Source organism: Saccopteryx bilineata, chromosome 7, assembly GCF_036850765.1.
Source record: "Saccopteryx bilineata isolate mSacBil1 chromosome 7, mSacBil1_pri_phased_curated, whole genome shotgun sequence".
NCBI lineage: Eukaryota > Metazoa > Chordata > Mammalia > Chiroptera > Emballonuridae > Saccopteryx > Saccopteryx bilineata.
This window is the reverse complement of record NC_089496.1, coordinates 59,126,063-59,187,451: the sequence shown is the minus strand read 5'-3', so window position 1 is coordinate 59,187,451 and position 61,389 is coordinate 59,126,063. Positions and strand designations below refer to the sequence as shown.

General features: G+C 57.7%; 1 protein-coding gene and 1 long non-coding RNA gene across 2 annotated transcripts; one reads left to right on the top strand and one right to left on the bottom strand.

The window, feature by feature from the left end:
- Nucleotides 1–20,416: 20,416 nt before the first annotated feature.
- Nucleotides 20,417–60,541, bottom strand: KLF13 (KLF transcription factor 13). Its single transcript, XM_066240217.1, has 2 exons — nt 59,338–60,541; nt 20,417–20,931 (listed from the first exon to the last, which is right to left on the bottom strand). The coding sequence occupies exons 1-2, from the start codon at nt 59,918–59,920 to the stop codon at nt 20,642–20,644; spliced, it is 873 nt and encodes a 290-aa protein (XP_066096314.1). The 5' UTR covers nt 59,921–60,541; the 3' UTR covers nt 20,417–20,641.
- On the top strand, nt 48,520–52,238 carry LOC136310272 (uncharacterized). The gene is made up of 3 exons (XR_010726537.1): nt 48,520–48,623; nt 51,811–51,922; nt 52,012–52,238. It is a non-coding gene; the product is annotated as an uncharacterized lncRNA (long non-coding RNA).
- Nucleotides 60,542–61,389: the final 848 nt, after the last annotated feature.

Sequence of the window (61,389 nt, the reverse complement as noted above, 5' to 3'; positions counted from 1 at the left end):
TGCCAGAACCAGTTATGGGACCCCACGAACTAGGAGAGTCTTTTCCCATTGGCCTGGAAGGCAGGAGAGACAGATGGGGTGGGTTCTAGAAGTCTCCATCACCAAAGGGCCTAGCCACCCACCCAGGACCGGCTGTGACCACAGGTGTCTGCGTTGGCAGGAGGCTGGCTTGCAGTCCATCCAACAAGACATCGGTCAACAACTGAGTCACACACACAGCCTGCTGATTGGTGTGTTAGAAGCCCCACGACAGAGGTTTGGGGTGAAGCGTCTGGGATTCGCTGACAAGGCACCCTCTCCCTCTGAGGTCCCGGTTAGAAACACGTGCCCCAGGGAGGCAAGCGTGGTGGTGGGGAGGAGACTGTTGGGTTCTGCAGCTGTCTGCCCAACTTCCCCTGTCTTCCTACCCTCGCAGGAGGGGGCATGTGACCCAGGCTGACCAGAGCCCTGCCTCCCAGCCGCAGGGATCACTGCGGGTCTGGGCACACAACCCAAGGTGGGGGGTGAGGACGGGGGGTGGGGGGGACAGTCAGAGCAGCCTCCAGGACCGAAGGATCTCTCTGCTCTTGGAATCTCTCTAACTTGTCTCAACTTGGAGCTGTTGATGGTCAGCTGGCCACCCTGCGGGGGGAGCTAGCCTAGGAAGAACTCAAGGAGGGCGAGGGCGCAGAAGGGAGAGAGAGATCAGGATGTAACCCAACTATGCCTGAAGCTAGCTAGCCACCCAGTTTCATACCCACTCATCTCTCTTTTTTTTCTTCTTTTAAGAGAGAGAGACGGGAAGGGAGAGAGAGATGAGAAGCATCAACTCATAGTTGTGGCACCTTAGTTGTTCACTAATTGCTTTCTCATATGTGCCTTGGCCTGGGGTCTCCAGCTGAGCCAGTGACCCCTTGCTCAAGCCGACGACCTTGGGCTCAAGCCGGCAACCATGTGGTCATTCTATGATCCCACGCTCAAGCCTGCGACCCTGTGCTCAAGCTGGCAACCTCGGGGGGTTTTGAACCTGGGTCCTGAGCATCCCAGGCCGATGCTCTATCCACTGTGCCAGCGTCTGGCCAGGTTCTTCTGCCTCTTTAAGGTTGTCTATGCAGCATTTTCAAGCAATTACAAATGAAATACTCCTGAGTGATACAATTACTCAATGGTTTTTGGCTGCAAACCCCCAAGACAGAATTCTTCTCTTCCTTTTCTTTTTTTAAATTGATTCTAAAGAGAGAGGAAAGGAGAGAGAGAGAGAGAAAGAGAGAGAGAGAGAGAGAGAGAAAGAGAGACATCAATTCATTGTTCCACTTATTCATGCGTTCATTGGTTGATTCTTGTATGTGCCCTGACTGGGGATCAAACCCACAACCTTGGATGACGCTCTAACCAACTGAGCTACCCGGCCAGGGTTGCAACACAGAAGTCTTCTAAGCTGGGCTGTACCACTTGGATTCCACCCTCTGCAGAGCCTAGGATTTGCGGGGGGGGGGGGCTCCCCAAAGGCCAACCTGTGAGTACAAAGAGCAGGTTACCCGGCCCGTTTGTGGGAGCAGGATGGCCCCTGGTCTTCTTATTGGGGGCGTGTCTCTCCCCCAGACTTCCCTCTCTTGACCCGTCTTCCTCTTCTTTCCCTTGAATCTGCTGTCTTGTGGTCCCAGAGGTCAGGATGGGACAAACACGAGGTGATCCCGGCAGTGCTGGAGGGCCCCATCTCCTCTGATGTGGGGTACACCAGGGGGTCAGCTGAGGGAGCCTCCTCTGTTCCCTAGAGAGAGAGCCCCTGGTGACCACCGCAGGGCCGGGAAGCTCGAGGGGGGGATGGGGGCAGCGTGTGGGGAACAAAGACCTTCTGGAATGAGCCTGGGTGGAAGGGGGTTTCCTAGAAAGTCACGTGCGCTCAGTGTCCACCCACGTGAGGGTTTGTGGGCCTGCGGGAGCACGCACAGCTGCTCCGGGGCGCCTTGCTTCCTGCCGGCTGTTCCGGCCCACCCCCTGCCCGCGGCTGTGCTGGCTGCCCGGCCGACCCCCTCCGGGCCTCCGCCGCAGCCCCTGCGCACGCCAGGGGGAAAGGCCCGAGGTCCAGGAGCGGAGCGGAGGGGCGGGGAGGGGCTGCCGGATAAAACCCGGGACCCGCAACAAGGTTGCACGCTGAGGCGAAAAGTCTCCTCGTGGCTTGTTTGAAATCCAGTGACAAACAGGGCGTCCTGTGTGCGTATTTCCTAGACCTGACCAGATGGGTGGGGAGGAAGCCCCGCCGCGGGGCAGGGCCGAGGGCGAGTGGAGGATCCCAGGGCACACCCCCAGGAGTTCTGTCTTCCCTGGGAGGCGCCCCTGCCAGCCCCCCACCTCCACAGAGACTCGGGCAGCGCCCCCTCCTTCTCTGGGAAACTGCCCACGGCTGCAGGGGGCCCAGAGCAAACCCCACAAGGAGCGGACGGAGGAGAAGCAGCCAGCTAGCTGCCCCTCCCACCCCAGCACCCCCAGGTCCTGTCTCAGGCCTGGCAACCACGCCCGGGCAGTGACTCCGGGAACCTCACAGCACCTCGGGTGTGAGGGTGGGTACTAAAGACGCTCAGATTTCAGCCCCTCTCACCCTTGCCCACTTCAGGTCAGGCTCCAAGGGAAGACCAGTATCCCCAGGAAGCAGGGCTGGTGGCCCCCAGTCTGGCAGAGCTGGGCTGGCAGTCTGCAGCCTGTTCTAACCCCCTCCAACCCCCACCCCCCACCCCAGGAGACTGGCCCACAGGGGGCTCGGAGCTCAGATCCCTGTAGCCCTGCTGGGCGGGTAGATCTGGGTATTTGTTCCGAGTGTCCCAAGGCATAGTGACAATTTGATAGGACTCCTCGGTTCTTTCTCTGGCCAGCGGAGGAGCCAGCTGCAGCCCTGGGTCAGCCTCTCTGAGCCTCCTGGGCCCCACACGCCATTCCCCAGGCTCCCTGGATGGACTAAGATTACCCCACCTTCAGTATCTTCCCGCAAGCTGCACGCCCAGGTGCACCTGGCCCAGTTGGGGCGGGGCCTCCAGGCCTGAAGTCCCTACGTGAATTGGATACAAGTACCCTCAACCCTGGGGGCCTCCTGCCACACAAGGCGTCCGAGATTTGTCACATGGATGCCTGTCTTTGGAGCTGTGGCCCTGAGGTTCCCCTCACTGGGCTCCCCAAATCGCTTGACCCCCCTGAGAAACCCCAGAGTCACAGACAGAGAGAAAATCCCTGTGGAGGGTGAATGTGTTACACGTCGGATAAGTGGTTTTTTATGAAAACTGTACCTGTTTTAGATACATGCCTGGATGCGTGTATACACACAAACACATATGTATGTTGCATGCGTGTGGGTGGAGTTGGCATGTAAATGGCATGTAAGTATCATCTCCTGTGAGTCACAGCCGAAGAGGTTTGAGAAACCCTCTTGTACTCTGTGAGCCTAAAGAGAAAGAAAAACTAACAAACCAAAGGTCCCCTGACTTCCTAGGAAACGGGCTCTGAAGGTCAAGGGGTGGAGACGCCTTTCTCTTCTGTCACCTGCCCTGGAGGGTGCGTGGACGTTGTTGTCTCTAGATGTCCAAGACAGAGCCTGGACTTGGGGTGGGGGGTGTGGGAAGAGAACCTTGGCACGAGCCCAGCTTCCCTGAGCCTTCACAGCCCCCTCCCTGTTCTCAGTGCCTCCCCAGGCTGTTTGAAGGTGAAGCCTGCTGTTGTCACACAGGAGGAAGCTCCTCACGACGGCCCCCGCAGGAGGCCTGCCTGCACCTCTTCACCACCGGAGGTTTCCAACCAAGCCGCCCCCCTATCTTGTACCATCTCAAAGGCCCCTCAGAACCAGCCCCACCCTCCCAAAAACAACACGCAGACAAAACCTTTCAAAGAAGCAACACACACACACACACACACACACACACACACGGAACCGCCCACTCCCCGAGTGTGCAGGAGACACACACAGGAAGGAAGTGGCCCTGGTGACTCAAAGAGGGGCCCAGCCTCCAGGTCTCCGGGAAAAGAAGTCTTCTCCAACAAGTCCGCCCCCGACTGTGGTTTTGAACACGATTTCAGACGGAGCTCTGGCTGGCCTCCCCCCCCCCCAACCCCCAGCCGGCACCCGTCCTGTCTGCTGTCTAGACGCCACAGAGAGGGTGGCCAGCGCGCAGGAAGGACCCCAGCAGGCCCCAGCTCAGTGGTGGTGGGTGGGTTGGAACCAGGCCTGAGGAGCGAATGCTACCCACCCATCAGTCCCCCGTGGCCAAGCTGTGGTCCCCGCAGGGGGCTGCATGGGCGGCTGCCCAGTCTGCAGGGAAGAAGCGGACCTCCAAGAGGCCTGCTTCTCCGCGGGTGCCAGTTGCTGACTCACCGGCAAACCTGTTTCTGATTTCTGCTCGGAGCCAGCCTCAGGCCCCAGCGGGTCCAGCCCTGAGGAGCCGGGTAGCTTTGAGCCTGTCATCCCCTAGCTCAGAAGGTCCCCTCCATGTGCCTGTCATCCCTGATGGCTTACCCTCAGGACATACCTCTGAACCCACCCCCCACCCCCTACCAGCAGCCTCTCCCACCCACTTCAACCCTCAGTCCAGACAAGTACCCTGTGTGTGCCTCCCTTGGTCTATGCTGTCTGTTCTCTGCCTTTCCTGTCTCTGGTCAAGTCCAGCTTGTGCCCAGAGCCCAGCTCAACACCACCTCCTCTGGGTGCCTTCCCCACCTCTCCCTCGCCCTCGGGGACCTGGTGTTTTACCATGTCTGTGGGGACACCTCCGTCCCATTCTGTGAGCCCGAGCGGGTCAGCTGACTCTCCCCCCATCTGTACAATGGGCACAATCGGAGCTGTGCCACTGAGGCAATACCGACACAGAACACGGTGCCTGGTGCCCCGCAGGGCTCCCACCAGCTGGATCGGAACCTCAGCGTTCACCGGGCATTTGGATAGCGAGCTCAGTGGTTTCCCAAGACTCCTAGATCTCAAGGAAGTCCAGCTCCAAACCTCCCTGACAGATCATAAAAGCAAGACCCCCCCCAAAGATCAAAGGACTTCCAAGTCCCTTAATTGCATCTGAGAAACCAGCTTTAGAATATTTATAAGAATAGCAACAACTACAACAAAACATCAAGCGTCCCCCCCACGTGGTCACACTCACAATACCTGGCAGCCAATAAAAACAACCTTGCAAACAAAGCAACAAGGAGACACATCCGTCTGTCGCCCAGGGTCGACTGGGTCTGGTCCAGCTGGCCGGCAAGAGGCCATGTGTCTGCAGCCATGGTCAGGAGGGGCCTCTTCTGCCCGCGCCCGAGGCCCCCAGAAGGACGTGAGGACCGGGGTGTGGGGAGGGGAAAGAGGTGATTAAATACACAGAATGACCAGGGCGGGGGAGGGGGGATCTCAACGCCACATCGTCCTCCAGGAACCATTGCTCTTCAGCAAACCAGCACAACAGGGTTTTCCTACCTGCTCTCCTCTCCTCCCTCCTCTTGACTGGGACTTCCAGAAAAAGGTTGAAGATATAAAATACACACCTAAGCACGTTCTTGCTTGTAAAGCAAAGAACCCTGTGTGGCCACCACTCTGGGGCATCCTAGCCACCGCCCCTCTCCTCCCTGTCCCCTCTCGAGGGTCTCTCTGCCCCCTGACATTTTCAACGAGTGCGTCTGTAAACTGCTTGGTCCCGTCCACAGGCATCCTTACATGCTGAGGGCAGGTGTGTGTCTGTGTGACGTACACGGGTGGAATCACACCATGTTTCCCTCCCTCCCGCGTGTTCACAGGGACCGTTTTAACAGGAGATTCCCAAATACCGAGTCATCTTTGTCTTCCCGGTCCAGAAGTTCTTCTCACAGCAATGCTGATTTAATGCGACTGTTTGGGGACATCTTTATTCTCCCTCTCCTTGATGTCCATTTTATCTTTTTTTTTTTCCTAATTTTTTTTTATAAATTTTTTTAAAATTTTTTATTTATTCATTTTAGATAGGAGAGGGAGAGACAGAGAGAGAGAGAGAGAGAGAGAGAGAAGAGGGGGAGGAGCTGGAAGCATCAACTCCCATATGTGCTTTGACCAGGCAAGCCCAGGGTTTCGAACCAGCGACCTCAGCATTTCCAGGTCGACGCTTTATCCACTGCGCCACCACAGGTCAGACCATTTTATCTTTTTTTTTTTTTTTTTTTTAAACCACAAACATTTTTATTTTTTAAAAAAGCTTTTTGAAATTTTTTTTATTGATTGATTTGAGAGAGGAAAGACGAGAGAGAGAGAAACATCAATTTGTGGTTCCACTTATCTGTGCACTCACTGGTTGTCTCTGGCATGTGCCCTGACCGGGGATCGAACCTGCAGCCTTGGTGCCATCAGGATGATGCTCTAACCAATGGAGCTACCTGGCCAGGGCGGTGTCCGTGTTCTCGTGACCATAGTACCTCCTCAGAACAAGCCCATGAGAGGTTAACCTGCAGAATCCTTTTTCGTATATAAAACTATATATATATATAATTTCTTCATTGTGGAGTCGAGAGACTTTCTTTTCCCTCCACGGGGAAGGTGGCCAGGCGCCTCCCTCTCCCGCAGCCTTCGGGACTTGCTCCTTCTTTTTCTCAAGACTCAGGACAGATTGCCCTTTCTCAATCCTCTTCCTAAATTAACTCAGGGATTTTTCATTTTAAAATGCTCCACCCTCCTCACCCCCACCCCTCCCACCCACCCCCAGCTCGTGCTCAGGTCTGGGACCTTTCTCTCCTCTGTCTGGGGTCTTTCTCTCCTCTGTCTGGGGTCTTTCTCTCCTCTGTCTGGGGTCTTTCTCTCCTCTGTCTGGGACCTTTCTCTCCTCTGTCTGGGGTCTTTCTCTCCTCTGTCTGGGACCTTTCTCTCCTCTGTCTGGGACCTTTCTCTCCTCTGTCTGGGGTCTTTCTCTCCTCTGTCTGGGACCTTTCTCTCCTCTGTCTGGGATCTTTCTCTCCTCTACTTTCCCCCTTCTCGTTTCGTGAACGCAGCGCCTCCTGTGTGATGATGTGGAGGTTCCCCTCGTCCCCCCCTTTCCCCATCTACGTCTCCCCGGGACAGCTGTTGCTTCAGTCTGTCCGGGTCCTCCTCCCTGTGGCAGTGGTGACTTTTCCTCCGTCGCCTGCGGACACGTCCACATGAGAGACAAGACCGGTTGACCGCAGAGAGCTGGCCAGGGCTCGTTCCTTCTGTGGTTCCCGGGTCTGTTTGCTCAGCAGGCCTTTTGTCCCCTTTCCCCGGGGCAGGCTGCCTGCAGTCCTGTCTACGTACGGGGTGACTCGGAGCCACCACCGGCAGGTGCCCAGCCTCTTCACCCCGCAGAAAGACTCAACTAGTGAGGGCTTTCCTGGGGTGGATACTCAGTTTCCTCCCAAGGCCATTTCCAAGTGCAAACATCGGCACTGCTGAATGCACACGCTCTCTCTGTTCTGTGGACGGTCCCTTTGCTGAATGCACACGCTCTCTCTGTTCTGTGGACGGTCCCTTTGCTGAATGCACACGCTCTCTCTGTTCTGTGGACGGTCCCTTTGCTGAATGCACACGCTCTCTCTGTTCTGTGGACGGTCCCTTCAGCCCCCCTCCCTGCACCCCCGCCCAGTCAAGGCCTTGACCTTCTCCTGTTCTCTCGCTGCTTCAGACTCTGAGCTCACAGACTCTCCAGAAAAAGCTGACACTTCTCCCCTTCACCTATGAGGGTGGGGGAGGAGGGCCTGCAGTCTCCTCTGCTTTGGTTTAGAAATCAATACGATCGTGCCTGTTTGTTTGTTTTTTTCTTTATTTTCCAGGAGCCCACGAAAGTCACCTGCCCCCACCTGCACAGGTCTCCTCAGGTCTGCTTGGGGGTCATTCTCGTTTGCCACCTGCAGGGGGTTTGGAGAGGGAGGAGGGAAGTACAGGGGGGGTGCCCACTGTGCTCTCCAGCCACCTGAGCGGGTATACTTCCCCAGTGGGGCTGTCAGTCTCAGACACATGGCATCGTCACCAGAGCGGTGTCACCTGTCTACAGGGAGAGGCCCCTTCCCTGCCAAGGCCAAGGTCATCTTAGCAGTGAACTGCCTTCGCTCCTCTACGGGGCTCCAAAGCCACGAGGCTTGCTTACAACCTCCTAAGTGAGAAATGTACCTGATTGTACACTGAACGGTTCTCAAAAGTGATAGTGACTTAAACAAGACGGCCTGACCTGTGGTGGCGCAGTGGATAAAGCGTCGACCTGGAATGCTGAGGATGCCAGTTCGAAAACCCAGGCTTGCCTGGTCAAGGCACGTATAAGAGGCAACAACTATGAGTGGATGCTTCCTGCTCCCAATCCCTCTTCCTCTCTCTAAAATCAATAAATAAAATCTTTTTTTTTTTCTTTTAAAGAAGATGGCAGTTTATTCAATGCGGGAGGAAACAGTCCAGGTCTGCTAGGGAGGTGGGGAGGGGGCGTGTCAAGGCTCAGGGTCCGTCCGCCCTGTGCTCAGCTGTATGTGGCTCCCATTGCCCAAGATTACCTCACAACCCAAAGTGGCAGCCCTGGCTCCGGACATCACACCCACACGCCAGCCCGCAGAAGGAAACACAGAGAGGAAGGGCTCGTCTGCTCCTTTTAAAGCCACGTTTCTTGAACTGATGACACTCAAGATGCTGCCACCCAAACCTCGTTGGCCAGAATCAATCCAGATAGCCACGTGCCACGCTCGAACCTGAGGGCACCGTTATTAAGTAAGGCGTGTCGACGGTGGGGCCCATGGAGGCCCCGGGATTTTACTCTGTACGGTGGCCTGCGTGTCACAGACCCTCAGGACGAGAGCCAGGGGACGGTCCACATCTCCGAACAGTCTGCTTGTTTGCTGTAATCTCATGACTGCGTCTCTCCATAGCCACCTATCGGAATCCTTGCTTATGTTCTGTGTGATGGTGTTAGGAGGTGGAGCCTTCGGGAGGTGATTGGATCGTGAGGGTGGAGCCTCAGGCACGGGGTTTGTGCCCATAGAAAAGAGACTCCAGGCAGCTCACGCTTTCCACCGTGAGGACACCCGAAAGGGTCTGTCACCCAGAAAGGAGCCCTCCACCAGACCACGTCGGCACCCTGACCTCAGACTGCCGGCCTCTAGAAATAGATGTGTGCTGTTCATAAGCCACCCAGCCTGTGCTGTTCTGTTATAGCAGCTGGAACGGACAAAGATATCCCTTCCCGGCCATCAGGGCCTGCGCACGTACGTGTTCTCTGTCTAGAGCAGGGGTCCCCAAACTCTTTACACAGGGGTCCAGTTCACTGTCCCTCAGACCATTGGAGGGCCGGACTATAAAAAAAAAACTATGAACAAATAAATCCCTATGCACCCTGCACATATCTTATTTTAAAGTAAAAAAACAAAACGGGAACAAATACAATATTTAAAATAAAGAACAAGTAAATTGAAATCAACCAACTGACCAGTGTTTCAATGGGAACTATGGGCCTGCTTTTGGCTAATGAGATGGTCAATGTGCTCCTCTCACTGACCGCCAGTGAAAGAGGTGCCCCTTCCGGAAGTGCGGCGGGGGCCGGATAAACGGCCTCAGGGGGCCGCAGTTTGGGGACCCCCGGTCTAGAGACAAGCCTGAGGGGACCAGCGCGAGTGTCCCGTGATTTGTTGGACGGTTGGTGTCATTGCAGCCTCTGGTTTCACATCCATGACCCAGACTGCAGCGGAAGCTGTTGTCACAAACTGGTCCGGAGTGGAAAAGACTCAGGGACAGGAGCAGGGAGGTCTGTGGCTGTGCGTGTGACCTCGCGGGTTTTGGGGGCTCCGGGCAGAACATGGGTTTGAATTAGCAACGGAGCTCAACTGAACAGAAAACAACCTTCTGGTTTCCCAGGACCTTTGTTTAGTAGTGTGTCCTTCCCGTCTTCCATGTCCCCGGGGACCTGCGCCCTGCCCATCGGTCCTGCTCACTGGGCCACCGTGCAAGAGTAAACAGCCATGTAGACCGTCATCTGTCCCTCCAGCACAAACGCGCCCCTCGTGTGAGCAGTGTCTCCCGTCTGGAGAAGTCCCAGGGAAGGCAGCTGGCTGAGCTGGCAGTCGCCACGTCCCCGGGGGAGGACTTGCCCGATAGAACCAGACGTTTGTGTTTGGTGACTTCCGAGACGCCGCCTTCCCCAGAGCCAGCCTGGCTTTCTGTGGCAGTCGGTGGCGGCTGCTAGGAGACGGCTGGGCTTCCCTGGTGGCCGTGGGGAGAGTGTGACCACACGGGCCTGGTGTCTGCTGACGGCCAGGGCTCTGTTGCCGACGGTGATGTTTCTTCTCAGTCCCCTTTTCTCCTGCCTGTCCGCGGCCACCTGGGTGGGGGTGGGGGGGGAAGGGAAGAGGCCTGAGGTCTCCTCATCTCCGTGGTGAAGGAGGAGACTCAGGCTGCCTGGTCCCTCCAGACCCCCTGTACGGAAAGCTTCCGTGGGCCAGTCCCGGCCAAGGTCCTCCCGCCCGACACATCCACATTTTGGAGGCTGGCAAAGGCCTGTCTCTTCAACAGGGAGGGAGGACAGACACCGGCTACCCAGGCTTGAGAGGCCAGAAAGCAGGGGGCCTGGAAGTGGAACTCACATCTCCGGCTCCAAGATTAGAGATTGTATATATACTGGACATACTGGGTGATAGACCTGTTCACCAGCATGGCCCCCTTTACTCCGGGCAGAGTACATTTTCCATAGTTGGCTCCGTCTTAGCACCAACTCCTGCAGAGAGGCAGGTCGGTGACCTTTCCTCCTGAGTCCAGGCAGGATGCCACGCTGGGGTAAGGGACGCTATTTGACTTCTGAGGCTTTTGCCCTGGCTCTCTGGGGACAGTCCCCTCAGAAACGGTGCCACCATACTGTCAGGAAGCCAAAACTGAACAGAGACCACCTGGAGGTTTCCAGAAGCGGTGTGCCGGCCCTCATGGGAGGTGGGGAGACTTCAGAGGACTCCAGCCCAGAGCCTGGGGTCCCCACAGCCTTGGAGTGCTCCCAGAACCTTGGGCAGATGAGAATGAATCACGTGTTCCTATCGCTGAGGAAGGGCCAAGAGTTTTTGGAGCTCTGCACCAGAGAGGAGGGGAAAAGACCAAATACACTACTTAGGACACCACATCAACTCCAGAAGCCCTGGGTGGGGTGCTGTGTACCCCTCACCCTTCCTCCGGCATCTCCCTGACCTCCCTGGCCGTCCTGGGCAGACGCCTCCATCTCAGGACCTTGTCCTTGCTCTTCTCTCTGCCTGGCAACTCAGCACCCAGCTAGCGGCCAGAAGGACCTTGCTCCAGGGGTCATTTCGACCTGAAGGCCAGCACCTTCGGGGGAGGCTGGACTATAGCCCCAAGCATGTCCACAGAACAGGCGCTGGACAGAAGCCCGGCTGGGGGTGGTGGGGTGGGGATGGCCACCATCCACCAGGCCCTCCGGGGGCACAGCACGCAAATGCTAGTAGCTGGCTTTGCTCTGAGGGGTCCCACAGCCACCCCTTGGGACCCCTGGCAGCCCAGCTGGCCGATGTCTGCTCTGTGCCATTCCTGTGCAGTCCTGCTTTTCTGACTCTTGTCCAAGCCAGGAAATGGCTCTGCCTGTGAGGACTGGACTCCCGGTGGATGAAAGAGGGGAACTCTAGGAGCTCAGTGACCAAAAAGTAGTGTCCCAGGGTGGTCTGAGCATCAGTCCCCCACTGGGCAGGTCATGGTGGGGGAGTCACGCCCCAAGCCAGCCCTGCTCATTGTCCTTGTGCATCTAATTAACACACCTCTGAGATGCCACAGGATTCTGCCTTTCTGGACCCTCCCATGGTGTGGTCATCTTGCTGACTACCCTGTACCTGGCTTTCTCCCGTCTCCTTCCTTGCGTTCCCTCCTTAATCCCGCATGCATAAAAGAAACCTCAACACGGTCCTTTCTTTGAGCTCTCATTTCTCTGCCTGTCGTCAGCTGGCTCAAACGAATTCTTATTAAAAAAATCTCTCAGCGTCAGCCTGGCGTGCAGGAGTCCGGGTTCGATTCCCGGCCAGGGCACACAGGAGAAGCACCCATCTGCTTCTCCACCCCTCCCCCTCTCCTTCCTCTCTGTCTCTCTCTTCCCCTCCCACAGCCAAGGCTCCATTGGAGCAAAGTTGGCCTGGGTGCTGAGGATGGCTCTGTGGCCTCTGCCTCAGGCGCTAGAATGGCTCTGGTTGCAGTGGAGCAAAACCCCAGATGGGCAGAGCATCGTCCCCTGGTGGGCATGCCGGGTGGATCCCGATCGGGCGCATGCAGGAGTCTGTCTGACTGCCTCTCCGTTTCCAACTTCAGAAAAATACAAAAAAAAAAAAACCCCACAACAAACAACAACAAAACACAAAAACAAAAAAAATCAGTCTTCGGAAGGTCTTATGTCAACATTGCACAGCTGCGTGGGGGGGGTGGGGGGTAGGGGGGTGGAGACTGAGGCACGGAGAACACCACTAGTTCCCGCCCCACCCTGAGGCCAGTGTGCTTTATAATGAAACCTGTCCAGGCAAAGACCTTATCCCCGAGATCTTGCAAATTACTAGGTAGCACTGCAAGGCGAGCCTAAGCACAGACGTGTGTGTGCAGGAGGCACCTTATTAGGCTAATTACAGGCTTCTGGACCCACCAATACCGGGTACAACAGTTAAGATAAACTCGGGGTTGGCCCAGAGAGCAGCTCCAAGGTGCTGTTTAACTTGGGAGGGGGGTGTTTGTCAAAAGTCAAAGGCACGGTTGGTGGGGGTGGCCGTCGGGGTGGGGGTGGGGGTGATGGAAGAAGCTATAGGGTGGGGGACCCCCAGCAAGAGCAAAGGAGCCTGCATAGCTCACACCAGCCCCCAAACCGTGCCCCCGCTCCCCCAACTCCTAGTCTGTAAGGTTCATCCTTCCATATACAGGATGCCCGAGGATCGGCTGGCCCCTGAGTTTGGGGAGGGAAGTGGACAGACAGGGAAGGGACGCCCTGTGGGGCCAGGTGGGTGTGGACACGGCTGGTGTGGGAGGGCGCACCACGTGCGTGGCCCAGGCCGAGACAGGGCGCTGGGATGGGTCTCTCGTGGAGCTGAGCTGTGATGAGGGCAGAGCTTCGTGTGCATTTCAGTGCCCGGCCAGGTCTGGTTTTGAGGGAGCGGCCGGATGTGGGCACCAGGACTGGGTGAAGGCCGCTCTGCCGGCATACATGCAGCCGGTTTCACACTGGACAGCCCACTTAGGGGTCCTGAGCCTTCCCAATCTCTACAGGAGCCCCTCACTGGGGGCAGTTCATGAATAAGAGGAATTCACTGGACCCTGGGAAGTGGGGAAGGGGCCTTCTAGCCGGGCATCTCCCACCCTCGCTCCCTGACTGTCCGTAGGAGACCCTGACGGCCTGGCTGTGCGGTGTCCAAAGCCCCACCTCAAATCAACCCCTCACAGCACCCCCATCACAGCCCTCCACAGCCCCGCCCACTTCCCCACCCACACCCTGTAAGCCCCAACCACCACTCCACCAAGTCCCACTGCCCCGCCCAAGCCCTCTCATAGCCCCGCCCACAGACTTAAAGCCCCACCCCCTCATGGGCTACTTGAGCTCCACCATCTTACCTCCCCCATTAATAGCCCACAGTCCCACCCATAGACTCAGTGTCACCCAGTCCCAATCACAGCCCCGCCCACAGCCTTCCCATAGCCCCGCCCACAGGCGCTCACAGCCACGCCCACAGCTTTTCCCGTAGCCCCGCCCACAGGCTCTCATAGCACCGCCATAGCCCCACCCACACTCACAGCCACGCCCACAGCTTTCCCCGTATAGGAGGCCCACAGCCTCCTATAACCCCATCTCACTGTCGCACTCCTCAGTGTCCCACAGCCCCTCAAAGTCCCTCACCACACTCTCCCACAACACCTACACCCCACCCCAGGCCCCCACAGCCCCCACTGCCCTCCACCTGGTGCAGAAGGCTCGTGTGGCCTGTTTCAGCAGCCTGGTAAGGGTCAGACAGGGTGCTTCCAGCTACGGGGTCGTGGCCACCACCGGGGGGAAGAGGACACGAGGTGTGGCCTGGGTCTTCCCAGATGCATGAAAGCTGAGTATAGAAGCCCAGTCCAGCCCCAGTCCGGGTAGCTCAGTTGTTAGAACGTTGTCCCCAACGACAAGGTTGTGGGTTCAATCCCCAATCAGGGCACATACGAGAACTGCGTGCCCCCTTTCCTGGCGGACGAGCCCTGCTTTGGGGAGCAGCCAGGGGCAGTTCATGATCGCAGGAGACATAAATGGGCTCATGTCAACACCAGCTTTGTCGTTCCCCGGGATCTCCAGGACCCCCGGACTTGTTGTCCCCACAGGCTGGGCTGGCCTCTGTCGCAGTGCACTTTAGGATCAGTTCTTTTGGGGACTTTGGTGGCAGCAACAGGATGTTTTTTGGACTCTGGGTAGAGGGGTGAGGGGAGCAGGCATCTCTGGATGAGTGACAAGATGGTCCCACTGACTTCCAGAGCCCCCAACGCTGACTGGGGCTCAGGGCTGCTGCCTGAGGGACGTTCAGGTGTTCGAGGGGAGTTTTAGGGACAAGCGCTATGGGGAACCTGCTGTCACCGCCTCCTCAGGCAATTCCCTTTTTTCCTTTGGGTATAGATTTGTGAGTTTAAACTTTTGGAGGGGGGTATGAAGAGGGAGGCCTGCAGAGTGGACAGCCAGCCAGAATCTCACTCTGCAAAAGGCTCCAGGTTTGTTCCGGCCTCTTGGCCTATTATGACATACAACTGCTGCAGCTAGCTGGTCCTTCTCGGTCTCCCCGACCCCCTACCCCACACCATCGCCCCCACCCCAGAGCCCAGAACCCGTCCAAGGCGTTCCCTTGCAAAAGAATCGGCTCTGGCAAATACAATAAGGAATCATAAATTTTATTTCAAAATGTAAACGTCACTAAACATGCATACACGTTAAAACAATCAAATTTACAATTTCGTTAATTTTTTTTTTTCCTTTTTGCATAGGACATCATTACAATATAGACTCTATGCCATACAAAATACATACAAAGTTTTATCTGAGCAAGCCAAGGCCAGACTGGGAGCTGTACAACGGTAATACTTCACTGCAGTGATCCAGGGAGGATGAAATGTGGCCTTTGGAAGCGTGGTGTGGTGCTGGTTAAAAAACAACAACAAAAAAAAACAAAACAGAAAACAAAGTCCTTATGGGGAAGGGAAATAAATGACTGCTCGATGGAAATGATCTTGGACCCTGGGATTCTGCCTTGGGAGTTTGGCGAACAATTCCAGAGACACTCCATCAATGGCTTTGGAGGGGGAATGGGGTCATTTGTGCGGCGGGTCTGGGGGCAGCTGAGACCCCCGTGCATGCACCCAACACACCCACACAAGCAGTTCCCAGCCGCGTGGGAGCCACAGCAAACCCCACGCCCACGATGCACAGCTGCTCAGGGCACGGCGGCGGCACCCAGCCCTGGGGGCGTCCTCGGCACTTGGCACAGGGAGACTCTCCAGGGTGAGCCTAGGGGGGCGACATCTCCCACCAACACACCCTCAGACGGGTGGCGCTCGGACCCAGGAATAGATGCCAGTCTCCCCCCCCCCCCCAGGTGTCCGAGCCATGCTGGGAGGTGGTCCCCACCCTCCATGTAGAGGGCATGCTGGGAAGGGATTCAGTCACGTCCAGCCCAACTAGGGTGTCCCGAGTGGGAGAGACAGCCTCCCACCAGACCTGTGGGTGCTTTGCAGGCATTCATTCAACTCACATACTTGGTTTGCAAATGACTATGTGCTGCCAGTGTGACAACTGGAAGGTGCCCAGAGCCTGGGGAGCGAGATGTTCCTGTGGTCCCATCCCCATCCCCCATCCTGTTCATCTTGAAATAAAAGTAGTGAAGTTTTAAAGCTTCATGAGAAGTGGTGAGGCTGGGCGGGATCCAAGTGGAGATCATAAAAAACAATCCCATTATCACAATACTGGGGGGTCAGCAGAAACCAAGTGTGACCCCTCCCTCTGCCCTTATGGACCCCCCGAGCTCACATCTCCCCACCAAATCCAACTCTTCTAAACCAATCAGCCGACCAAACCGTGGGTGGGGAGAGAGGTCTTTTCCCTCACCGATGTTCAGGTATTATTCATCAGTAGTAAGCTGGATTGTGCATTCAAAGTCAGATACAAAATTCTCTGGAATGTGTCTGTCTGGGACAAACCTTGGAAAGCTAGCCTCGGAATCAGGAAAGCATCAAAGGACCTGGCTCTTCTCAGGACGACACCGAATTCCACCCCCCCTACCCCCACCCCCGCCCCCCACGTCGGCCCAGATTTCCCCGCCATTCGCTTGGGAAGATGTGGGCGACCTGCAAAGCACTTGTCACTGGTTGTGATGTGACCGGTCAGTCTGACCCTGTCAATCACCTAGCACTTCTGTCTTTGACTGAATGCTTTTTTTTTTTTTTTTTGAATGGGTTCAAACAAAATCAGTGCTACCCATCAGAAGTCGGGTAGCCTTATAAACACAGCCAAAACCAGGACTCGGAAATGAGGGGACGCTACTGCTCTGAGGTCGTGTTCCTGTTCAGCGGCACTCCACTCCTGCCCGCTGAGACTGAGGCCGAAGTCCCCGGGGGGCAATGCTGTGTGACCCTAGGCAGTCCACCTAGCACCTGCTTCTGGCAAGGAAGGAGGCCGGGCCCGGAGACAGGGCCGCTAAGCTTTCACTTGGGACCACAGAAAGCCACCAGACGTTTTCTGCCTGTTCCAACAAGCGGTCTGAGGGCCGGCTGTCTATCCTCACCTCTGAATCAACCCTTCGCTTGTTTGAGCTGTGGTCCCGGGCCCGGAGCTGTCTGGGGACCCCGGCGATGCTGATGTTTGCACCTTGAGGCTGCACCGTGGTAAGTACGGCACCTGTCCGGATATGTGGCCTCAGAATAAGGGGGAAGGCCTGCACCACAAGTAATGTGGGTTGGGGTACAGCTGTAGGTAGGGCACCTCCCAGACCACATGCCCACCAAGGGCATCACTGCCTGTTCATACGTGGCACCCAACGGCAGAGGACCCTGGGGCCCTTTGTGGAAGGGGCTGTGTCCCGTCGTCTTTCCAGATGGCTATAGGATGCGGTAGGCATGGGGGGAGGGGGCAGACAGCAGTTCCCTCCTGATATGGCTGAGACAAAAAGGGGCATTCTCGTCTGGGACATGAGCCCCCATGGCTGGGTCCAGGTTCCCCTGGAGGACCTTTTTTTGGGGGGGGCTCTCCCTCCCACTCAGACAAGAGTCATTTTGAGATCTCTGCCCCCTGGACCTGCAGGACCTGGTGTCCGCCACAAAATAAAGGTTCTACCTGTTATTTCTGGGAGTCCTAGGGGCTCCCCAATCACACTGAAGAGAGCAAGCATGGCCATCAACCAGAAAAAAATCAAAGACCCTGAAACAGACCCAGGCTGGGAAAACATTCTACATCTTAGAAGAAAATGCAGGCTGCTCCCAGAGGGTCCTCCATGGGGGCCTGAGTGAGGGGGGGGGCTTCCAGGCGCACCCCCCTTCTCCACGTGTTCTTCCCCACCACCCACCCCACCACCCCGTTTCCTGATGAGGATGTGCAGGGACAGGTCACTTGAAACCAGCCTGGGGTTCATGGCTTTTTCCTGCCTTTCAAGGGAAGTGGATTTTCATCCCACATGAGTCAGAGCAGTCCGCTGGCTGGAGCCCCAGGCTGGGGGAGGAGGGGTGCGCCTGGCGGGATTCCCTCCCTGTCCCCGTCCCCCACCTCCCCGGCACCGCCCAGCCAGGCCCACACCCTGCCATTAGACCAGAACCACTTTGGGGATGAAGACACGTTCATCTGCCAAAAATAGCCAACGTCTGCATATTTCTGTTTTAAGGCAATGTTACCTTTCCATCCATCTGACGGAACGGCCCTAGGTCATTTGGAGGAAAAATTAAATTAAGTGCTCTCTTTGGAAACAGCAAACACCCGCTTTCCCTCCCCCGTCCCGCCCTCACCCCCACCCCACCCCCCCCCACCCCCACCTCTAAAACAAACCAGCTCTTCATTTATTCCAAGATGACTGGGTTTAGAGTCCTTTCCTCCCTTCCTATGTGCAGCTGGACAGGTTGGAAACCGTCCCTTGCCAAACACCAGGGCAGATCACAAGGAGCCGCCTGGCTCCTCGAGGGGGGGTTGGGGGGGGACGGCACTGGGGGCCCCCCCTGGCCTGTGGGGACCCATGGAAGGTAAGCGCACCAAAGGACTTTGGAATAAAATTCCTGAACTTGGAATGTGAGTTCCTGAGACGTGAAATGTATTCAGAGTGTGGCGCGCTCTCTCTCTCTCTCTGCCTCACACAGAACTTTGGGAGGGACCCACGGGGCCTCACTTTGGAACTGGGCGTGAAGACTGCTGACCCCCCCACCCTGGCGGTGGGGAGCGCTCTTCTGCCCAGGCCTCCAGGCCCACCAAGTCCGCTCTCTCTCCCGGATCCATTGAGAACAGGCTGTCACGCAGCCAAAACAAAGCCCAGTGGCCGGGCCTGGCGGGGGGATCTGCACCCCGACCAGGGCGGGGCTGCCCCCCCCCGCTGTCCCCCCCCCCGCTGCTCCGCCCACAGCGAGGACACTATTGCCAGGCTTGGTACCTATCATGCTGCTCAGAAGCCACTACCATGCCTCTGGCCAACCCCAGCTGGCACAGCCGTTAGATATAGGCACCCAGGCCGTTACAGACAGCAGGCCACACCACCCGCAGAGTGGCTACGGACAGACGGACGGCACCCATCCCTCTGGGGCTGGCCGGAAGCGGTGGCCAGGGGCTGTGAGCACCAGCCAAGCCTGGGCCTGCGTTCTCCATGCTGCACCTCCCACCGAGAGCGGGTGGGTGGCCACAACCAAGGCACTCTGGCCCAGGAGCCCATCGACAGCTCTCTGAGGTCCCAAAGGTCATTTCTCCTCACCCACACGGGCAGCAGTCTCTGAAAGACACCCCAAGTCTGCCCCAAACCCACACCTCCAGCCCGACACAAACACGCGCGCGCACTCGCACACCGTCTTGGGGGGGCTCGTATTTACAGTCCCCCGATTCTGCACAGCGGCGCCGTTGGACGCCCGGCAGTCCGCAGAGGAGCCCGGCCACACCAACCCACCGGGGCTCACACCCCCGTGCCAGCCCAGGCCTGGCATCCAGGAGCAGCCGCCCGCCCCTCTGCCCTCCCTCCGCCACGGCAGGCTGACAGTGCGTGAGCTGGGGGGCCTCCCGGGGGGAATGGAGAACCAGGAGGGGGCGGCGGGAGGAGTCGAGGGGATGCAGGGCTCCAGGAGAAGGCTGAGATTCGCTTGTGCTGAGCCGGGCACATGGGGAAAGTGTCCCCGCAACTTTCCACCTGCTGCTCCTGCAGTGGAAACAGAACACACCTTCCCCGGACGACGACCACGGGCTGGTCCCCCGGGCCCGTGGCTCCCACGTCAGCATTCCTGGGAAGTTCCCGGTCACAACGCTCCAGCGGAGGGAGTCCTGCTGCATGTCCCTCTTGGTGAGGTGCCTGCCACCACTCAGCCGGCCACAGACACAGAGCCTGTGGCAACGCGGCCGGACAACTCGACCCACCGGTCAGACGCAGGCATCCCCACAGCAGAGAGTGGGGCCGGCAGGGAGAAGTATTGTAGCAACGTTTCGGGACGTCTCTGCAGAGAAACCCGGCGTCCCAGGCTCTGCCTTCCAGACAGAAAGCACGGTCAAGGTCCCGATGCCTTCTGCTGGGGCACCGAGTGGCAGGCATCCCTGTTCGGGGCACATACCTGGGGTAGGCTGAGGACCGCCGGGGTGGCCACGGTGCCGTCACGCTGGACATGCACGGAGCGGTGGAGCAGTGGTCTTCCAACCAGGGCCTGCACCTCTGACCCCAAGCCCCCAGGAGAGGTCAGAGAAGGGCTCCTGGAGGCAGGGACAGGGAGACGGTCCCCGGGGGGGAGGGGGTGTCCCTCTGCCCAGCTCCAGTTAAGGCATCCCTCTGACTCATTGTGTCCTGAGCCCAGCCGGCTGCTGGGGCAGAGGCTGGGCAGTGGCCGTCAGAAGAGGATGCAGGCTCCGGGCTCGGGCATCTGCCTTGGAAGCACAAGTGTCAGTGACCACGTCCACTCCCAAGTGACCGGTGGATGGACCCGCAGGCCGGACGCTGAGCTCCATCGGCATGGCCTCCCGGGGCTGTGTCCCCAGAGTGTCCCCGAGCAAGCCCGAGCGAGCCCCAGGGAAGGCTCCCCAGTGCAAATCTATATACAGAGTAAGGCTGCAGGAAGGGGGTGTGTCCTCACTGACCTCATGGAACATGTCCATCCCTGAGAAAGGGGTTTCCACACCGCTCTCACCTTTGTGGGTATATGTCCATTGTGCAATTTGTGGATGGTGTGTTTTTGTGGGGTTTTTTGAAAAAAAATTTTTTTTTTTTTTTTTTTACAAATTAAGTTTGACACCTGAGGTGAAGAAAATTGGTGGTGGTGGTGGTGGTGGGGATGTGGAATGGGGAACCGGGCTGTGATTGACTCCACGGAGTTCTGTCTCTTTTTTTCTGATTATAAAAGGAATGGACAGACTCATCGCAGAAAAGGTGAGAGCATCTCCTCCTGGCTGTCGTGGGGGAGGGGGAGAGGGAGGGAACAGGGCGCTGGGGGGGGCGGCTGTGCTGCTGCGCGGGCGCGGAGCTCAGGGCGCAGCCGGAGCTCAGGGCGCAGCGCTCAGGGCGAGCTGGCCGGGCTTATGGTCGGGCTGCTGGCGTCCGAGCGGCTGTAGTCGCTGAGCGAGCCGGTGCGCGATCCTCCGCCGCGGCGCTGCAACATGCCCGGGTGGAAGTTGGCGTGGCGGCGCGCGTGCTTGGTCAGATGGTCGCTGCGCATGAAGCGCTTGTCGCAGATGGGGCAGCTGAACTTCTTCTCGCCCGTGTGCGTGCGGTAGTGCCGCGCCAGCTCGTCCGAGCGCGCGAACTTCTTGCTGCAGTCCGGCCAGCTGCAGGCGAAGGGCCTCTCACCTGCGGGCGACATGGGGAGCACGGCGTCAGTCCTCGTGCATGCAGTCCACCCCACCCCAGGGCGGGCCCTGCCCTAGGCTCCAGACCCGCTGTTCCCCCAGCAGCACGGCGCCGCCACCCCTCGCTGCGAGCGCCCTATCGCCACCTGTGTGCCACGAAGCCATCTAGGCAAAGGAGCGCACGCCTGCGCCATCGTGCGCGCGCCTGGGGACTGAAGCACGCCTTTCCCAGTATGAAATGGAGAGTCTCAGGGGCTGTGGCCACGCCCAAGGACCCTGCTAGTGGCCCCCTCTAGGTACACTGCACGGCATGCCACCCAACAGCCTGTGCAGGGCCAGCTGTCCCCGCTCGTGGGGAGCACAGGTTCGAAGATTGGGAGGCAGCCAGGGACCCCAAGAGGGCTCAGACACCTGGGGGAGTCTAGCTAGCCCCTTGCTGGCCCCACAGGAGCCACCGTCTGAGCCCCGCACCCCTGACGGGCCTGCAAACAGACCAGGGCACCCCCTCAGCCTCTCAGCCTATAACGTGAGGCCATCTGCTCCGGCACCTTCCAGGGCCCGAGTGTCTGTGACCACAATGTGTGGTTCGGCCCAGCAGGCTCCAGCCAGAGCCTTCTGCTGCGACTTCCTCACAGAGAAGTCCCAATGTGGCCAGCAGGTGACAACCAGCAGGACAGGAAACTGCCACAGGCTCTCCTTCAGAACCGAGCAGGGTGGCAGCCCAGAACACAGAGGGGGAGGGAAGTAGCCAAGGTCAGCTCTGGTCAGGGCCCCGCCCCCTCTCTCCCATCCCTTGGCCAGAGCGAGGGACAGGCCTGCATTTACCCAGGCAGACTTGGAGTCACACAAAAGGCCACCAGCTGCTCCGGAAGAACCAGCAGGGGGGGCAGGGGGGGGACTGGCACCCCACAACACAATCCTGCTGGCCCTGGAGTGGCCACGCAGACACCCTCCCCACGCCACTCCTTGAAGCTGGGCCACCTGCGCCCGAGCAGAGGAAATCCACACCACCCACCCCGAAGGAGGCCGTCAAACTTAAACAGTATAAACAGGCAGCCAGGGAGGGCCACAGAACCACCGACTCCGGCGGAAGAAGCGCGAAGCCAGGACAGAGAAGAGCTTGTCGGCCTGTGGGTCCCTGCCGTCCTTCTGGGGGGGGGGGGGGAACGTCCCACCAAACTCTGTGCGCGGAACAGCCGGGGGAGAGACCACGGACAGGAAGCTCAAGGACACGAAGAATCGTGTTTAGAAACCGAGGCTTCTCTTCTCCCAAACAAAAATTCCACAGAAACGCTGGAACCGCACCCCAAGCAGGAACACAACAGCTCTAGGAAATAGGTCACTGTCACCGTAGTTCTCTTTTCCTAGTGACGCTGGAGTTGAGGGCTCTGTGCATAGCTGGATGTGCCGTCCTTACAAGGGTTTTACGTTTTTGGGGTGGCGGAAGGAGTGGGTGAGGGTGGAGATAAACAGGAAAAGCCAACCCTCACCTCCCAAACCTGTGCCATCGTTCCAAACAGGAGAAGCTAAATGACTGGAGTCCCAGGGGGTCGATCCTGGGGTCGCCACATGTAACAGAAGGCAGTTAGTAAGAGAGTAGAAGAAAGAAAAGGGGGAGGGGAGAACCCAGAGGGGGAGGAAATTAGGGAAGAAACAACAGAACAGTATGGAGCAGACTAAACAAAGAGAAAGGAGCCAGGGGGGACTCCCAGGGCTGGGCAAGGCTTTGAGCACCTCTGTCTCATCACCTCAGAGAGAGAGAGAGAGAGAGAGAGAGAGAGAGAGAAGAAACACCAAGTCCTCCCTGAAGGAAGGAGGCTGCACAGACACCCAGGCTTTTCCTGAGTCACCGTGGACAACAACAGGAACAGGCCTTTCCAAGCTAACTTCTCGTGCTCCAGGAAAAACGAGAAAACAAAACAAAAATCTCTCTTCTCTCTAATATGGAAAAAAAAAAGTCTTAAAAAAAGTTTTAGACATTAACAGCGACCTGGAACGCTGAGGTCGCCGGTTGGAAACCCCAGTGGGCTTGCCTGGTCAAGGCACAGAGAGGGGAGGTGATGCTTCCTGCTCCTCCCCCCTTCTCTCTAAAATGAATAAATACGGTCTTTAAAAAAAAAATTAGACAAAACCCACAACAAGAAACCAGGGGAGTGAGAGGACAGTGGCAGGGAGACAAAGCAGGGACTTGCAGAGGCCACCGGGGCAGAGGGCCAAGGACACCCAGGAACAGGGTTCCGAGAAGCGCGAGTCCTCTGCACCAGAGAGAATGACCATGAGGCTGAGTATTTCCAGGACACAGAGAAGGCACATACTATTCCTTAGTGGGGGGGAGGGAGGGGAATAGAGGCAATTAAAAACTCCAGGAAAAACAGAGAACACTGTGGTCTATGAAGCGAACGACAGTACCACCTACTTACTACAATGAGCCCTCAGGGAAGAGGTCTGAGCCAGGCTCTGTTCTAGGGGCCTTTGGTATGTTTTGTTTTGTTGTTTTTTTCATTGTTACTAGTTTTATTATTCCTCACACAACCCCCGTGAGGAGACCCAAGGGAAAGGTAATGTCAGCACAGGCTCTGGCTTCCGGAAGGAATCTTACTGAACAGTCATGGTCACATGAGCTCCAGCCCTAGTTGTCAGTGTTCAGAATCCATCTTAGGGATGGAGCCCTTACGGACGAACCCATGTTCCCAGCAGAGAACGAGGTTAAGGGAAAAGTAAGAACACACACACACACACACACACACACACACACACAGGTAGTAGTGGAAGGAAATCTCTAAACGAGGTGAACATTACGAGGATAATCAACAAGAGAATTAATTAAAATAGTAATACCTCCATCGATTCAGGAGGTCAAGGGAAGAGGTAGGAACATTTAGTTTGGTGACGGCTGTAACCACCACCAAGGCAACAAAAATCAGAGCCGTGTTGGTCTCTTGGGAGTAAGGCTGGATTGAGAAGATTTTTTTTTGGTTGTTGTTATAAACTCTTCTGGGTTATGTGTATTTTAAAAAATAATAATGGCATATACTTCTTTGATAACAAGAACAAGGAATGTTTAAATAGAATCCTTTAACTATCCGGCCGTAGTTTCCCAAACCATGCTCAAAGAAACGTCGGAACCGAATCAACAGCTAATGGGTGGGGGGGATGGGGTGGGGAAGAATCTTGTCGTCAAAAAAATGTTTTGAGAAATGCCGCGGACTCCTTCTACTCTCGGAGGGTCACAGCAGAGACACTGGTCTGTCATCGTGCTGGGAACAGCCGGCCAGCACTCCAACAAGGGTTTTGTGTCCTGCGACCGGGTGGCGAGCTCAAGAGTTTGGTGCTCTGACAGGTGAGGCTCAGACCCCGTGTCCATGGTGGATTGAAAGTATAGCCTCAGACAGGTGCCTCCTCATTGTCCACAGTGGTCTAAAAAGTGTCCCCCTTCCCCCAAGAGACCCATCCAAGTCCTGATCCATGAAACTCCGCAATCTGTCCTTATGTGAGAAGAGGGTCTTCGCAGATAACATTAAGGTAAGGCTCTTGAGACGAGCTCACAAGTGTCCTTAGAATGACTATACTGACCATCCTTGAGATGAGGGAGAGCCCTTGGTGCTGGGCCCGGCGCACACCCGACGTTACTTATTACTCACGCTCTTATCCCTTCCGCTCACCCCCGGGGTCTTCTTAGCTTTGGAGAACGGGAATCACCCAAGTTCAGACACACCTTTGCTTCCTAATAAGCCTGGGCGGGCCCTCACTGGGGGCTTACCCTTTTCTTGGGGGTCCTTCAGCGTACCCCACACCAGAAGGCACAGGAGGTGGGTGTTAGTCATAGTCAGGCTTACGTGGTGGTGGGTGGAGGTGGGCTGGGGCCGGGCTGGCGTGCGTGGGAGGCGGGGAAAGCCCAGTGTCACCACATGACCAGCACACAGCCAGCGGTGGCCTGTGCAGGCATCAGCAGCTCAACGCTTTTTATTGAGCACGAAAGGGCCTATTGGTGCCTGGCCCTGGGGACACAGCTGTGATGCAGACAGGGTCCTCCCTGCTCCATCTGCTATATATATATATATATATAATATATATATAAAATATATACATTATACACACACACACACACACACACACACACACGCACACCCTGTCTGCCCATTCCAGGAGGGGAGACGGCCAATGAACTGGCCCATAAACAGACAGGTAAAACATTTAGGAGTTATGATCCGAGCTGGCACAAAGCAACACCGGAGTCCGGCGGGACTGACCTGGGTGAATGGTGACAATTCAAGTGGCAGCCAGGAAACTCAGGAACAGGTTGGGGAAAGGCCACCTGGGCTGGGGACAGTGTCCACCCAACTCACCCCCCCCCGCCCCCCACAGCGAGCTTCTCACACTTGCTGGAAGGTACCCAGAGCATTTGTTTACAAAGCTTGGGATTCTAGATAGATTATTGTTAGAGCTCAAAGCTGAAAACAATTTAAACTCAAGAGCGTGCGTGCTCCAGTCGCTGGCAGAGGGAGGGGTCAATGTCATCATCGCCCATCATGGAACCCAACCTCTGGAATATCAATGAGGAAGAAGGACCGATGACATTATTATTATTATATTACTATTATTATGACAACAGGTTTCCCTTCCTGGCCCCAGGGAAAGGTTCTCAGTTACCTACAGGGTTCCCTGGGCCTGGCCCCAGGGTGCAGGGCAGAATTAGGGGGGAGGGGTGGAAGTGGTGAGGCCAGCAGGTCCAGGCCCCACTGGACTCAACAGCTTCCTTCTTGCGGGGAGGCCCACATTCTGCACAGGCCTCCTGCTGCGCATGTGACAGGGAGATAGCAGCTGTCCCAGGGGACAGCTCCAAGGAGGTGGCTCGCTCAGCAGGCTCTCGAATTCCAGAACCCCCGAAGGGAGCCCCGCCCTCCCGCCCCAAGCCTGGGATAACTCCACTCCCTTCCGACTGCCCTGCTCTCAGAAGCGCGGGTTGTGTGGGGGAGGGGGAGGGGGAGGAGGTGGGGAGGCGGGTGAGAGGAAGGGGCCCACGTCCTGTCTTGCGGGGCGCTGGCTGGGTGCACAGGGAAGGGGGGAGGGGTGGAGAAGGCCGCCGGAGTCTGGAAGCAGAGGCGGGGCTGCGGGGCAGGGGCGACTGGCCTGGGACGTTCTGGGCCCTGAGAGCCCAGTTGCAGGGCGCACGGAGCGGGGGACGGCTGGGGGCGGAGCGCGCGCAGGGCAGGGGAGCGAGCTGGGGGCCTCGGTGGCAGCGGGCCCAGGGCGCCGGGCGGGGCGGGGTTGCATAAATGTCCCGGGCGACCTGGTGAGGCGGCTGAGAGCGATTGCCTCATCTTATCAGGGAACAGGGCGTCCCAGGCACTCTCTTGCCCAAGCTGCAGGCCCGGGTGGGACGGCGTGTTCCCTCCGAGGAGCCCAGAGGGCCGGGCTGGGAGCCCCTCCGCGCCACCAGGCCGGGCTCTGCCCCCCACCACGCCCTCCCGGCACCCACAGGTGCAGTGGGGCTCCGCCTGCGCGCAGCTTCCGGTGCAAACCCGAGCCTTCTCCTTGGGGAGACCCCTCCCACGCTGCTCGCCCGTCTAAAGGGCGTGCGCCCAGTGACTACAATCGCTCCTTCCAGCCTGGCCACGCGAGCGGCCCCCACGGATGAGTGGGCCCCTCCTGGGCTCGGGCAGCACCTGCAGGAACCACCGCTGTGGTTCTGTTTCTCTCTGGGAATCCCTTGGGGGCTTTTTAAATTGATTTGAAAGAAAGAGAGGAAGGGAGAAAACCAGAACCATCGATTTGTTGTTCCACTTCTTGACTCATACTCGTCAGTTGAGTCTTTTAGGTGCCTGGACCTGGGATCGAACCTTCAACTTTGGCGTAGGGGGATGATGCTCTAACCACTGAGACACCGGAGCCTTTTCTTTTCTTTTTTTGCCAGAACTGTCTGCAGACCTTGGCTGCCAGGGGAAAGCCAGGAGACTGCCTGCCCCTCTGTGGGAGGGAGGGAGGGAGGGGATGCATCTCTGCCCTGCCCCCTCCTCCCTCCTCCCCCCCACTCCTCCTCCCCCCCAGAGAACAGCAAATGGATCCATCAACTTAACGGGGGCACCCAGGATCACAGGAGCAGACCTCAGGGAGCAGAGGGGAGGGGGCTGGCTGTGTGTGGGGGTGGAGGTGACGGTGAGGGGCGGGGCCGCTCATGTCCGAGGGAGGCGCAGGAAGAGGCCTCGAAGAAACAGGCTTCTCTGGGCTCCCAGGCCCCAGCGCCCAGGCCCTGGCCACTCACAGCCAGCCACGGGGCTGCCCTTCATCCACAGGAGCTCTGATGGGTGGTCGCTGGCACGGCGGGGTGGGGGCAGCACTCTCATCTTCCATCCTCAGGGCGGCCATGTCCTTTCCTCCAGGGAGTCCCGGGGCAGCTGGGCAGATGGCCAACCACTGAGGCCCTTCCCCAGCCAGCCTCCAGGGAAACCCAGGCCAACAGCTGCGTGAGGGTCCGCAGAGAGGCCCGTCCTCTGGTGGGGAGAGGACTTTCCTACCCCTTTCTGAGAGGCTGTTTGCCTGCCCTACCCGTCACCAAAAATGCTGGTGGCTTAGAGACCTCCATGGGACCAAGGCATGTCTCCTACCATCATGCAGGTGAGGCCCAGGGGACAAGGGAGCAGAGACCCCCACCTGGGGCCTAGAATTTGGCCTGCAGCATGGGGAAGCCCCCGCTGTAGTCAGCCCCTGTCCCCACTCACTCGTGCATATGGCCTCAGGGGTTCTCATCTCCCGTGTCTGCCTGTGGCTGTGAAATTTAATGAGAGAACACACGTGCTCCTGGGAGATGCGGTTACCACCCGTGGGGCTTCCGGGCCCTGCGTGCGCGCGCCAGCTGGTGGCCGCGGCCTCGCAGGGAACCGCGGGTACACCGTCTCGCCCCATGCCAGGCTGTGCTCCTCTTCCCCAAAACCTCCTGGGGTCCTGGCACCCCTTGCCCGATCTGCGGTTGTAGGTGCCTGAGTGTCACTGACCACTCCTCACCCTCCTGCACAACCCAGAGCTGGTGGGACATGAAGGAAGGGGACTCTGGGCCAGAGACTGACTGCTCCACAGTCCTCACAACCTCGGAGCGCGATTCAACCCTAACCCCACCTCCCTGCCCCCTGTGTGTCTCCTCCTGTCCACAGTGGGCACAAGTGTCACTTCTGGAAGCAGCGTGTCTGTGGTCATGCCCTTGGTTTGGGGAATAGGGCAGCTTGACCTAACCCTCACACAGCGAAGTCAACACACAGAAATACCCAGGAAAACTCTGAAAAAGAACGGGGTCTGTGTGTGTGGGAGGGTGTACTGAGACACCAGAACTAGGTCCTTAAAGTGACACCTTGCCCCTGCAGGGGAGGGAGGAGAGGGTTCCTTCCAGTGGGAGAAATTCACAAATAGCTATAAAGGCTCATCTACCTTCCTAGGCGTCCCCAGGGCAGGGTGCCAGGGCTCAGGAGCGCTCGGGTCACGCTGCCAATCCTCTGGCTGGAGGGTGCTTTCAACTTAAAACAGGGGTCCCCAAACTTTTTACACAGGGGGCCAGTTCACTGTCCCTCAGACCATTGGAGGGCCGGACTATAAAAAAAACTATGAACAAATCCCTATGCACACTGCACAGATCTTATTTTAAAGTAAAAAAACAAAACAAAACGGGAACAAATACAATATTTAAAATAAAGAACAAGTAAATTTAAATCAACCAACTGACCACTATTTCAATGGGAACTATGCTCCTCTCACTGACCACCAATGAAAGAGGTGCCCCTTCCGGAAGTGCGGTGGGGGCTGGATAAATGACCTCAGGGGCCGCATGGGGCCCGCGGGCCGTAGTTTGGGGACCCCTGACTTAAAAGATACAGAGAAGAATTTGGACAGCGGTGGCCCAGGGTTGTAATTATGTTGCTCCGGGCCCCTTTAGTATCTCCCCCCCCCCCCCCCCCCCGTCATAAAAATGGCTCCGTCCACCCTCACATGACTCTGCTGAGAACCAGCCCGGGTGGGTGGGACGGGCGGGCGGGCGTGGGCTGCAGGCCCCTCCTCCCCAGGTGAGCTCCTCCAGCTGTCACTGGGGGCCAATGGGGAGGTCCACAGAGACTCCCAGAGAGACCCCCAGGCTGCTGCCCCCGTAGGACCGCCCCCACCGTCCCCTCCTCAAGGAAACAACCCTCTTCAAGGTCAGCCGGGGCCCCTGGGAGAGAGCAGGGCGCAGCGCTAACGGACTCCCTGCCTGCTGCCACCTGCCACGTGCCACCCAGGGCACCCTGGCTCTCTGGGCCACTGAAGGAGGGGCCCTCTCCGCAGAGCCTTTGGCAACCATCTGTCCCAATTCCGCTTCCTGTGTCCTCCCCGCCCTGTCCCCCACCCCCCAGTCCTCATTTCCTCCTCCTGTCCTCTGCCCGCCGCCTCCTGGGCCTCCTGGGCCTCCTGGGCCTCCTGGGTGGGCCTTGTCGGCAGGATCTGGCTCAGCCACGGCACAGACGTCTGCGGACACAGGGCGTCACGCGTGTGCCGCTTTGAATGCGACATGCGTGCAAGCTCCGTTTGGCTCTGTTTGACCCTAAGGGGTGGGGGTGGGTTGAAAGGCCACATGCCCACCGCAGCTGGGCTTCCAGGCTTCACGGGGAAGGAAGACCCTCTCTGCACCTGGGACAGGGACCTGCTGGGACAGGGACCTGCTGGGACAGGGACTGCTGGGACGAGCTCCCAAGCTGACCTCAGCCACTAAAACCAGACGACAGGCGCCAAGGAGGCCGAGGCCCCGTGTCACAGCCAAGGGCTCCGAGGACCAGCACACCCCAGGCTGAGACACACCACCCCCAGCACGCCCCACGAGCCCCCCATGGGGCAACCTGGCACCCCTGTTTCCCCAGGAAGGGCCAGCAGCTCCCCCATTCGGTCAGGCTGTGCCCGCAGGGGCCTGGGCAGGCAGTCACCGGTCCCCTGTGGCCACCCAGGGCCTGGATGGCCCTTTTCCCAGAGGCCCGGCATTTGAGAAGGGCCGGGCGCCCCCAAGGCAGCGCACTGGAAACCAGGGTGCTGAGAGGCAGCCCCAGGGGAGGGCCCTCGCTGGAGGCCCAGCACCTACAACCCAGAGGTAGCCCTTGCTGGAGGCCCAGGACCTACAACCCGGCCCTGTTCCAGGTGCACAGAGCTGTCACGGGCTTCGAAACGGAGAATGTAGCAGACACGACCTCCTTTCAGAGTTGGCTTCCTGAAGCAAGTCCACAGGAATAAAAATGAGCAAATCCTGTAGCTGCCCTGTCCTCCTAAGATGTCTCCGGTCTTTCAGGAAGCCACATCCTGCCCCCGCCCCCCAGGACCCCACGGCGGGGGTGGGGGACTCCGAGGTCCTTGCTGTCTCCCCCAAGGTCTCTGGAACCACACGTCATGTGTTGGGTGGGGCAGGCAGACAAGAGGAAGATGAGCGTGGAAGCTCACTGTCTCTGTCTAATGTCCTCTGAAGCCCTGGCTGGGAGCTCGGGTGGTGAGAGCACCCTCCCAATGCACCAAGGTTGCAGGTTCAATCCCCGCTCAGAACACATACAAGAATCAACCGATAATGCATAAATACACGGAACAACAAATCGATGTTTCTCTCTCTCTCTCTCTCTCTCAAATCAACAAATAAAAAAATTAAAAATATAGATCCCCTGTAAGCCACAGATAGGGACCCACTTCTAAGCAGTCCCGCTCACATGAGCCACAAGAAAGCAGGCTTCCACGTGGCCGAGCCCCTGTCCCCACGCACACAGGAAACGTGCGAGCTACGACAGCAGGGAGGCGGCGCGGCCTCGATCTCGGGGAAGACGGGTCCAGCCAGAGCGTCTTGTCAGCCTTTCCATTCTTCGAGAAAAATGCCCAACACCGTCTCACAGAGCTGCACGTGTGCATGATGTGTCGATGTCATGGAACCCTGTTATTGTGAAATAGTAAAGGCCTCCCCCCCCGCCCCCACCAGAGACCCCAGCTCACAAGCTGGGCTTCCTGCTGTGGCACCCGGCACCTCTGACCTCCGGTGACAAAGCAGCACTGATGTACCCGCATGGGGACACCTGCCTGGAAAGGTCGGGAGGACCGCATGCTGGGAATCTCAGAGAGGTGTTTCCCTCTCTTTTGAGCATTGTCCCAGAGCGCCGAGGTCACAGGTTTGATCCTGGGGTCCCTGGCTGAATCCCAAGGTTGCTGGTTCAAGCCCAAGTCAGGACACATATGAGAATCAATCAACAGCACAACTAAGTGGAACAATGAGTTGATTCTTCTCTCTCTCTCTCTCTCTCTCTCTCTCAAAAATCAATGGGGGGGGGGAAAAAGCCAGAATGGCCTCATGTGAACTGAACCCACAGAACAGATGTTCCCATTTCTTCCCCCCTTTTCTGACGGTCACACTCCTAACTGCCTCCAAGGGGCTCCAGGGGTGTTCTCCCTGAGCCCAGTGGAGCGGCCACATCAAGCCCTGACCCCCTTTCCTTCGCAATCTCGAGAGGAGCGACAGGCCCTGTGCCTCAGGAGCCAGCACGCCCTCCACGGCCCCATTCCGGGGATCCGTGAGCCCCGTGCGCAGCCCCGGCAGCTGCCCGCAGCCTGGGGATGATGTTTCAGTTGGTATTTTCAGATATTTTTTTTTTTCTTCTCAAACACCAAGGGGAGACAAGGACGCAAGTTGGGAACCCATGATTCAAGATCCAGGTTTATTGCGCTTGATCAAAACATTCTTCGTGTGAAGTGGATCAAAAGCTAAGGGGTGCCCTGGCCGGCTGGCTCAGCGGTAGAGCGTCGGCCTGGCGTGCGGGGGACCCGGGTTTGATTCCCGGCCAGGGCACACAGGAGAAGCGCCCATTTGCTTCTCCACCCCCACCCCCCCGCTTCCTCTCTGTCTCTCTCTTCCCCTCCCGCAGCCAAAGGCTCCACTGGAGCAAAAGATGGCCCGGGCACTGGGGATGGCTCCTTGGCCTCTGCCCCAGGCACTAGAGTGGCTCTGGTCACGGCGGAGCGACACCCCAGAGGGGCAGAGCATCGCCCCTGGTGGGCGTGCCGGGTGGATCCTGGTCGGGTGCATGCGGGAGTCTGTCTGACTGTCTCTCCCCGTTTCCAGCTTCAGAAAAATACAAAAAAAAAAAAAAAAAAAAAGCTAAGGGGACTCGCATCCAGGCTGTACAAAAGGACTCTCCCATCTCCGCAAGAGGCAGACACCTGATTTGAATCATGAGAGCGAGGTCTGAAGTCAGCCCGAGAAGACAGTCACGCAGACGGCGAACACCTCTGGGCGAAGCCGTCCGGCATCCTTTGGGTTTAAAGCAGAACAACAAGGTGCACTATCCACCCTGATGAGAGCGGCTAAAATCCCAAAAGCTGAGAATACTAAGTGTTGGTAGAGCAACGGGAACATTCGTTCACTGCTGGTGAGCGCCCCGCTGTGCTATCATTTGATAAGATACTCTAGCAGGTCCTTATCACATGAAACACAGACTCACTGTCCGGCCCAGCAGTCCCAGACATAGCCGCTCCACCTGCTGAGTGGGAGGGCCACCTGCGAATGTCTGTAGCGGCTTTGTTCTCAATCAGCCAGACCTGGCAGTAAGCACCGTACAGAGGTGAACGGATAAACAAATTGTGGTGTGTCCGTCCAGTGGAGTAGGATTCCATGACAAGAAAGGAAGGCGCTATAGATTCTCACAACACCTGCATATCCGTGAGCCTTGAATGCACTTTGCCAGGTCAGAGAAGCTGGACCCACGCCTATAGGGTGCACGACTATTCACAGGACATTCTGCTCATGCAGACAGATAACGCAGCAGGGGTGTGGGGTGGGCGTTAGGTGCTGGAGGATCAGGGAGGGAGTGGTTGACCGCAGAGAGGAATGTTTTTGACAAGGGACTGTTCTGCCTTGGTCCCAGGGTAGCGGATACAAGAGGCTCTGAGTTTGTCCAAACCCAGAGAACCGTACATCACAGAGAGCGCAATGTGACGTAGACGAATCTTGAACACGTCAAGGAGGTTGGGGGATCCCAGGATGGAATGCAGACACGACGTCTCGGGTGGGGACAGGGGAAAGGGGTTGATCTAACTAATTTGGGACAACCACGTTTTGACTGGAAACAGACTCCAGACCAAAGCGACCGTGTCCTGGTTTCTCACGGGAGCGGGAGGGTCAACAAATAGAAAACTCCTTCGCATGTGCTCCGGGCTGGACCAAGCGGTGGGAGCACTCGATGGCGGGAGGGACTGTCCCTGTTGGAGAAGGAGGTTACAGACCAGCAAGGGCACGGGAACAAGTCCCTCCTGTCGGGCTGCTCCAGAGAACGAGACACCCTGTGACCTCACGCTCAGTTCGGGGGGAGGGAGGGCGCAGAGGGGAGAAGGGACGTGTGCACACACAGGCTAGGACACGCATGCACACACACACAGTTCCTGGCTCTGTCCCCCGGGAGGGGGTTAGAAGCAGCTATACCGCCCAGGAGTTCTCTCGACACCCAGACCTAAACATTCCTCTTTGTTTTTTTTTTTTATTTTTTTTATTTTACTTATTGATTTTACGGGGGGGGGGGAGAGAACAAGAAGTATCAAGTCATAATTGCTTCACTTTCAGGTGTTCATTGATTGCTTGTTGTATGTGCCTTGACCGGGCAAGCCCAGGGTTTTGAACCGGCGACCTCAGCATTTCCAAGTCAATGCTCTATCCACCGCACCACCCCAGGTCAGGCTCCTCTTTGTCTCTAAATACCCTGTTGCAATAAAAGGAAACAGGGCTCCCCAGAGAAACGGCTGATTCTAGAACTAGAGGGCAAAACCCCCCAAACGATGGGGAGGCGGGAGGTGTCGACGGACCACCGGAGCCAACCTCACAGACTCCTCGGCCAAGGTGGGGCTGTCTGAGCAACAAAATAAAAGTCAGTGATAAGTCCCATGTATATTCTCCCACGGATATGAGGGGATGAGGAGGGAACTTCATCTCGGTGGTATCTTTAAAAAAAAAAAAAAAAAAGTCATAAAACTAGCCTAACCATGAAAAAACAAAACAAAACTGCAAACGGAAGGACATTCTACGAAACGGTCGAGGTCGAGGAAAACGAAGCCCGAGGAACTGACACAGCCGAGAAGAGACTCGGTGACACAGCCGAGAAGAGACTCGGTGACACAGCCGAGAAGAGACTCGGTGAGAAGACACGACAGCGGTTCTGACCATAAACGACAGAAAGCCCGTTTCACTCCCATTCTGTGGTCACCACAGCCGTGGCCAGGCAGCTAATCTCCAAGAGTCATCAATCGATACTTCTTAGCTCGTGCACGTGGCCAAGACGGCCTCGCCGGCTGGGAAATGTTTACATGACTTCTAAGGTTCCTCGAATGCCTTGGGAGCCCCGGCTCACGCCGTGGTCGCCTTTGCCAGCTGGACATTTCTCTCCATGACTGCCCACCTGGAGGACCAATGCGTAGGAGCCGCCTGGTGACTGTGGCAGGAACAGCTAGGCGCCCACGGGCCCCTGCGCCCATGCTCCGCGCCTTCTTTGCCCGGAGAACGCGACTTCAGTTGGCAGTAGCCATGCCCAAGGCGATAGTGCTCCCTCTCTCCTTGACTCCCTTGCAGCTAGGATGGGCTTCTGTGAACGGATTCTGGCCCATGAGTTCCGGAGAAGCTGCTGGGCGCATTTTCACGAGAGAGAGAGAGCCAGGTGCCCACTGCCCTTCTCCTGCCTGAAGTAGGTGCCCGTGTTGTCGACAAGGCGGCCATCACGCAGCCGCAGGGCGGAGAGCGTGCCTGAATCCACGTGCCAACGATGACTGAACAGAAAGAGCAAGGTGCCCTGGCCCCCGGTGGCATCACACCAGCGCTGGACCCTCCACCTCAGGACCTGTCCCCAGAGTAAGAGAACCTGCCCCTTTATATGCTTAGACCCTCCCCTTCCTCCTTCTTGTGTGCTGCCTGCAGTTACTTCAAGAATCCGACTCCAAGGAGACTAGACTTGGGGTGGTGAACACACACTATCCAGATGATGCCAGTATAGAATTGTACATCCGAAACCTATCCCATTTTATTAACCAGTGTCACCCCAAAACATTCAATAAACACTTAAAAATATAATAAGTATAAAAATAGATACAGACATGGCATTTCCAACATTTAAAAACAATGAAAAGAAAAAAAAATATATAGCTCCATGTGGCTCTGGCTGGAATTCCCAGATCACATCCCTGAACAAGAACAAAAAGGACTCTGGCTGACCGGGGGCTGGACGATGAAGCCCACGATGGTGGTGGGAGCCTGCGATGGGACTGGACACTGGACACTGGACACTCCCACTGAAGAAGGGAGGTCCCCATCCTCTCCGCTGCCCTAGACCTCCCGGCAATGGGCCCAGAGCGAGACAGGGGCACTGGGGACAGATGGCAGGTCACCACCTGCCTAACCGCAGACCCTGCTAAGAAGAAAGGGGACTTTGAAGGCCTCAGGCAGGGACAGAGAGCCACAGCCCGTTTGCAGGCCCAGGGACCTCAACCAGCAGCTTCCGGCCTTGGGGCAGCAGCACCCCGGACCCAAAGGATCGTCAGACAGCTGAGAGGAGCCTCTGGCCCCGGGGGGACAGGGGACAGATCCAAGGAGCACACAGGAAAAGTACGAACGAACACCCAGAGGGGCCACGCCGCATGGAGAGGAGGAAGCTTCCAGAGCTGTTGCCCATCCTCAGGGAGGAGACAGCATCCACGAAGCAAGAACAGGATACTTTTTGAAAAAAAGGAGATTCAGCCCTGGCTGGGGGGGCGGTGCTCAATGGATAGAGCGTCGTCCCCATGTGCAGAGGTCGCGGTTCAAACCCCACTCTGTGCACATAGGAGAAGCAACCAATGAATGCACAACTAAATGCTGGAACAACTAATAAGAACAATGAGTTCATGCTTCTCTCTCCCTCCCTCCCCTGTTCCTTCAGTGGAAAAATAAAAATGAAAAAAAAAAAGGAAAACCAGAAACCTGTGTTCCTGTGTTTAAAAGTGAAGACACAGCAGGGTGACACCACAGAGGCTGCACCTCCATCTCTGGGCTGGAAGGGAACCTTGAGACAGTCCCGCAGAGCACAGAGCGAGGAGAGGTGTGGATGGAGGAGAGGAGGAAAGGGGTCAGGAACAGGCAGGAGGGGGCCAGCAGTTCCCACTTCACATCCGAGGGGCTGAGAGGCCCAGAGGGTGGACCACCACCCAGACAGCACAGAGCAGGAACAGGCTGGGGGGAGGGGACCAGGGTGCTCATGGCCACACCCAAGAGCTGGCAGCAAGAACCGGGGCGTCGACCAGGCACCTCCGAACCCTGGGACAGAGACCCCAGCCTAGAAATTCCAGAGAGGAGGGCACGGCAGGAACTGATGGTCAGAACTCAGAACAGCCTCACCTGCTGGGCAGCAGAACCAGAGAGGTCCAGGACGACAGGGCATGGCCTTCCACACCCGAGGCCGTGACTCAGCACCCACCGTAGGGATCGAAGGTCAGACCAGGAGCAAGACGCTTCCAGACGTGTAAGTCTCATAAAAACACCTCCTGCAATTCCCTTCTGGGCTCCACAGAAAGCAGAGAGGCAGGTTCAAGGGCAAGGGACCGAACAGTGACCACCAGTCACAGCGGGGCCACAGTGACCACCAGTCTGGGGCCATCAAAGGTTGAGAAACGATGCCCCCGCCCAGGACAACAGCACTGTCCAGGACGCAGCAAGCAGAAAACCACGTGGCTGAGAGGTGGGGGACATGGGGACAAGTCAGTGACAGAAGCACTGAGCAAGAAAGACAACCCAGAAACATGCAACCCTGGGTCACCCGTCACTGGCATCGGCTTAACCCAGATTCTGTCTCAACAGCGACCGCTGACCGAGTCCAAAGCATCCTGTGCTGGTGGGAGGTGCGGAGATGACAGGGGACTCCCGTCTCACCGGCCGGCGTGGGAACTTGATAAACACCCAAAACCGAAACACAGAGAAGGGCCCCCTGGGAACCTGCGGTTGAGACAGGGCCCGTCACCCTGAAAGCGGCAGCTGAGGACCCACGGCAGCTGCCTCTGGGGGCGGAAGAGGCTCAGCCCCAGCACCTGCCCACCTCGAATAAAACGTGCACAGCGATCTCGGGCCTGAAGCTACCGTGGTCCACTCTCGTAAAAACAGCAAGTGCCTGACCTGACCAGGCGGTGGCACAGTGGATAGAGCGTCGGACTAGGACGCAGAGGACCCAGGTTCGAAACCCCGAGGTCACCGGTTTGAGTGCGGGCTCATCTGGTTTGACCAAAAGCTCACCAGCTTGAGCCCAAGGTCGTTGGCTTGAGCAAGAGGTCACTCGCTCTGCTGCAGCGCCCCCCCCCTCCAAGGCACATATGAGAAAGCGATCAACGAACAGCTAAGGTGCCGCAACGAAGAATTGATGCTTCTCATCTCTCTCCCTTCCTATCTGTCCCTCTCTCTGTCTCTCTGTCAAAAAACAAAACAAAAAAACAGTAAGTAATGTACAGTGTGCCACACTCTCAGTGGTCCAGCCTCTCCCCTATCCGGGAGAATCACTCGGCTACCAGGTCACCCTCTTCGGAAGCTGGGGAGGGTGCGGGCCCTGCCAGCATCCTATAGGTGTGTGGGCGCACCAGCTGTTCTCTCCTCTCTGCCCCCCACGCCCCCACCTTAGACCCTGCCCCCGGGGGACAGTCACACTTTCGATTTCATAAATATCTGTGTCCAGAACATTCGACGCTGACTGGCGGCTATTTCCCGAGTGCCTTCCACCTGCAACGTGAGGGGGCCGGGACCACCGCTCAGGCTTGAGGGTGTGATTCGTGCAAGTTATTCTAGCGTTGGGCCTTTGTTTAAAAAAACGTGGGGCGTCAGGATGGAACGCGCAGCAATGAATGGAACGGTCCGGCGTGGGCGTTTCCTCCGCCGAGGGTCCGGCGTGGGCGTTTCCTCCGCCAGCGAGGGCCGCGTGGGCGCTTGGGATGGGCGTGTCCACCAGGCACTCCCATCTGCAGAGGTGCCTGCGGGACATCTTCCCCATCACCAGTCTAACCGGGGCACAGCTATGGGCAGGAGGTCACCGTCCTCGGGTTCCCCCAGCCCGGTCACTCCCACCTGGGCCTGGCTCTCCGGACCGGCCATCCCAGCAAGACCACCACGCAGGCCCAGAGTGCGCTGGGCGGGGACCGGCCCTCCCCCCTGCCGCCGTCTCCTGGGCTTCCCTGCAGCCAAGCACCACGTCTGACCCTGGACCACGACATGTCCACTCCAGCCCTGCAGTCCGGGAGCTCGGGGGAGTTCCCGACTCTCCCAGGGGTGCGTGGGCCAGGCAGGGCCGGGCTGGGTGTGTGTGTGTGTGTGTGTGTGTGTGTGTGTGTGTGTGTGTGTTTCCCAGAAGCAGCCCGGTTTCTGTTTAAAAAGAGATACAGACACTCAAAGAAAAGCCCCTCCCCTCCTCTCCTCTGCCTGTGAGCACCCTCCAGGCACAGCGCCCTGAGAGAGAGGGGCTGGCGGGCGAGCCCAGCCTCCGTGAGCGGTGCCCCAGCCCCCCACCCCACCGGAGCACTGTGGGAACTGGGGCCCCTTCCCGCATCTATTCTGGGTCTGTGTCTCCCTTTGGGGGGGGAAGGGGAGGAAGGGTGGAAATGATGGGCTAAAATTAGCCCAAGGCAAACAATCAAGGCCAGGAATCTGAGGTCGGCTGAGGATAACGGTCTGTTTTCTGCAGCCCTGAGGTGGTTTGAGCAATAAAAGGGAATTGAAAAACGAAAACAAAGCTGGAACCCACCCCACTCCTGCAGGACTGACCCCCGCCAGGCCAGATGGCAGGGGCTCTGCCAGCCCGAGACCCTCCCAGGGCCTCCCTCCCTCCACCCGCCTGCCCGCAGGGACTTCCTGCCGTCCCCTGGCTGAGCCGGAAGGGCACCCACAGCTTGGGTTACACACAGGGTTCCCCTGGGCGACGTCGGCCTCCTGGCATCCACGCCCTCTCCTGCGCGGGCCGGCGTCACCGGCTGGTGAAAACCCAGCCCCTGTACCGTGTGACCAGGGCAACAGGCTTCACCCTCCGGTTCCACGAGCACCTGCGTCCCAACATGACCTAGGGAGCACACCATCAGGGACAGTGACGGCCGGTGACACAGCCGGAGAACGGGGTGGCCACCCTGCGCTGGCTCCCTCTGCCGCCCCTCCTCCTCCAAGGTGCCACCGGAGCCCTGACCACAGCAAGGAGGCCAGGGTGCCCGGCCCAGGGAGGAAGGAGCTGGACTTCTGTCAGAGGTGGACCGGCTTCCTGATGGCTCAGGAATAAGGGAGAAGACGGCCCTGGCCCCACCACTGCCCCTCACTTGGGGGCTGCCCTCCCCTAAGGCCCTCAGTAGCCGCCCTGAAGGCCCTGCTGCCCAGTGGTCTTGGGATTCTATCTTGGTGCCCACAGCCTGGGACCTGGATGCTGCATCCTCTGTTCATTCCCAGGGGCACCCATTCCACTGGGCTCTGTGACGCCCGGGACTTAATATAGCCCTTTCCCAGAACGCACAAGAGCCTGAGGATGGGAGGACCTGTGCCCAGGACAGACCAGGTGCCCAGAGGCCCTTCCACGGGGCCAGGAGCTGGAGCCACACCGAAGGACACCGACATACAAATGCTCCTATCAACGGGCCCCCCACCGGGCCAAGCAGGACCCAACCCGAACAAGCTGGGGTCTGAGCAGCCCCTCGCAGGCCAGCTCAGAACACTGTCTACGGGGGAAGAGGGGTGGCCTCGGCTGACACCTCCAGCAGGCCACCTCCCTGTCCACCAGCTCAGGGCATGCGGAGCAGAGCTGAAGATGCTGGGAGCCAGGGCTGCCTGTAGTTGTCCTTCTGCGTCCTGGGGGCGGGGGTGCCGAAGTTCCCCTGAGGACACTGGAGCTGAGAAGCAGGGTGGAGACCCCTGGGCATGGTGCACGCCCTGGACAGAGAGAAGCTCCCTGCCCCCTTTCCAGGATGGGGCACTGTTACGAAAACAGCTCACTGTTCCCTGGACTAGGAGGTCCCCAAGGCATCGGAAGCTGGACCACAACCCTCTGCCCCAGAGGAGGGGTACACAACAGGAGAGTCAAAGGGGTCCCGGAGTTAAAGAGCGAGTCAGGGGTCTTTGTGATGTCAACTAGACAACCAGCTACCTGGACTGCCTGTGAAACCCTGGGCCATCTAATAACATCCCCGGGGGTGCTGGGCAGGACGCCCCCCCCCCCACTCCACCATGCTGGTGCATGTCACACTCATTCCCTCTTTCTAGAAGGCATTTTATTTTGCCCCTTGCTGGCCCCCAAGCACTTATATACATATATTATATACACGTGCACAGGCAGAGAAGGTATCTGTGGTGACTGTTATGTCCTTAACAGAAAGGCCATTAAAGCTGGGTGCCCTCACCTGTTCAGAACTGGGGCAGCCCAGCAGCAGGGGGCAGTGGGGGCCACCTGGGACCTGTGCCCAGATCCGTCCCCAGCCCAAAGCCACCTGTGGATCTCTGAAGTCAGGCCAGAGGCCACCTGACACTCCAAACCGCTTCTTCTCCGAACACTGTGCATGTGAAACAGGTGCCAAGCCCCAGACCCCAGACCCTGGGCCTCATGTGTTTTACCCCCTGACCCAGGGAGACATGTTCCCCACCGACACAACCCTCACACCTCCCCACCCCATCTGGAAGTCTTCTCCAAAGCGCTGGCACAGCCCTGGGGCGGGGGGGGGGGGGCTCTACCTGTTCCCAACCCCACCCACCTCAGCCCCAGATGAACCCCCCCACCCCACCCCCCACCCCCGGGGCAGGGGACCTGAGACTCCCAGGAGGTCCCTGCAGGCTGCGCGGTCCCTGCTGCTCCACCCACCTCCGTTCCAAGCGGCACCTCCCGGACCTCGGAAGCCTGGCTGTGGACCCTCAACCCCGGGCGCTGGGGGGCGGGGAGGGGGGGGCCGGGGGGGGGCCTGGAAACTGAAACCCTGAGGCACAGGTGCTGTTTTCATTTCCCCTTCCAGGGGACGCTGCCTGTGAAAGAGAAAAGGCAGCAGGACAGTCACAGCGACAGAGGGGGTGTCACCTCCCAGGAGGCCCACCCCAGAGGGGAGGCTGCAAGGTGGGGAGGGGCCGGCCCCGCCCTGCCACCGGGGAGCCCCGCCCCCAGGCTCAGAGCAGCCCACCCCCGGGTCCAGGTAGGAAGTGAGGAGGAGGAGGAAGAAGAGGTGCGGGCCATGATGCAGCTGCTGAGTACATGCTGGTCACTCAGGGTCTGGTCACTCGGGGTCTGCTCCGCCCCTCCTCCAGGGGGAGCCCTGGGGGACCAGGTTGGGCAGATAGGGAGGTGGGAGCCCACCTTGCCTGGAACTGCGGTTAAGGAGGGAGTACAAGCTGGCCAGGCACAGAGCAGCGCATGGGGACAGGGCCACACACACCGGTATCACAGGCACCAAGTCCTCAAGTGACAAAACAGCTGACCAGAGCCAGGGCCCCTGGGACACCCTGGGTGTGAGGAGGCAGAACCCACCATCACTAGCCCCCAGCACTGTCCACGGACGCCCAACAGGCTCAGGTTACATGGTGGCATGGGCCAGGCCAGCCCCACACTGTCCACGGACACCCCACAGGCTCAGGGTTACATGGTGCCATGGGCCAGGCCAGCCCCACACTGTCCACGGACGCCCCACAGGCTCAGGTTACATGGTGCCATGGGCCCGGCCAGCCTCACACTGTCCACGGACGCTCAACAGGCTCAGGGTTACATGGTGCCATGGGCCAGGCCAGCCTCACACTGTCCACGGACGCCCCACAGGCTCAGGTTACATGGTGCCATGGGCCAGGCCAGCCCCACACTGTCCACGGACGCCCAACAGGCTCAGGTTACATGGTGCCATGGGCCCGGCCAGCCTCACACAGGTCATCCTCACCACCTGGACCCCTGGCTGGACCCCTGGTCACCTTCTCTCTCCCCTTGAGCACCAGACCTCATAGTCTACACTCTGGGACACATCCCGTGACCTCCTGTGTTCGGGCCTGGGAGGGGTATGGAATGACAGGGGTCAGGGGTGACCTCCCCCAGCCGTGGGCCAGGCTCATGACAGTGGGACAGAAGCAGGCCACCCGGAGAGGTCGAGGCCGTGAGCCCGAGGACCGAGGAGTCACATCCGGCAAGTGCTCGAGCTTGGTGGCGGCCTCCCGGTCCCCTGCCCAGAAGGCCTGGCAGCTGGATGCATGGACAGGTCTGGGCAGCAGTGATGCTGCTCAAGACACCACTGTGGGGCCAGCCTCCAGCCCTGCTGCAGTGTGGTGGCGGGGAGGACGATGGTGGAGAGCAGGTGCGTGCCACCCTCCAGGCACAGGCTCCTCCAGGGACAGATCCGGGGCTGCATGGGCTGCAGAGTCTGCACAGGCGGGTAGGGGGGGGACATGAGTCCCACCCCTGGAGCTGGAGTGACAGGCTCCTGAAGGCCCAGGCCCCAGAGGCTAGTCCCAGGGACGTCTGCCCAGGCAGGTGGGAGATGGGGGGAGAGCTGGGGACCGTCCGCCTCTGCTCACGCTGCAGCAAAATCCCACCAGCGGCCTATCTGCCACGCGCAGCACTCATTGGCACCCACGGTTCTGGGGGATGGAAGGTCCAAGATGAAGGCGCCAGCCTGCAGGGTCGGGTTCTGGGAGGGCCCTTCTTCCTGGCTCACGGCCAAAGGCCTATCGCTGTGCCCTCACTCGCAGGAAAGGGGGAGGGGACTCCAGAGCCCTTCAGGAGGGCACACATGCCATCAGGAGGGCCTGTCCCACCAGAGGCCCCTGGGCAAGAGCACAGGGACAAAGTCCAGGGCAACTCAGGCCTGGCTGTTCTCCTCTGCCCACCGGGGACGGGGGTGGGTGGAGACCTGGCTGGCTTAGACACCCAGAAATGTCCTCGAGCACAACAGAAGACAGGAGAGAGAAGGGCGGGACAGTGAGTGCCCACATCGTCTCGGAAGAGATGTGCTCCACTCAATGTCTTCACCTGGGACCCGGAGAGAGACAAAGGTGAGAAGCCTGCCTCGGGACGCTGCCCCGCTCTACCCGAGGGGGCAACTGGGTGCGGACAGAACGCCCCCAAAAATAGAGAAGGGGAACATTTAAGAACAAACTCAAAAAAATAATCCCCTTCACGATTGCAACAAAAAAAATAATAAAATACCTAGGAATAAACATAACAAAGAATGTAAAGGATTTATATAATGAAAACTACAAACCATTGTTAAGGGAAATCGAAAAAGATACAATGAGATGGAAGAATATTCCTTGTTCTTGGATAGGAAGAATAAATATAATCAAGATGGCCATATTACCCAAAGCAATATACAAATTTAATGCAATTCCCACCAAAATTCCAATGACATTTTTTAAAGAAATGGAACAAAAAATCATCAGATTTATATGGAAGTATAAAAAACCCCGAATAGCCAAAGCAATCCTAAAGAAAAAGAATGAAGCTGGGGGCATTACAATACCTGACTTCAAACTATATTATAGGGCCATGACAATCAAAACAGCATGGTATTGGCAGAAAAATAGACACTCAGACCAATGGAACAGAATAGAAAGCCCAGAAATAAAACCACATATATATAGTGAAATAATTTTTGATAAAGGGACCAACAACACACAATGGAGAAAAGAAAGCCTCTTCAACAAATGGTGCTGGGAAAACTGGAAAGTCACATGCAAAAGAATGAAACTCAACTACAGTTTGTCCCCTTGTACTAAAAATTAATTCAAAATGGATCAAAGACCTAAATATAAGACCTGAAACAATAAAGTACATAGAAGAAGACATAGGTTCTAAACTCATGGACCTTGGTTTTAAAGAGCATTTTATGAATTTGACTCCAAAGGCAAGGGAAGTGAAGGCAAAAATAAATGAATGGGACTATATCAGACTAAAAAAGTTTTTGCTCAGCAAGAGAAACTGACAACAAAATAAACAGACAGCCAACTAAATGGGAAATGACATTTTCAAACAATAGCTCAGATAAGGGCCTAATATCCAAAATATACAAAGAATTCATAAAACTCAACAACAAACAAACAAATAATCCAATAAAACAATGGGAAGAGGATATGAACAGACACTTCTCCCAGGAAGAAATACAAATGGCCAACAGATATATGAAAAGATGCTCAGCTTCATTAGTTATTAGAGAAATGCAAATCAAAACTACAATGAGATACCACTTCACACCTGTTAGATTAACTATTATTAACAAGACAGGTAATAACAAATGTTGGAGAAGCTGTGGAGAAAAAGGAACCCTCATACACTGTTGGTGGGAATGTAAAGTAGTACAACCATTATAGAAGAAAGTATGGTGGTTCCTCAAAAAACTGAAAATAGAACTACCTTATGACCCAGCAATCCCTCTACTGGGTATATACCCCCAAAACTCAGAAACATTGATATGTAAAGACACATGCAGCCCCATGTTATTGCAGCATTGTTCACAGTGGCCAAGACATGGAAACAACCAAAAAGCCCGTCAATAGACGACTGGATAAAGAAGATGTGGCACATATACACTATGGAATACTACTCAGCCATAAGAAATGATGACATCAGATCATTTACAACAAAATGGTGGGATCTTGATAACATTATACAAAGTGAAATAAGTAAATCAGAAAAAAACAAGAACTGCATTATTCCATACGTAGGTGGGACATAAAAACAAGACTAAGCGATATTGATAAGAGTGTGGTGGTTATGGGGCGGGAGGAAAAGGGAGAGGGGGGGCACAAAGAAAACTAGATAGAAGGTGACGGAGGACAATCTGACTTTGGGTGATGGGTATGCAACATAATTGATTGACAAGATAACCTGGACATGTTTTCTTTGAACATATGTACCCTGATTTATTGATGTCACCCTAGTAAAATTAATAAAAATAAAATAAAAAACATTGAAAAAAAATAGAGAAGGGGGAGGGGAACCCACCTATGATTTCTTGCACAGTAGAAGCGGAATAGTTGCTGACACCAGAGAAACCCGAAAAAGTTACAGAAACTACACATGACGTCCTGAGCGGAGTTCCCCAGGGGTCGCAGCAGGGCCGCCTAGACCAAGGTCCCTGCGAACAGGATTTCAGTCGGGTCTCAGATGAAGAAAAGGGTGCAGGTTAGGAAAACCACCAAGGCACCTGGGCCTCCCTGGGGGTCAGGCGCCCTCCCCCAAAGACTGCAGGCTCCTAGACCCAGAAAACCCTTCTGTTTGGGTGCAGTCCCCATCCCGCGCGCCCCACAGGCAGGAGGGGCCTGGCCACCTGTCACCCTGACATCAGAGGAGAGGGGAGGGAAGCGCTAACCCTGTGCCCGCCTCAGGAGAGGGGGCGCATCCTGGTGAGCACGTGCTGGTCTTCCATCAGTGGTTTCCGTGCAGCTGCTTCTCTCTTGAGCTCAAGGAGGCTCGGTACCAGGTGACAAATACGGCTCATCTGAGAGAGGCCACCCCCCCCCCACCCAGTATGAGCACAGGGTCCAGGCGGTGGGTCTCCATAGCAACAAGGTGCTCTAAAACCCACTGCCGGCGCTGCCTGCTGCCTGGGCTCCTGCCTCATCCGCCCACGTCCCCACTTGGCGTAGCACAGACTGGACATGGGGAGCAGAGGCGCGTGGGGGGGGACGACAGCGTGGGGGGGGCATGTTGCCAGGGAGGTCAGCCCACCCCTAGCCCCCACGCAGTGGCACAGGGCAGCCCCAGGAGGATCTCCCGGGGCATGAACCCACACCTGCTTCAAAACAGCAGTTCTCAACCTGGCCCAGTGGCTCAGGCAATGACAGCATCCTCCTCAATATGCCAAGGTTGTAGGTTCGATCCCCGTTCAGGGCACACAGAAGAATCAACCAAGGAATGCAGGAATAAGTGGAACAACAAACTGATGTTTCCCCTCTCCCTCTCCCCCCCCCCCCTAAAATCAATCAATCAGTTTTGGAAATTAGTTTAAAAGGAGACAGTAGTTCTTGGTGCTCTCACGCTGGAAGCAGGCTCTCCGGCTTGCAGTCCTGGTATCCTTCCCTTTGTGCTCTCTCTCTCTCTCTCTTTCTCTCTCTCTCTCCTGAGCTCCAAGGGCCTTTCTTGTGCCTCTGTCACTTGTTTCCTAGGCCTACTGCAGCCAGCCTGGCTCCCGTCTACCACCTCTGTGACTTTCTAAACAAAGTTTTCCTTATAATTTGAAAGGGGGGAAAAAAGAGTTCTTAGGTGCCTGTTTTCTTTCAAAAGAGACGGCAGCAAAAAGGTCTTGCTGCTGCAGGTGCCTGTGAGCAACACTGCAGTGGGGGGAAGTCTGTCTGTCTGGCAGGTCAGACATCCCATACTCAACACCATACACACCACAGACATACACACCTCACATGTCTCTCCGACTGGGGGGCCTCATATACACGCTCCTCCTCCCTCAGAAGTCAGCCCACCTGGACCTGCTTTCCAGATGAGAACCCGGAGGGGGTCAGGGTGGGGTCAGGCGGGGCAGGTGGGCAGGAACACACAACACGCTGTGTAGATGACGTTATACTGAGTTGTACACACGAAACCTGTATGGCTTGGCAAACCATGTCATCCCAATAATATTTTTTTTAATGCTACCACCAACAAAAAAATTGTATTAAAATTAAGAGGCACGGGGTAAAAAAAATTAATGTTTGAAACCCTAAAAGCACACACATTTCTATCACTGCAAATACAACTGGATTTGTAGTCATTGTTCAAAAGGAGGAGGAGGAGGGGGAGGGGGAGGGGAGGGGAAGGGAGGGGGAGGGGGAGGGGGAGGGAGGGGGAGGGGGAGGAGGAAGAAGGGGAAGAAGAGGAAGAAGAAGGAAGAAGAAGAAGAAAGCCAGCTTGGTTAGTTAGACTAGAGCAGGGGTCCCCAAACTTTTTACACAGGGGGCCAGTTCACTGTCCCTCAGACCACTGGAGGGCCAGACTATAAAAAAAACTATGAACAAATCCCTATGCACACTGCACATATCTTATTTTAAAGTAAAAAAACAAAACAGGAACAAATACAATATTTAAAGTAAAGAACAAGTAAATTAAATCAATAAACTGACCAGTATTTCAATGGGAACTATGGGCCTGCTTTTGGCTAATGAGATGGTCAATGTCCGGTTCCATATTTGTCACTGCTAGATGTAACAAGTGATGTGACGTGCTTCCGGAGCCGTGAGGCGTGCATCCCACGTCACTGGAAGTAGTACTGTATGTGAGCGATGCCATGCTTTGCGTCTCTCACTGACCACCAATGAAAGAGGTACCCCTTCCAGAAGTGCCGCGGGGGCCGGATAAATGGCCTCAGGGGGCCGCATGTGGCCCGGGGGCCGTAGTTTGGGGACCCCTGGACTAGAGCATCATCTGGAAAAGCAGAAGTTGCCGGTTTGATCCCTGGTCAGGGCTCCTACGGGAAGAGCCTGATGTTCCTGTCTCTTTCTCTCTCCCTGCCCCTTCCTCTCTCTCTAAAATCAATAAAAAGTAAACATTAAAAAGAGTTTAAAAAATAAAAAGACAGAGTCCTTGTCAACATGACACTGTCTATTTAATGGCAATGCGTTAATGACAGAAAGGCCCTTGTAGGTTGTCACTCAAGCATGACCCACAGGAGTCAGGTGCCAGTGTGGCCAGGATGAGGACACAGCAGTGACGTGGGGTGCGAGGTCCAAAGCCCACGCTGATGGGGCTCCCAAACATTGCAAGGTGGGTGCCGTGTGTCGGCAGAACGCCCAAGTGTGTCCTGCTTGGAGCTCTCGGTACTGCTCAATACCTTGTCAACACCTTTGAGTTATTTTCCCTCATCACTATAAAAAGTAAATTTACACACACACACACACACACACACATACACACACACACATGCACCCCCCAAAATTAAATTCTGTGCACATCCTTGAACCGGGTCCCTTCGGAAGGGAGATGGGATGACCAGGAGGCTGCCGGGAACACCCGGAGAGGCGTGGGAACAAGTGACACCAGGGTCTCGCCCCAAAATAGAGGTCACACATCCGAACACTGCCTTGAGGGCTGGGAGGCGGCCCTTGCCTCCATGGTGATCCCATCAGCCCCTGCAGCAGGGAGACACTGTCCACACAGGGACCACGTGTGTTCGCAGCAATAAGGCCAGAACGGGGGAGGGCTCGCAAGGCCCGGATCCCTCAGCCCAGTGGGTGTCATCTTGGGCTTGTCTGTGTTGGAGAAGGGACCCAGCGGCTCCGCGTGCCCACAGTGAGATGGCACCCTGATCCCGGCCTAGGCCGGCGTTCTGCAGAGCGGCTTCAAGGACACACCACCCGCCAGGGCCACCTGGTCCACCCTACTGGTGATAAAATGAATGAGCTGCTTTCGCTTTCTCCTACACTCACCTGGCTGCTCCTAGCTGGGGGCAGGTGACTCTGTACCAAGCCGTGGACAGGTGGGAAGGGCAAGGTCTGAGTGAGAACACACACACACACACACACACACACACACACACACCCAGGGACAACTCGGGGGAAGGGCAAGGTCTGAGAACACACACACACACACACACACACACACACCACCAGGGCCGCCCCGCCTGGCCTGGTCAGGGTTCAACCACTGAGATGGCCGTCCAAGCAAGCAGTAGGCAGAGGACACATGGAGCTCACGACCTCACTCAGAGAGCGCTTTCTGTTTAATGACAAACACCAAGGTGTCACCTTGTATCAAGGTATGAAATGCGTTCACACCTTGGCCTCCCGAGGAGAAGGGAGGAGAGGGCAGGAAACATGCTGCTTAGAATCAGAAAGGCCACTGGCCTGACTACTCCCGGAGCCCCAGTGATGGGGACCCCAACACCCCCAGACCAGAGAGGCGCCTCCCCCCTGGACTTTCCGTGGAACTGAACCTGAAAGCCAATCCGAGCCTGGCCTGGTGTTTACCCGGGCGCTCTGGGCCTGGAGCTGGGCCAGGGCCCCTGCCTGGTGCCAGCTGTCGGCATGGGGGCCCTTTGTGCTGCCCGGGCCCCGCCCCACCCGCCAGGGCCTCTCGCCACGGTTTTAGGAGAAAAAGTCAATGAATCACAGGGACGATAAGTGTTTATTAAGAAATTATAGGAACTGGGTCAGGCATCTTGGTATCGTAAGTCCCTCCGGCTAATTTAAAAGAAAAAAAAAGAAAATAGAATCCCATCCTAGAAACTTGAGACAATGAGAACTTCTCTTGCCACAAGCATTTGGAGCCTCATCGGTTGCCAAGGTGACCCAGTGTTTACCTCTGGTTTTGCTCCGTTGGAGGAGGATGCTGAGTGACCAGGAACAGCCACCCAGCCCGCAGCCTCCTCCAACACGCAGCAGGAAGGCCGCCAGGGTGTCAGTCCCCCGAGGGGGAAGCTGCGGCCTCCCCAGCGGGGTCCAGGCTCTCCCCAGCAGCGGGGTCTCCCGCCCGGGCAGGCTGGGCCAGGTTCCCGCACAAAGAGGAGAGGCATCCCCCCCACGCCCTGCTCTCCAGCCCCCCCCCATGCTCCAGGCTCTCCTGAGGCTGGAAACCCCTGCAGGCCAGTTGGAAAAAAACACATGCTTAGATCTCACAGCGTGGGGCCTGGGGGGAGGAGGAAACGGAGGAGGAAGGGTAGAAGGAGGAGGAAGCAAACGGAGGGAGGGAGGGGAGGAGGAAGAAAAGGAGGAGAGGAAAGCAGAGGGGAGGGGGAGGGGGAGGGGGAGGGGGAGGGGGAGGGGAAGGAGGAGGGAGCGGAGGAGGAGAGGGGGTGGTGTGAGGTGTGCCAGGCCGAATCCTCACCACCACGGCCTGGCCTCCCCACACCGGGCTGCTGGCCCACTCCAGGGCAGAATTATCAGGGGAGTGCCCCACTCTGCTCAGGGTCCCTGCTCCACCCCGAAGGCCAGTCCAACCCCCCTGTGGGGGTGGAGGTGGGGGAGGAGGGGTTAGTCCACAAACACCAGTCCCTGCCACACAGACAGCAGCACCTGGCCAGAAACCTCGTGACTGGCTGCTTTCCAAGGAACAATCGTCCTGAGCGTGGCTGGGTGGCTGACCAAGTGCACGCCCGTGCGCACACGTGTACGTGGGCACACAAACACACACGCAAACACGCTTATACAGGACACACGCTAAAACTGCACGCAGGCCCTCCCTGAGAAGCCTCGGGTGCCTAAGGTCAAGCGACTACGGGGGTACATTTAGTAAAGGGCACTTCCCGCGCAAGCAGACAAGGAGGACTCTGGAGAGGTCGAGGAAACCTTAGCACGCAGGGCCGGAGTCCTGCTGGGTGGACACAGGCGGCTACACGGCCCGAGTCCCCACCCACCCTCCCGTGGGTTACTCCGCGTGCCCAGTGGGAGAGGATCTGGGTGGTGGTGGTGGGTGTAGAGGTGGATGAGGGCAACAAACAGGGAGTCCGGGAAGCAGGCGGCCAGCGTGTAAACTAGGACCACGCAGGGCCTCGCTGCTAAGTAGCCAGACGGCCCACAGTCAAACGGGGGGGGGGGGGGGGGGGGGGCAGCGGCGGCGGCAGATTAGTACCAGGGGCAACCGTGGAACCAATTCACGTTATCGCTCCGCCTGCCTTCCGCGAACATGCGCTGGGGTTTGTAACTGCTAAGTAAGACGCCTGGGGTGCGCCCAGGGTGCCAACCCGCAGCTCCCAGACCCTCCCTGTCCCTGATCCCCAGACACGGTTTTGAGCAACTCGCCGGCTCCAACAGCCCAGGCAAAACACCCGTCCCTGCCAAGGACACGCCTGGGCCCCGGGGCCTCTCTCCGCTCCTCCCTCCGACAGGGCCAGGTTCGGAGGCTCCAGTCTGCCTTTTGTTTCCCCTCTTCCTTCTTTCTCAACACTTCTTTTGCACAACCCTCCGTTCTCGATCGGTCATTAACTTGAGCTTCTACCTCTGGCCCTAAACTCCGTTGCTTTCTCCTTTTTCTTAGAGAGCGGTTACACAATCAAAGGGGGAGGGAGAGACAAAGTAAGAGGCTCAGGGGAGGGATCTGCAGGTTAGATCCTGCAAGCGCCGAGAATGAGTTCAGGTCGCTCCATTTAAGCCAAGGGCATGAGGCGGCCCCATCCCGGGCCCTGGATCATCCACTAAGCTGCCCAGCTATTTTCTTGCTGACCAACCCCTCCACTCTGTGTGTGGCGGCCCTGGGGGGAGGGGAAGGCAGGGAGCCCACTTCACCTCCGCCCATCGCAGTCACTGAGCCCCCTGCCCTCTCTCTCCGTGACTGATTTTTCCACTCGGGCCCTCTTTCTTGCAGAGCCCTTCATGATATACACCCTGGGCTCCTAGGGGACAGGCCTATGTGCCATGCTGGGGAGCCACAGGTCACCCACCCATGCAGACAGGCCACGCCCCAGTGGTGGCAGCCGCATGGGCACATTTAATCTGAGGCATCAGGCCTCCGTGCTTTTGCAAACAGGTCACCTTGGGACAGCCTGGCCAGTGGCCATAGAGCTGGTGGCCAAGTTCCCGGTTAGCTGGTGTTTTCTGTGTGATGAACTTCAAAATAGGGAGAGAGATAAACAGTCGCCCCCTCCACAGACACACCCCAAAATGAAAGCTCTGCCTGCGTCCCCTCTGTCCTCATCGTGCAGAGTCTCGAGAAGGAGGACAGGCGGCCCTAAGGCACACTCCAGCCTGGGTCAGGAGGGGACCAGAGCGGGGGTGGGGGGGGATACTCCTGAGCTGGACACTGGCAGGATCTGGAAGGAGGGGTGGGGGACAGGAGGTGGCAGGCAGGTGACCAGCCTCAGCCTCTTTAGTTTCAGCCCAGAAAAACCCACGCCTCCAAGAAGCCTGACTTGCAGACAGGATCCGTAATTGCTGGAGGGGGTGCCAGGGTGGAACCCTAAGATCTAAAACTGAGCCAACGACCCAGAAATCACATTAAGTAAATTCCAGATTCGGGTGCCCGGTCCAGCCTGCCACGAGGAACGAGACACCATACTGGCGTGCGTGTGCGTGTGTGTGCGTGTGCACACATGCACACGTGTAAGCCAAGCGGCCGAGCTGGGTGAGCAATCCTCTGTCTCACATTAACTGCCTAGTGTCAAGTCGCTGCCAACCGTGTACGAGGCTCGCTCGCATCTGTCTCTCCCTCAGGTTGACCCAGAGCGCCTACGCCTCCCGGGCGCAGGGCTGCAGCTTGGGGGACCCTCATGGCTGGCTCCACCACCCACCGCAGCCCCAGCATGGCGGCCAAGCTGGAGAAAGCATTCAGGAACCCGTGCTTGTCTTGATGGGAAACTGACTTATCGAGAAAAGAATCCCTGGTAGAAAAGGGAAAAGGGGGGGGACAGCTGGTGATGGAGGGAGGCGTGAATAACGTGTCGTAGACTTGCACCCCTAAAACCTATGTGCTTTTATTAACCAATGCCACCCCAATAAATCCAATACAAATTTAAAAAAAAATTTTTTTTAAGAAAAAATAATTCCATTTGTGGCTATAAAGGGGAAAAAAAAACACAGGTTCGTGTGTGTGGAATTAGCTCAATAATTTTTTTTCCGAAAAGCATGAAAACACCCACCAGGACCTTAAAGGTGTCACCAGCTGCAGGTCCCGCCCAGGCCTGGGAGACGGGTCACCTATGGCCACAGAGCCGGAGTTCAGCCAAGAACACACCTCTAACTTACCTTCTGAGCTGGCCATACACATCACCTAGAAATGTTTCCATTTAAAGTAAAATGAGGGTGTCTTGTTGGTTCGGGGAAGGGGATACCTAAGACTCGCCCCGAGTCGTTCTTGGACTTTGAAAAGATTTCCACCAGCAGGGCCCCGGAAAACCTAGCACTCGGCCAGTCAACAAAGGTGGAAGGAAAAACAGAAATCTACCAGGCGGACAGACGGAGGTTGAATACCTACAGAACAGATGTCGCACCTGCCCCACACAGCACCTGGCTGGGCACAACCGGAAGCACCCTGACCACTATCTCAGAGTGTCACCCCACAGGTTATTCATTAACTGTCGAGAGGGGAACATTCCTTTAGAGCACAGGGACCTGGCAGGCAGCACCTCCACCATGTGACCCAGCCCCACCACGTGTCCCATGCCAGCGCCCCAACCTTACCTGTTGTCGTATTTCTGACCCGGGACTGTTTCAATCATGAAAAAGACAATCAGACCAACCCAGATGGTGGGGTGCTCTCTACAAGACAACCAGCCTAGAGCCCCTAAAATGCCCATGTGAGGAAAGATGAGGGACCGCTCTAGACGGAAGGAAAGAGAGGGTGACCAAGTACAATGGGTGATCAGGCGGGTCCTGGATCCTGTACAGGATACCTGGGAATCACGAAGAAAACCAAATACAGACTATGTATTAAATAAACGGTTTTCAACCTTTTTATACTCGGGGACCGGTGACCCAGCCAGCCGGAAACGAAAACACGCAACTGATATAAAGTTTTAACTTACCGCGCAAAACAGGGCAACACAGGACAAGCCGATGCTTGATTTCCCAACTCCACGCGTGCGACGCGTTGAACACGACCTAAGTTTGTCTGAATGCTTCTTGTCTACCGCGCATGGTTTGCAAATGCTCTGTACAGTGCCAAAGGGTTGTCGGAACGAGCCTACAACGTGCCAAAGACACCTAAGACCTGCCTCAATGGTATTTCCACTGAGGATACAGGCTGATACGTAGCCATCGCCCCGAGTGGAAGAGAATTCGAACAAGATCACGGGGTCTAGAATCCTCATACGACTCTTCCGCAGACTGGCACGGGTCCCGTGGATCGGTGGTTGAAAAACACTGTATTAGATAACCCATAATATTTAAAGAGAGAGGAGAGGCAGGGAAGGGGGGGACAGAATATAGTATTTAGAGAGAAAGGGAAGAAGGCAGGAGAGGATAGAAAAGTACAAGATCTTTACTGGGAGGCTGAGGAGTCCAATGAGTGTTACCTGTACCATCACATTCCTAACGTCTCAGATGGAATAATCTGGCGGGTGGAGGGAGGGCTGACCTGTGGTGGCGCAGTGGATGGAACACCGGCCTGGAAGAGCTGAGGTCGCCGGTTCAAAGCCATGGGGCTTGCCCAGTCAAGGCACAGATGACAAGCTACCAACGAACAGGTCAAGTGAAGCAACTACCTCCCATTCCACACATACCTCCCTCTGCAAAATCAATCAATAAATAAAATATATATATTTTTAATCTGTGGGGGTAGCAGTGCACTGGAGACGTGCAGGCTTCTAACACAGACTTTGTTGTCACCTGGGAACACAGGTCCAGACAGGAGTGACAGTAAGGGGCAGTGGCTGCACCCTAACCCAGCAGTGTGGCTGCCCAGGCACAAATCTCAGCCTCCTGCGTGACCTTGGGCACACTTCTTCATCCATCTGAGACTCGGGGTTCTAAGCTGGAAACAAGCAATGAGGATGGGGTGCCTGTGTAATAGGGTCCTTGGGAAGAGTCAATGGCTCAGCCTAAACCGTGCGCACGGAGCGATGCCTGCCCCCCCCCGCCCCCCAGAGCACTGCTGAAGAATTAGATACAACTGGGAGAGCTGAGTCCATCCATGCTGGCGGCTCGTGTTTTAAAAACGATGGTTAACTGTCTTCTTAAAAACACATGTGGGACACACCTTAGCAGCCGGACCTTCAAGGCTCCCTGTTTGCGAAGTCAGCTGCTCACCTCTGCCTCCAGCTCTGTCAACCAGCAGAGAGATGGCATCTCATCAGGCCAGCCCAGTGCCAGCTGTGTGGCGGGCTGGGAATCACCCCTCGTTGCTTCAGGGGCCCAGGGTAAGCCAAGAGAAGCCGGCCATGAGGCTTGAGAGAGGAACAGTGGTTTCACTGGTGGTGTTTCATTATTTTATTATTTTTTTTATTGATTGATTTTTTTTTTTGAGAGTGGGGGGGGGGGACCCTGATCTGTCTGTTGTTCTACTTACTCATGCATTCACTGGTTGATTCTCATATGTGCCCTGACTGGGGATCGAACCTGCAACTCTGGCCTATCGGGACAACGCTCTAACTAACCGAGCTACCTGGCCAGGGCTTAATGTGTCTATTTATTTATTTATTTTCTTGAGAGAGAGAGAGAGAGAGAGAGACAGGAAGGGAGGGAGATGAGAAGCATGAACTCATAGGCATGCCCTGGCCACATAGCTCAGTTGGTTAGAGCATCGTTCCAAAGCACAGAGTTTGCCACTCAACCCCCGAGTCAGGGCACTCACAGGAACAGATCAATGTTCCTATCTCTCTCTCTTTCTTGCTCTTTCACTAAAATCAATAAATAAAAAAAGTTAGTGTAGTTGTATCACTTTCGTTATTCTTTAACTGCTTCTCAAACTGAGCCAGTGACCCCTTGCTCAAGCCAGCGACCTTGGGCTTCAAGCCAGCAACCTCAGGATCACGTGGATGAGCCTGTGGTTGATCACATGGTCGATCATGTGGATGATCATGTGCTCAAGCCGGCAACCTCGAGGTTTCCAATCTGGGCGTCCTAGGTTGACATTCTAACCACTGCACCCCCATCCATCAGCCCTAATGTCTTCTTAAATGCTGCCTACACTCCGATCAACCTAGTCTGTCCTGCAGAAATGCCAGCTGCCGGGCATGAGGACCTATCCCAGGGTCCACTGGGCAGGCTCACACAGAAGGCTCCGTGGCTATGTCCTGTGCACAGCCGAGAGGCTACACAGCTACGGGAACGGCACCCCGCCACACCTCCGAGCACTACACAGCCAGAAAAAAGGACACACACAGGATAGAAGCTCAAGATAGAAATGTGTGTGCCAGGCTCCTATCCATGGACCTGGTACACACCCACGTGGAGGCACACTCATGCCTGCAAACCCCTTCCTCAAGGGTCTGGAAAGAGTCTCCCCGACAGGGGGTGTGAGTGGCTGGCCACGGGGGAGGGGAAGGCTCTGGCCACGGGGGAGGGGAAGGCTCTGGCCACACACTTCTGTATTGTTTCAAGAATTTCACAACTGGGTCCACTGTCAGGCTGGGACTGCTGTGTGGGAGAGGGGCGGGAGCCACGGCCTGGATGTGCCCCAGACAGAGTGCTGGCCCGTGGCCAGCCCAGCTTTGCCCCAGGAGAGAGAAAGAACCCTAGGCCACTCACCCTGCTCCCAGACGGCCTGTCCAAGGTCACCAGCACCACGGGCACCTGGGACAGGTCCTGTGAGCAGTCTGCCTGGAAATACCCAGTTTGGGTTGGGGGGGGGGCGGCTCTGAATACCCTGCCCCAGTCACGTCCTGTCCCTCCTGATGAAACGCCCTGTTGGGTGGGCGAAGATAAGTTTCAGATGAACCCCGCCCAAAACCCCGCCCAAACTGTAACAGGAAATGGCGGAGAGAAAGCAGTCTTACCCAGCTTACTGCTCCCCACCCCCAGACAAGGCAGGTGACCAGGGCTGTCTACAGGGGTCTGCGGGAGGGAGGTGGCGTGCCCACGCCCACCTTTCTGGCCAGACCCCCCCCCCCAGAGCTGCTGAGATGGGCCAGGTGCAAGGAAGTGTCTGGTTCCCCGATGGAGGGGAAACAGGGCAGAGGCATTCTGAAAAATGGTTCTCTGAGGGTACAAACACACAGAAATGTGTTTAGGGCACCTGGGTCACGAGGGACTGAGTGCTCACTCCACTGTGGGGGGCCCACCAAGTCCCACCACTCTGGACAACGAAAGCAGGAATCCCCAGATGCAGGACCTCGAGGGCTCAAGGAGGGGAGGGGGGAGGTCCGCCGTCCCTTCTCTGCAAGTCTTTGAATGTTCACATCCAAGCCCTTCAGCTTCCAAGAAAATCGGCTCCTGGCCTCGCGGGGGAAGCCAGTCTTAGCAGACTTCCCAGGACTGGGCTGGGAAGTTCCGATCAACCAAACAATAAGTTGCTGGAGTTACAAAGACATATGTGTCTTTGTTTTGTGTCTTTTGTTGTTGTTTTCCGTCAGGCGTCTTGGCTAACGTGGTTGCGATGTTCACCCCACCCCCCTCCGACATAAAACTGCTACGGGACTGCGGGGATCCCCAGTGGAGTAGAAGGGCCTGGCATGATCTAATCTCTGTCTACAGAGACACCCCCCTCCCCAGAAGCTCCCGGGAGCCCACAGACCAAACCACAGCACAGCTGCCTCGGAGTCAGGCCTTGGCTGAGCGGCTTGGCCTCTCAGTCACCCTCTGCAGCCCGCCCGCCTGACCTCTCCCTTCTGTGGGCTGCCTCTGCCCCCTGTGAAACACCATTACAGATGCCCCACACCCCAAACGAGGGCTGGACCTGGGCTTGCACTGTTGCAGGTGCCCTCGGTCAAAGGCAGGCTCTTGGTTCAAAACCAGTTTCGCTTGGGGCACCCACCACTTAAACTAAAGGTCAGGGGGGGTTGGAAATCTGCATTTCCAAGAGACCCCCCCCCCACTATCCGCTCCCTCACGAAACCTGCGCACTCCTGACTTGCATGTCTGTACTGAGTTTCTGAGCACCTGGAAGGCGGGGCGGCTCCCTACATTAATTAATAGACGAGGAAGCACACTGCGGGCCCTGTTGGCTCCATCCTCTCCTGCCGACGACGTTGGGTTTGCGGGCACACAGAGAGGCCGGCTCCCAGCCCACTTCGGGAGGTACAGACCTCTAACCAAGGGGCCCGCTCAGGGCCCACAAAGCCTAGACCCCGCAGGGATTGGAGGGGGTCATCCAACTCAGAAGCTGTCCCCAGACATAAGCGCACCCAGTCGAGTCGTCCGCGCTCCACGATGGCGAGCCCCATTACTCGGCCAGCCCTTCCACAATCCCCGAACCCAACGACTAGGAGCTACTGGGTGGGAGGCCACTGTAAAACTGACCACAAAATAGATTTTCAATCGTTCAGTTTCCTGCCCAGTACCGACCTCGACCCTCAAAGCGGCCCCCAACCCCAGCCACACCCCAGGCACTGGTCTCCCCACGATTCTCAGGGTCCACCAGGCTCGGAACCCTAGCTTGGCCCCTTCCCCAAGGCCACACCCACCATGGCGGTAACGTTCCCAAATCGAAAGTCCACCCCTACACTAATCCCAGCACCCATCGGGGTCCACACACTCTTCATTCCGACTCCAGATGCCTAGCGATGACCCCTCCTTCACCCTGGACCCTATACCCCCTGCCACGCGGTTCCACGGCCACAGCGAGGGCCCAGAAATGCGGGGGCCGCTCTCGGATGAGAAGGCGCTTCTGAGTCCCACACAGTCTTCGACGCCCGAAGACCGCGGATCCCCTCGGTACTAATTAAACCGAGAGAAGACTGCAGTGTCTAAATCAGTCTTTTAATCACCTTGTGAACTATTTTACAAATGGGCAGGCGACAGACACCTTTGATCACAAGGAAACAACATGCGTATATACGGGTTTTTGAATCTGCCCTAAATATGGAAGAGTTAAGTGTCGCCGAAGGGTTCACGGGAGGGAGCTCAAAGGAAATAGACGATTCTTTAAATCAAACTGGAACAGAAAGGTTGCCATCCACGTATATGTTTTTGGCCACTTTTGTGTTTAAAAACAGCCACCAACCACAGACAGATGAATCAACTACCATCAGGGCCCGCGGGGTGGGAGGTGCCGCCCTCCGATGGTAGGGCGGGCGGTGGTCAGCGGCCCCCCGGCTGCTGGCTCAGGTCGCCCACCCTGGGGCAAGTGCGGCTCGCCCTTATCCCATCGGGACAGGTGAACGCAGGGCCGGAAGCGGGTTGCGCAGACTGGCGGGAGAGTGGGCAGGGCGCTCCTTTTTGGAGAAAGCGCGGCCCCACCAGAGAGCCCTTGGGGTCTGGCGTGCCTCCGCTGGCCGGATGGGCGGGGCTCCCACAAAGAGCCCCGGACAAGGAACCGGGACCGCCCCCCGCGTCCACCGCCGCAAGCTCTGGTTTCGGCAAATTAAACCTTAGAGCGCTGGAAAAATTACAGGAAGAGGAGAGCGAAGAATGTGCCGAGTGGCTAGAGGGAGCCCTGTCCCCGCGTGAACTTCGCCCGCCGCGCGCCGGGCCCGGTCGGCCCCGCCCCTGCCGAGAGCGCGCCCCGGGGGCGAGGGAGGGACCGGAGCTCGGGCACCCCTTTTCCTCGAGGGTCCCGGGTGCCACAGGCGCCCATCTCCCCAGTCGGCTCCCGCCGAGCTCGCCAGCACCTGCCCGCCCCGTCCCTCCGTGTGAGCGGGGTCCCCGCCCCAAACCCAGATGACGACATCCGCCCCCGCGGCCCCGCCCGATAGCGCCCGGGGAGGGGGCGTGCCCGGCCGGGGGCGCGGTCGCCTGGCGGGTGCCGCCGGCTCCAAGCGCTGGGGCCCGCCTCGCGCGGCGCACGGGGCCGACCGCAGGACCGAGTGGCGGGGGATGGGACAAGACCCAGGCCGTTCCCAGTTAGACCGCTCTCGCGCCAGGCAGGCGGCTCCGGGGCATAGCCCAGCGGCTGGCACTCGCCCCCCGTCCGCTCGTTCCGGGCGCCCCGGCCGCCACACTAACCTGTGTGAGTTCTCAGGTGCGCCTTGAGGTGCGAGGATTTCCCGTAAACTTTCTCGCAGCCCGCGTAGTGGCACTTGTGCTTTCTCTGCGGGGACTCGAGGTCGGCGCGACTTCGGCCCCGCCGGCCCCTTTGTCTGAGGCCGGGCTCGCCGCTCCCCGCGGGCCCCGGCTCCCGCTCGGGCTCCAACCCCGCCTCTGGCTCGGGCTCGGGCTCGCTCCACGCGGGGCTGAGGGGCGCGGCCGCCGCGCCTTCGCCGCCGGGGGAGGCGGGCTCGAGGACCGGGGGTGAAGCGGGCGGCAGGCGGCAGGGGGTCCTCGCCTTCCGGGCCGCGGCGCCCTCTCTGCGCTCCGCCGGGGCGGGCGCGGGTGCCTGCTGGTTCAGGTCTGCCAGGATCCGCGCCACCACGAAGAGCGAGGCGCTGTCCTTGCCGTCGCGGCGCTCCTCGACGCGGGGCAGCGTGGCGGCGGCCGCGCCCTCGGGGCCAGGCTCCGGCCCCCCCCGCGGCCCGTGCACGATCGCGCGGCTCGACATGGACACGAGGCATTCGGCGGCAAAGTGGTCCACATAGGCGGCGGCTGCCATGCTGCGGGCTCCGGCCGGCGGGCCGGCGGCAGTGTTCGTTGCTGCGAGTCGTCAGCGGCGCATCCGCACCCTCAGCCTCCGGAGAGCGGGCGGGGGGCGGGGGCGCGGCGTGTCCTCTCCGCGGGGCTGGGCTGGGCGCGCAGCCGCCTCTGCCGTCACCCGCGCGGCTCCGCGTCCGCGAGGCTCCCGCCTGGCTAGGCACCGAAGAGTGAGCGCATGAGAGGTAGCGCGAACGAGTGGGGTCCCGGTACGGCGTCAGGGGCGGCCTGTTTTTAAGGATGCCGAGCGGTAACGTTAGGGACGACCGCGCCAAGTCGCGGCCGCAGCCTCGCCGCGCATTGTGGCAGGCGGGACAGCCGCCGTGCGCGCCGCGGCTCGGTGTGGGCGGCCCGGGCCCGGGGGTGGGCGGGGCCGGGGCCACATCTGGACCCGACGTCAGCCCCCAGCCACATCCTGGCGGCGCAGGTTACAGGCGGCGGCCTCGGCCGCGAGGAGCCGCGCACGCGGAGGGGGCGGGGATCCCGGAGCGCGCACCGGCAGGATAGAGAGGTCGCGCGCCCGCTCCTGGGGAGGGGGCGTGGTGACGGTCAGGGGCGGGTCCCATTGGTCTGTGGGTGCACGGCCAGACCAATCCAGGCTGCAAGAGCAGCCTCCCCGCCTCGGGGCCTACGCACGACAATGGGCGTGCCCCCTTGCCCGGCGGGAGGAGGGGCGGAAATTGAAGCTGGGAGTCGGGGACGCTGACGCACGTCACCCGAAGGCGGTGGGCCGGGCCGGGCCGGGGCGGGGCCGCTGCCAGCCCTCCCCCGCCGCGGGGACCTCGCGGGGTGTTTTCCTGCCAGACCTTTTGTACTGTGACAGCCTGGAATCCCAGTGTGCAGGCGAGCGCTGGGGAGGTCGCCCCTTTGTCCTTCCAGCCCCGCCCGCGCGGGGCGCCGGGGTTAGGTGCGCCTCCGTGGGACTCGCCTCCGCTTCTCTTTCCCCTCCAGAGCGAGGTTTGCACCGCGAGGAGGCGTGTCCGCTCCGACCGGGTGCAGGGCTGTCGGCCGCGCCTGGGGGCGGAACGACGCCCGCCGCACCCACCACAGCCAACCTCCTGTGTGGCCGCGCCCGGAGACTTAGGCCGTTCGCTCCCGCCACGCTTTTCCTTTGCTGAGCTCCGGGCCCTCGGCGCGTCCCGGCCGGGAGCGGGGTCACGGCTGGGGCGGGGCCGCTCCCGCAGGAGGCACCAGGCGGTTGGGGACCTGGTGCGGGCCGCGCTGCCCTTGAGCCTGGGTCAGCCGGAGCCGGACTGGCCCAGTGTTGGCGGTTAACCTGGCAGCGTGGGTGTCGTGCCCACCGCCTCCTCCTTGTGCTTGCAGGAGTGAACTACGTGCTAGGGAGGCCAGCGCGCTGTTCGGGGAACGCGGGGCCCCTTCCTCCCCCTTCCCGCCCCAGGCCAGCAGCCAACTTCTTTAGGCTACCCCTCT

Bases quoted from the DNA above. Each gene is read 5' to 3' on its own strand.
- KLF13 (XM_066240217.1), bottom strand. From the start codon at position 59,920: ATGGCAGCCGCCGCCTATGTGGACCACTTTGCCGCCGAATGCCTCGTG. The intron at 20,932-59,337 runs GTTAGTGTGGCG...TGTCGCCCGCAG, and splicing joins GCACCTGAGAACTCACACAG to GTGAGAGGCCCTTCGCCTGC.